This window comes from Pelmatolapia mariae, linkage group LG23, assembly GCF_036321145.2.
Source record: "Pelmatolapia mariae isolate MD_Pm_ZW linkage group LG23, Pm_UMD_F_2, whole genome shotgun sequence".
In the NCBI taxonomy this organism is placed as follows: domain Eukaryota; kingdom Metazoa; phylum Chordata; class Actinopteri; order Cichliformes; family Cichlidae; genus Pelmatolapia; species Pelmatolapia mariae.
The window spans coordinates 46410042-46481797 of record NC_086246.1 but is presented as its reverse complement, the minus strand read 5'-3'; the positions used below and the strand labels follow the sequence as shown (position 1 = coordinate 46481797).

Sequence of the window (71756 nt, the reverse complement as noted above, 5' to 3'; positions counted from 1 at the left end):
GGTTTTTTTCTGATTTTTTTTTACTCTTGATACAGCCTAATGACACTATCTCCGAGTTCTACAGCCAACTAGATTAACCACAGAAATAACATTTTCCCAGATTAAGATTTACTGTAATTAGACCACAAACATATATCCACCTTCATGATAAAAAGAAATTAAATCTCCTTTCCTTTCAAAGATTTTACATATCAGAACAAAATAGTAAAAAAAAAGATCTGGTCTAAAAATAAACACATTAAGGCTTCACTCTCCTTTCATTTCACACAGCACTTTACTAAAGCTCCTTGCCAGTCAATTATATATATATATCATATATTATGTATGCATCCAGTCTTTACATTACTGCCACTGTGGCTGCAATCAGGTATTGTTGCTGAAAGCTGCACTTCCTTCAATCAACACATGATGCGATGTCATGACCCTGTAGACATAAGTGATGCTTCAAGCACAAATGCATGGGTCAGTCTCATAGTGTCTGGGTGTGTCTGTCTCCTTTTAACAATGACTGGAGCTGGACAAGCTGAGAGTCCAGCAGTTTTTTTGCTTTTTCTGGTGGTTTGTGCATGCGAATTGTGGCTAAACTGCTGGTGTTTGGAAACTGAATGGAGAGCAGCTCACAAGCCAAAGTACTGTTGGTCTGCTCTCACCGCTCTGAGATCAGTTAGGATCTATGGAAACACAGCTAGCATTAGCAAGTAAATTTTATCTTGTTAGTCAACAATAAAGCTATGCTCTTGATCTCAGAGCCAGGGGCGGTCCTGTCCTGGTGGGTGCCCTGGGCAACTGCCCATGTCGCCCATATCAAAAACTGCTCAGAGCAATTAAATTAAACCCAGGGTTACAGAGCTCAAGCCTATCCTAGCTGTCATAGGGTGTGTGTCAGGGTGCACTCTTAAAACTACCCAGCTAACCTTGAAAACTTGATCTCATCTCATCTAATAACTGCACCATGCTGAGCGAAGACTGCATTTTTTTTGTTTCTGACTCTAGGGGAACCTTTTTACTGTCCCCTAAATCATTTACTGGTGATTTATTGCGTTAAAATGAGCTAAATGACATCACAATAATATTGTCACTACAGCAACTTTGCTACAATTACATGTCTGCTGAGAAATATTTGAAACATTTATTTATTCTGCATCTAGATAAAACACAGAGTGATTTAAATGCACAACTACAATAACAGTGTGTCAAAGCAAAGATTTATGTAAGACTTAACAATGCTTTTTCTTGAGAATCTCGTTGATCCAGTGAAGGTGTTTTGCGATATCCACATAAACATTGGGTGCATCCGGGTAGTCACATCTGCCCCATTTGTTGAAAGAAACAACCCCAACAGCTGTACCATTGCAGATCAGAGGGCCACCAGAATCACCCTTTGAGGGTTATTCAAGAGAAAAAAAATGTTTTATACAGTGTTTCAAGTACACAAACAAACAAACAAACAACAAATACAACAAATAAAAAAACCCATACCTGACAGAACCCTTTGTTTGTGCCATAACCACCAGCACAAATAAGACCATCCGGAAGACCCGGCCAGCTCTCCCTACAGACCTCTGGGCTGATAACAGACACATCCACTACTCTCAACTGATGAACTAATGGACCACCAGTTTTTGCCAAACCCCACCCAGCCACAAGGCACCTTTCATTTTCCTTTAGCTTTATTTCAGAAGAGGGAAGTTTAATAATTTGGATGTTTTTGCTTGGTTGGACTTCACTAGAAAGCTGGGAACAGATTAAGAGATTGTATATGCAAATGTTCTAGAGCTCACAAATATGTCTTCTGTGTATTAAGTGAAAAAAAATCGACTTACTTTGAGTAGCATGATGTCATTCCCATTTCCAACACCTATATAATATGGGTGTATGCATTTCATGATTACATCTTTCATGGTGTTAGCAGGCTTGCTGATATCGTGGGTGCCAAGAACTATTCTCCTTGGATTCCTAAATAAGTTGCAAGTCAGAGATAGTCAGTAGGCTTTCTAAACGGTAATGGTATATCTGTGTGTGTGTGTGTGTGTGTGTGTGTGTGTGTGTGTGTGTGTGTGTGTGTATAATTTTAAGGGACAAATTGTGAGATACATTGTGCAGCAGGTGAAAAGTGTTGCATATTAATAGGAACTTCTGAAGTGATTTCTTATCACATGACCCACAAATTACCTTTAAGCAGGATTGATTACTTACCCTTCACCACAGTGTGCAGCGGTGACCACAAAGTCCTCACTTACAAGAAAACCTCCACAATCGTGGCCATGAATGTTCTGCACCGAGGCCATATACAACAGTGAGTTTTCTGGAGCTTTTTCCCCATTTATAATTTCACTTCCAAGTGCTAAAGACATTAGAAGATCATCAAAATGAGTTAAAAATGTCAATATTCACCTTGCAGACAGCAAAAAGTATTTATATAGTGTGACTTACCATTTTGTCCATGGCATGTCAAAACATAAATTAGCATAAATTGGTGCAGAGCATACATCTTGGCAGAAAGATATTCGCTCTGTCACTATGGAACTGTGTAGTAAACCCTTTTATGTGGTTTGCACTGACTGATCCCTATCCATTTTATCGCAGCTGCAGTGACTTCCTTTGGTAAATGTGGTTTTGTAACTTTCCAAAACAAACACTTCAAGTTAACAGCACAGATCAAAACTAGTTATTAAATGTATACCTCTTTCTCAAAAAAGGTCCTTCAGCATGACACTTTTTGGTAACACACACATAATGACTCTTAAGCATGAGTAAGGTATCAGTACTTAATTCATTATTTATAAAGCCTTAGTATGCAATTAATGAGAACAGATAAGTAATATGTTCATTGCATCACAAACACTAATTGGAGACAGTTACTAGTTGTTAAGTATTTTGTGACCTCATCTAAAGTGAGGACTATTTTTGCCTTATAAAGCATTTATAAAAGTAAATGAAAGTACCTCAAGAGTTGAACAAGTCTCAGCTATCTTCACAACAGAAAAGTGACACAGACAAAGCACAAAGAGATACAGAACATACAAATGTATTGCTAGATGCAAACATAGCGCACCTGAGGATTGCAGAACACTGAAATGTAGCTAGGCCCACAGTTGAAGTTTGAAAAAAGGGGCTTACGAGAGAAAGATACATGAAGACGTTAGAGCTACAGGGTACTTTAACATAATTATACTAAGGCTTCTTCGTTTAAAATAAAATATGGCTAAGGTCATCAAAAAACACATGCCAAAAACATGCTATATTTAAGCTTATAAACCAAACTAAATATTTATATCTGTGTTGGAGTCAAGTGGTTAAATGTTGCCATTATTGTACTTAAATTTGTAAGTCTTGGTTCAAACTGTATGATCCAAGACATTCCTTTGTTTCTGACCCCCTCCCCAGCCTGTTGAATGGAGGGGGAGGCTGTAGTGTTTTATTATAGGGACACATCCTATGTGAGGGTTCTGTTTTCTTGTTTAGTAAGCTTCCTGCCTTTATGACCCTTTTGGTGAACAGGAGGTCACACAAACGCACCCCCAAACACACACACACACACACACACACACACACACACACACACACACACACACACACACACACACAGTGCCTTATCTTTTATAACCATAGGGGTTTTTTTTACAATGGGTGTTTGTGTAAACTGTGTGTCAGAGAAATAAAAGGCTGCAGGAGAAGATGGTTCTTCGAAGTGGTCTGACACCGAGGGCAGAAGGGCTGCTCTGAGATCCTTCCCTTGCTAGCATGTGAAAAACTGGTTGAGCTGTTCGTCTTGCTTTGTTAACGGGAATACGTTTCTGAACTGGGGCCTGTGGAAGCGCAGACCCAACAATCTGTATTTGTAAATTACATACTAAGGAGTAGTAATGCTTTAAATAATGATAAATTAAGCACTTAGTAATACCTTACTAATGCAGAATTGTGTGTCAAAAGTGATGCCACTTTTGTGCCTCCTACTGCATTACTGAATAAAGCTTACAGTTAGGGCTAGATCAGGTGACCTTGAACCATACTTCAGTTATGCTAATAGTCTAAGTCATCTAATGCACTGAATATTTTTTTTTCCACTCACCTCTTTACATTCTCAGTGTGATTACACACTATCTATTATATGGCTCTCTTCTCTTTCCCCCCACCCCCAACAAGTCAGACTTCATTAGACTAGTTCTGTTGGACGTTTCTTCCTCTTAAAAGGGAGTTTTTCTTTCGCACTGTCTGCAAGCGCTTGCTCATAAGGGTACATCTGATAGTTGAGGTTTTCTTTCTATTATTATACGGTCTTTCCCTACAACACAAAGCGCAACTGTTTGCAGCAACTGTTTTTGTGAGGTGGTGCTATATAAACAAAACTGAATTAAACAGAACAAGCGTGAAGGTGATAAGCCAGGCAGGTGAGATTTTTTTACTTAGTTTGAATCCAAAGGCTGAGGCTTTTCTGTATAAAGTTAGTGTATAAAGTTTGCATTTTCTCCCCTATACACGGGTTCTCTCCTGTTACTCCAGCTACCCCCCACAGTCTAGACGCATGCTTGTTAGGTTAACTGGCAATTCTCAATTGGCCATAGGTCTGACTTTGTGAATGAATGGCTGTTTGTGGTAACCATGTGACAAACTTGTGACTTGTCTTTCACCAGTAGGTGGCAGTATTTTACAAGATAGCGTCAGTATATTTGCACTTGTAATCAAAAAAAGTACTTGCCAGATTCAGTCAAATAAGAAGGTCCCTTGTAAAACTGAGCCAAAGACAGAGTCAAAGTGAAAAAAAGTTTGTGAACTGAATTAAATTTGTGGACCCCAAACTGCAGCAAGTCCTCTGAGGCAAACTCAAGCCTGTGGGTGATAAAATGGGTGGGTGAAACTTTTCTTCAATCAGCTAATTAGGGTAGAAAACCTATCCAACACTGCTTTGTTAAGTGTTGGACTAGTCACTCTTCCATCTTTTGCTTCTTGCGTCTTTCTCATTAGATCCAAATTTGTCATTTTTAACCAAATTTTGTTAAAGTTTACATAAATATCTTAATATTATCTTAAAAATTATGATAATTGTATTAATGATTAATCATGGCAATCAAAACACGTAGCTCACGTAGCTTTTGTTTGCCCCTATGTGCATCAGCGAGTATCTGTACAGGAGAAAAAAAATGTTTGAAGTAAGCTTTCTCAGAGTATTCAGTTAGCATTTTGTATTTTTTAGGTCTCAAAGAAGATATAAAAAAGACGTTTGTTGGCCTTCACCTGAGACAAAAATGACCTCTATAGTATTCTTGTTTCTTGTTGTTTTGTAAACTAAGATTATTACAAAAGGAAATCAGACAGAAAATTTGGGATAGATTTTTATTGCTATATTTTGTCACACTGGTAATGACAGACAGCCATTATTCTTTTATTCATTTATCTTTTGCTTCTACAGTAGCAACATAAAAACACATTTTTAGGAAGATGTTGCAGTTAGCAGAATCCCATTGATCCACTTAAGGTATTTGGAGATGTCTGTGTAGATATTGGGTACATCTGGATAAGCACAGTTGTAATTTTTGTTGAAAGAAGCAAGACCAACAACTAACCCGTTGCACACCAGAGGAGCACCAGAATCACCCTGTCAGGAAGAAAGGAAAATTTCCATTTCATATTTAATTTAGGTTGTTCGGGTAATTGTCAACAAGACACATTCAATGAAAGGACAGAAGCCATACCTGACAGAATCCTTTGTCTGTGCCGTATCCACCTGCACAGATAACATTGGCAGAAAGACCCGGCCATTGTTCCCTACATACATATTGGTTAATGACGGACACGCTCACCACTCTCAGGTCATCGACATTTTCACCACCAGTTCTATTTCTTCCCCAACCAGCCACCTGGCACACTTGATCTGCTTTTATGTTCATTTCAGCACATGGAAGTTGAATTATTTGTACTTTGCATCCTAGCTGAGCTTTCCTAGACAGCTGGAGAAACACATTAGAAAGAAAAAAATCCCAAATTCTTAATTTCATAACATATTAGCAGCGTTATTAGAATGGAAATCATTAAATCAACAATTATGGCACTTGAAAGTGTTGATTGTATGAATACATACTTACTTTAAGGAGCATGATGTCATTACCCAACCAAATGTTTGAGTAAGATGGGGGCTTAAATTTTTTTCCAATATTTATTTGATAACCCTTCTTGATATTGTGGCTGCCAAGGACAACATGTGTGGGGTTTCTGAAGGAGGACAATCATTAAGAGCCATCAATTAAATTGATGTAGTTACACGAGTCAAAGAGGTCATCACGAGAAGACTGATTACTTACTCGACATCACAGTGTGCAGCAGTTACCACAAAGTCTTCAGTGACAAGAAAACCTCCACATATATGGCCATCAATGTTCTGCACTGAGACCACATACTGCATTGAGTTCTCTGGGGCCTTTTTCCCATTTATGATGTCACTACCATGTACTACAACAAAAAAAACGTCAAAATTAGGCTGATGCTCCATTAAATGATCACTGAAAAACAACCAAGGATTGTAATTCTTACCAATTTGTCCGAGACATCTCAGAACATAGATGAGCAGAATGTTTTGCAGACCGTGCATCATGGCAGTTAATTTGTAATTGTAGGGGTGTCACAATGACCCTTTTATACGGCTAGTTTCCACTGTTGGCATGTATCAGCACAATCTTTCGTGTTTTGACTTCTAACCACATCCTTTGCTCAAGTAAGCGTGCAAGTTCTGCATTTGTATTATCCTTGTATGATCTACTTTGTCCTAATTACTTTACCTCAGCAGTCTGAAACAGATTGTATTATGAGTGTTATGAGAATGTTTATTATTCTGACATTATTTATTCTTTATTTTCTTACTTATGACACCGTTTTGCATTCACTTTTAGTATGAGTTTTGGGATTTGACACTTGATTTGGTGCTTTCAGTATTATTATACGGACCTTCTGCTCTTCTGTAGATACAAATCAAATAGTTTTTGTTGGATGCTTTTAAAAAATGAAAATACAGATGTCACGCCATGATTCTTATTTGAGGAAATCATACTTTGTCAGTATGATCAACTGGCTGTTTTGGATTTTAGTTCCCTCGCATGATTTTCTCTTCAATTGTATCGTGCATCTTTCAGTCTCTGTTGTTCGCTCCGGGTTATTTTGGACCTGCTTCTTGCTGTTTGTGAAGGGAAAAAGGGTTAAATTGATGTTTATGTAGCACCTTGATGTACATTTCTTTGATGATTAAATGAAATGCTGATATCAGTGATTTCAACTAACTCTAATATATTTTTGATTTACTGATGAACTACAAAATTATATTGGATTTAGTTTTGTCCTACCTGTGACGGACATTGCATTTGTATTGTAACAAGCCAACTCATCAACAAATGTGGGCAATAGATCCGTAAATTTACTCTTTCTCTGCTCTACCTGAACACTTAGTGCACTTTTATACAACTTCCCTCATTCACCCAGTCATGCAAGGACTTATTTTCCCCCCCCATGCTTTTCGTGCTCTCTATCTAACATTCACTCACGAGTGGCTGTATCAAGTTAGTATCTTGCCCAGGATATTTGGCAAGTAGACTGGATCATACAGGGATTGAACCACTAACCCTCCAATTAGCAGGTGACCTGCTCTACCTAGTGAGCCACAGTCACCCCACAGTCTGTTAGCCTTGTATTGTAAGATGCGACTAATTGCTTGTAATTAACACTTAATTAACACTTAACTTGTAATATTGACACTTATTTGGATAATGTCAATATAATAAATAGACCAAGTAATTAATAAGCTACTGCTGTAGCAAATATCTGTTTCTATTTTAGACATAAGCAACAGCATTACCAGATCAGTATCAGTATTTCCTTTATAGTTATGGCTGTAGCTCACTGACCTACCATGTCCATATTCTGTATTTGTTAGATTTAAGGCCTGGTTTGTAAACACAGTTTGTATCATTTGGCTTCTTGCTTAATTCCAGTAATACTTGACAGTTAGGACTCAATTATTCCCATCTTCCTCAAGGATTATCAGGTCCAATTCACCTTAGAGTTGAATACTAATGTAATTGGTTAATTGAATTTAGAAATAGTTATTTTTATTTGTTTTTAATTTCAGTTTATTTGGACTATAATGTCTCAGATTTTTACGAAAATGGTTCACACACATTGCAAGAGCTGTAGTTTATTTAATCTAACAAGTAAAGAAGGCAGATGCAAGGCTCTGATTCTTTACTGTGGGAACACTTAACACAGTGATATTTTACATCAAACTATGAACTGCAGGAACCGGAGATAAGATTATAATTTGAACTGTGCTTATAGTCATGATTATGAAACTGTTGCAAAAGTTAGTAGAAGAACATGTGCATACACAAATCTTGACACGTGCGCATATCATGAAAAAAGGATTCATTCTATTAGGGATGGGTATCGAAAACCGGTTCTTGTTGAGAACCGGTTCCCACTGTTTCAATTTGCAAACGATTCCCTTATCGATTCCAGTCGCCCCAAATGACGTCACCACGTTGCGGAGCGTCATTTACCTGGCAGGAAACATGGCGGCTCAAACGCTAAAAAGTTTGGTCATACTTTAAGAGAACGGATGACAACAGGGCAACTTGCAATACTTGCAAAGTAGATATTTCATTTAAGGGAGGAAACACTACGAATATGCAAAAGCATTTGCTCACAAAACACGCAATGACCTTAAATGAATGTCGTGTTTTTAATTCCGCTCCGGACTCGTGAATCTCAACCCAGCAGCAGCGGTAACATTTGCACGTCCTCTCCCGTTAATGCGGCAGGCAAATAATCAACTAACAGTGCATATTATGTTAGCGCGATCTGCCTTATTACAAAACCTGCCATTACTGTGCATTTAGGTGACCATGATGAGAGAGACAGACAGAGTCTGGCTGCCTCAGATGCTGGCAGTTGTCGCTGCAGTCTACCGGTAGCGTCTCCTTTCAGGCCAGAATGTCACCGAGCAGTGACTAAGTTTGTGGTCAAAGGCTTGCACCCATTTGCCACACCAGATGCCCCCGATTTTCAGTAAGTGAATGTGTTTAATTGTAGGCAGGGACATTACTGGATATTCTTGTGTAATTGCTACAGAATAATTTATGTTATACTTTGTTATTGCTACAGAAGAATATTTATTTTATTTTACATTTACTATTTTTTCCCCGGGGACCCTGTGACACCCCATTGAAGAGCCGTAGGCTGTGGATCTCTTAAGATCTCACTGTTGGGTTTGTAAGGCCATGTTACTCCTAAATTTCTATCTTGTTCAAAGAGAAGATATAAAACAAAGTTCTAAGCTAATCCACCTTAGTGTTCTCCTTTTTAAAAAAAAAAAAGGAATCGATAAGAGAATCGATAAAGAATCGAATCGCTATACAGAATTGAAAATGGAATCGGAATCGTGAAAATCTTATCAATACCCATCCCTACATTCTATTTTGGCCAGAATATTGCAGTATACTGCTGCCAATACTGGTGTAGAGTGGGGTCGTCTTAGCGATACATTAAAATTTGACTTAGATCTCCCAAGGTCTTCAAGGTCAAATTATTGGTTTATTAGTCAAAAACTGACAAAAAGTACGTTCTCACAGCTGGCCAAGGTAATGCCATTCAAGTAAAAGTATTCACTGCGTAATGACATGATTCAAGTAGTCTTGTGGAATGGTCTAAAAAGAATCTCATTCTAAATGTGTATAAGACCATAGATGGTGTTTCAATTTCAACAGAAGAGGACAACAACATGACCCGCATCCTTACCGGAACAAGAGGTTGATCCAAGAAAAATGCCGACTGCAATAGAGAAGATGAGCAAGCTCTATCTTCTGAGGGAGATGAACTCTTTGATATGTGCAGCAACATGATGGAGATTTTCTATCACTTAGTTGAGCACCATCTACTTCCTAATCAATATAAAATGATTAAGAAGTGGACTCATCTTTCAGGCTCTTATGAATATGTTCATCCTCACTGTTTGTGAAGTTAAACAAGTTAAGCAAGTAAAACCTTGCTCTATATCATTTGTCATCTTTCTGTTATTTTGAGTTTTGGTAGAGCGACAGCATTTCTTCGAATTCCTTAATGAACCACAGAAACCAGTTTTCATCTTCAGCGTGGGTATCAGAATCAGTGGTCTTCCAGTCAAAGTAAAAAAAAAAACCCCAATGCAATCTATAGTGACACATTTCCTGCTTTAAAAAGTCAGTGGTTAGTTTAGCTACATTGAGTAATTCATAAACTAAAAGCAAACATCATCCAGTTCCACAAACTTAGAAGCAGTAGCACCAGCAGAGTATGTCAGTCATCATTATTTTATTTACTATTAAGGTCACTTCTAACAGCTGCTAACTGAAAAGCTTTCCACTCATTACTGCACCTCATTGGTTTCATATTAACAGTCAGCCTAATGGCAAAAAGAGTTTCTGTTATATGGCTTTTTTTTCTACATACCGAGACCACCTGACATACCACAAATGTTATAAATTTGTCACTGTCTCCCTTATAAAGTCAAATGACCTTTTTCAAACTTTAATTTTAGTGTATGACTGAAACTAAAACAAAACATGTAAACATCAGTCTATATATATATATATATATATTGGAAAGTCTGCATGCCTCTTTGCTCAGATGAGCTTGGATATCAGATCAGAAACTGAAAGTTAAAAACTCAGAAATAGAGTAGCAGTACAACCAAATAACGTTTTAAAAAAACATCTCTTGTTTCTTTTAGAACCCATCCTTCACCTTGATGGACACTACAGTAAAGCATCAATTGAAGATGACTTTTCTAATGCATAATAGAAAAGAATCATTCTTAGATCACGAATACTTATGAGCTCACCGAAGCAGTTTTGTCACTTCTGATACACTATGACTAAACCACAGAAACACATCTCACAGTTACCAGATTCTGTTAGAACAATCAGTATTCTCAAAGTATAGAATTAGTGCATTTACATTGGCTGAACAAAAATGAACAAATGGTAGGTTACTCATAACTACTGCCATTACATTTTTCCATTAAATAACAGGTAACATTCAAACATTATCTCCTACGTGTTTATTTAACGATTGACAAAAGTCTAAACTGTGTTTAACAGCTTAAGAAATGTTGCTTAAAGAAGACTCGGGTTTTAGACAAGATCAGATACTTTTGGTATATCACCTCTGTGGGACAATTTCATCCATTTCTGTTTATTTAGTCGGGTCACATGAGGGTAAATTCGGATTTAACATCACTCTGGGTTCTTGGCTAGTAATACCATTGTTGGAGCTGCTTTTCAAGAGCTGATATTGTGTTAGCAATACAAAGGAGTTGTTTCCCAATTTTAATTTCAGTATTATTTATTTGTCTCTTTATGCAAAAAAGATAAGTAGAGAATTAATATAAACCTCAAGTAATAGAAATTGTAAAAATATTGTTTGACTTCAGACTCTATAATGTTACGTCTGCAACTTTGTACTGGATGCAATATCTTTGAAATTGCAAGTAAAATTGGTAAAATGTTGAGAAGATAAGATTTTTCTTAAAAGTTTATCAAACTTTATCAAGAGTTACATGGCTGTAGCCTGTCATCTCTGTTAGAGGTTGATAGACAAGATACCCTGAACAGGTCATCAGTCTCTTGCAAGGCTGGCAGAGAGACTGTTTGCTTACTGTACAGCTACAATTTGTTACTTAACCTAATGCCCGTGTCTCTGAACTGTGGGAGAACATGCAAAACTGCAAAGAAAGACCCCAGCCAACCAGGAACCTTAAAAAATAAAGCTTCTTTTAGTAAGACAGTAATGCTAACCACTAGGCCACCATGCTGTCTGACCAAAACGCTGAATTTTCTTGTTTTTTTTTACTGTAAGCACAGCTATAGTAAAATGTTCTGGTAAGACACTGTCCTCTACTGGTGAATAGTTTAGTTGATTTTTACAAATCTGATTTTGCCTTCAACAGGCAAACAGTGATATACAATGATTACTTATGATTATAAAACATCAATCAAAATGTGTTCTAAAAATGCTGCAAATGTTATAATTTTAAAACAGCTTGATATTCATCATCGTCGTGGTTTCATCTACTGCAAACATTTCTATGAATGTACTGTGGATATATCTTCCATTCATTTTTAAAAGCATTCTATTTTATTGAACGACATACCATTGTATTTACTTAAGCGATTTTTTAAAATATAAAAATATAAATATAAATGTGCCATATAAATGTGTTTAAATTAATTTTTAACCACTATATTTACCAAATCTAGGACTGAATAATCTTATCTTAATAATGCAATATTATAGAACACTTGGGTAGTTAATTTCATTTTAAAGCTGAAGAGAGAGTACTATCAAACTGGGCAGGATCTCAGTCACCCAGGTCATGGTAGTTTGAGGAACTTGGAAAGAAAGTGACTGAACTTCTTTAGATTTCTGATTCACCTTTTATCCAAGAGTCTTCTTCTGAATTTAAGAATGAACTGAAGCAAGGCTCTTGGATGAAAGCTGAAACATCTTCAAGAAATGGAAAAAGAAGTACTGGACGTCTTTCCAAGTTCCTTAGATTATCTCACTCTTTTTACACACTAATACAAACATCTGGAAGGCCTGTTATTAGCTGTTATCTGATAAAGCTGAGGAGACACACACATACTTAGCTTCAGCTGTTTCCAAAAATCAATTACGAATAAAATGAATTGTCACATCTTTATTAATAGTTACAAGTTCCCTTTAGGTAAACATTCAGAAACAATTTGAAATAAGTTGTCAGTTCACACAGTATGAATTTAGGTTTTTAACAATTCTGAAACTGAAATGTCTGCATATATCACACTGCGGTTCCATCTTTCCAGATCAAACCACCCATGTGAAGTGTTGAAAGTCTGCAAGTGGAGTAAACGAAATCTTTGCAGATTGCTCATGTGACAGCTGAGCTGGAAATGAAGTTGTGATCATTAGTTTGCATATAATCATCATGGGTATGAATGCCGTAGTAATTTTGGGCTTTTAATAATTTCTTTCAACTTTCTTTCTTTTTTTTCTTTTTAAGGTGGAATGATTGTACAACTTTTATGAATTTTGGAAACCAGATTTTGGTGTACAATTTTGAATGCATTGTGGAATTTCTCTAATCCACTTAGAGTGAAATTGTTATATAGAGGCTTAAATATATACATACCCTCAGTTAAATCTTTTAATAAGTGGTGGTGAAGGCTCTACAATGTCTTAATTTGACAAGGTGCAGAGCTATTCTTGCTAGGTCCTCATAACAATGTCCAAGAAACTAAGATTTACACAAATTGAGCCATTTCTAAACAAGCAGATTATCAGTTTAAACAATTAGTACAATTTACTCTGGTATGTCACCACTTTGGCAAGGTCCAGAAGAAGACCCAAACATCTTCCAAGCCCTCAGGAAACAGGAAATTGGTTAGAATATTAAATACTAATCATGAACCAGCCAGACTCAACCCTGCTATGACCTAGAAACGGCTGAAGCACCAGTTTCACTGTCAATGCTTTCTTTAACCCCTGAGTATAGCGCTATGAATGACACATAAATGATGTTTTTGCACCTTTCATCTTTGTATGTGATAAGCACCAGTAGGATTGTCCTTTATGTGTTATTGGTTTAATCTCAGATCAGTTTGATGTTGAAAGGAGGATAGCGATGTGAAATAAAAACTCCCCTCAAATGTCTTAAACCTAAAGTAACAAGCCTGTATGGAATAGAAAGAAGAAAGTACAGAAATTTGTGTAAAAATGCACAGTAAAGAGTAAAAAGTTGTCAGAGAAATAAATAAAGTATAGATTCTTAAAATTTCTACTAAATTAGAGTAAAGCAGGGTGGTTGAGACTGAGGAAACATTGGTGGTACAATAAATATGAAACAAAACAGATCTAAAATACAACAATTCAAGGGCTAACGACTCTAGAACATGAGTAAATAGAAATAAAAACCGAAGCTAAAAACCCAAGGATCATGACAGAGAGCAAAATGTGTATTTTTGCTTCTACTGTAGTAATGCAAAAATACATTTTTAGGAAGGTTTTGTAGTTGCCAGAACTTTGTTGATCCATTGAAGATATTTTGAGATGTCCGTATAGACATTGGGCACATCTGGGTAGTTACAGTTGCGATATTTGTTGAAAGAAACAATACCAACAGCTAACCCGTTGCACACCAGAGGACCACCAGAATCACCCTGTGAGGAAGGAGGATTTTCATTTTTTATTTCATATTTAATTTAGGTTGTTCAGCTATTTGTCAACAGGAAACAAGTAGACATAGGACAGAAGCCATACCTGACAGAATCCTTTGTCTGTGCCGTATCCACCTGCACAGATAACATTGACAGGAAGACCGGGCCATTGTTCCCTACAGACTTCTGGGTTAATGACGGACACATTCACCACTCTCAGGTCATCGACAACTGAGCCACCATTTTTAGTTGTTCCCCATCCAGCCACTTGACAAATTTGATTTTCTTCCAAGGTTATTTCAGCACATGGAAGTTGAATTATTTGTACTTTGCAGCCTAGTTGAGCTTTCCTAGACAGCTGTAGACACACAACAGCAGAAAGTAAAAATTAGAAATGTCTATTTTTCTAGTACATTTGTAGTATTTATGTAATCTAAATAAATAAACCATAAATTACATCACCTGTAATGGTTGTTTGTGTAAATATATACTTACTTTAAGGAGCATGATGTCATTGCCCAGCCAAACATCATTAAAATCGCTGGGTTTGAATTTCTTTTCGACGATTATTTTTATATTACTGCCCTGCTGGAGATTGTGGTTGCCAATAACAACATGTGTGATGTTCCTGAACAAGTAATCATTGAGATGTGGTGAATATGTTTAAGAAAACTATTTTAATGGCACGCATCAAAGACTGCCTCACAAGAAAACAGATTACTTACACAGTGTCACAGTGTGCAGCGGTTACAACAAAGTCCTCAGTGACAAGAAATCCTCCACATACATGACCCTTGCTGCTCTGTACAGAAGCCATATACAACATTGATTTATCTGGCGCTTTTTTACCATGTATGATGTCAGTTCCATATCCTGCAAAAAAATAAAAAAATAAAGTAAGCCAAAACACTGTAAATGTCACATTAACATGTCTGTGAAGGTTCTCAGTCATCCAGGTCATCGTAGTCTAAGGAGCTTGGAAAGAAAAGCGTGAACATTAACATGCTCTTATGATTCTCAAATGACACACTTTGTCTGTATATACATAGTTTCTCTTTCACATATTTTGTCAGTAGCAGGGATAGTGATAAATGTGCAGAGAATAATAATAATGCCATTCTTACCTAGTTGTCCCAGACATGTCAGAACATAGACCAGCAGAAATGCATGCAGGCTTTCCATGTTGCCACTGAAACAGCCTCCGGGGGTGTCAAGGAGACCCTTTTATACAGCAGTTTGCTGTGTTGTCAAGTATGATGATCATCGTTCTTATTTTGACTTATAACCACATCCTTTATTCGGTGTATGTGTGCACTTCATTTGGAACCTTGGTGTTATCGTGCTTATCATAACTGCACAGTACCTCATCAGTCTTAACCACACTGGTTATTTTATGAGTTTTACCTTATCACTGTCTCACGGACTCCTTCATTATGAATTGTTCTTTACGTCACCTTCTGCCCCCTGATTTGATTCATTCTGTGTCTTTTTAGACCTCCTCTTCTTCTATAATCACTAATCAAGTCAGATCGATTTAATCAGTAAAAACAGACATTTTAATTATTTTATAGAAACCAAAGTCTGTCAGAATGATCGATTGGTTGTTCTCTCTGAATTACTTTATTTCCTTTTCTTGCCTTACTTTGTTCTTACTAGGCTACTGTAGACCTGCTTCTCTTCACTGTTTGTAAGTAAGTGTTTTATGAGTGGTTTATATGTCATTGATGTTGCTGAATGTAATGTGTTCCCCAAAGTAAGTTACGGTTAATCACATAACATTTTTAAGCAACGCACTAATGTAAATGTTGAATAGTACCTGGACTGGTTCACTTTTCTCCTCTACTTGAGCACTCACAGCACTTTAAACAATATACCTCATTCACCCATTCATTCATACAGGCACTTTTTTTCTATGCTCAAGTGCTGTTTACACTCTGATGGATACATCTGAGAGTAACTTGGGTCTAGTATCTTGCCCAAGCATATTTGGCATGCAGCGTGCTATTATATTAAATTCAGTAATTCACTAAATTCAGTAATCACATTACTGTTACAATGATGTAAGTTCTGGCATAGCAAAGATTCTGAACTTACGGGCATGAATGTCAAATGGAAAGATATCTTTTTTTTAATGCACACTTGCACTGCAATCACAGTAAAGCTATTCTGAGGTGACTACACCTGTAGTATCACTTCTTGTAAGACAAGCTTTTCGTGCCCTCTTTTCCAGGCAAACTTAGATATCAGATTAGATGGTGACAGTTTTAAACCCACGGATATAAGAGCGGTACAGCTGCAGTTCTATTTTTTTAATCTCAGCTTTTGAATACTGTTTTCGAAACCTTATACCCTTTTGGATACTGCTGACCAACAATTCATAAATGAATAACACGAAGGAAACACAGCTATTTTTTTTATGTAGCTCAAAGCTCACTGAAAAACTTTACATTCACTGTGACAAAGTATAACTGAACCACAGAAACCACAGATAACAAATTTCATGTAGAACATCAATGTTCTCACAATCACAGTGATGAAAGTGAAATATAAAAATATAAGCTTACTGTTAAATAGTAGTAAGAGGGAATACCTTAATATATTTACATGTTTATATGTTATGTTATGTCCTAAGTAAATTTAAAGATTTACCATTTTTAACTCCAGTATTTGGTGCTAGTATGAAAGAGAGCCACCTCTTCTGACTTTAGTGACTTCAGAGTGACTTTGTGTTGACCTCACATGTCACAAAGCCACTGGAGAGATTGGCTCTCATCAGTTCACAAGTGGAACATGTTCATGCCCCCCTTCAGTTTGCTTACCAGGCTCTTGTAGGGGGTGAATGATGGCATTATTTACATGCTGTAGCACTCTCACTCTCAGCCAGGTGATATTGGTGACATTGTGAGATGGATGGATGTCACCTCTCCAATTATGTCCTAGATTTCTAGTAATCTGTCAGAGAAACATTAGTTTGATGTTATGGTTAATGAAGTTTTACACTACCTCACATTATAAACCCTTTATTATGGGCCTCTGACATGATGGGCCAAGACAAACATTCTGGAAATACTTTGTTTGTTTGGTGACCTGGATGAACTGCTTCAGGCAGGAAGAGCATGGTGATGATTGCGTGATATAAGATAAGGTGTCTATACCATGGTCTGCAAAGCTTGAAACACTTTCATAGCATTATCTGACAAGAATGTGATGAGTTCAGCAAATGTTGTTAGATCAAAGCTGTTGTTTTTCTTTTTGCTCCACTTTTTTTTGGTTCCCTTTTACACTGCTACAACTAGATGACTAAGAGAAACCACAGCTTCAGTCTTCAGGTTTTACCTTTGCTTTTGCATGTGTTATGGTGGCATGTGCAAGTAATTTCTTAATTCCTGACTGCCAGCAGTGTGTGTGTGTGTGTGTGTTTGTGTGTGTGGTGTGAAGAAGTTAGTGTGATTGCTTGTTAAATGGGAAAAGAATATTAAAAGAGGCAAAATGAAATTTGTGAATCAGACATTTGTATATAATTTCCACACGATATGCACAAAGAAGACAGATTTTGGAAGCCTGAAAAGAAGAATAATTATCTATTATTTTATATATTTATTGTACAGTTGTCAGTCTATCAGTATGTTATTTAGTAATATAGTAAATGTGATGCTACTGACCGATACTTAATCTATTATCTCTATTTTATTAGTTACTTAATTCTCCATATATATGAATTTTTGTTCTCTGATGTTTTTACTGCATTGTTTTAATTAATTTTAATCCATGTTAGGTCTCCTTCTCTAAGTTTTTATGCTTGCCACTACATGTGCAGCTGCACCCCCCCCCCCCAAAAGCATTGTTTTTTATTGCAGATATGTGATGTACAACCACAGTTGTACACAGTGATGGGAATAACAGCGTTACAAGTAACGACGTTACTAACGGCGTTACTTTTTTCAGTAACGAGTAATCTAACTAATTACTATTCCTATCGTTACAACACCGTTAACGTTACTAACAAGAGATTGCGGGCGGTCGCGTTACTATTTTTCAACAAACAGATGGTTGAAGCTGTCTTCAGCTTACCGCACCTTGCACGGAAGTAGCTGTAAGTAATCTGGACGCTACAGCTTTAAGCAGCTGCGCGCGCTCCCGCGGCCGGCAATCACGATCACTTTTTGGCACAACACCTGGAGCTAAGGGGCAAAACAATCACATGAGTGCTGCTGTTTGACTGAGGAAGAATAAAGTAGTCGTGGTAAGCCAATCACATGACCACTTCAAGATGACAAAGCAAAAAGGTGATATATACCAGTTTTTAAATTGTTTTGATAGGCCACGTAAAACCAGACTCATGATAAACAATATATATGCCTGTTTTATCCTCAATAGTTTCGTCACGTTTACTGTCTAAGGACAGTGCTAGCAAGCACTCTCTGCTTATGATCAAAAAATAAAATAACAAAACAAAAAACAGCCCCTTTGGTGTTGGTGGAAAAATGTACCATGTGGACTAATCAAAAAATGATTTGGCAACATGACATTTGGATGTTTAGGAAGAGGGGGAAGTTTTAGGAGTGACGGCGAGAGAGAGAGAGAGAGAAAGAAAGAGCAGAAAAAGAGAGAGAGCGAGTTTTGAGATGTGAGAGATTTGTGACGTTTAGCTTGTTTGGAGTGTGTAGTTAATGTGTTGTCTTGTGTAGTTAGTGTGTAGTGTTGTGGATAGTTGTGTTGTGTGTCAGAACAATGAGGTGACTGCTGTCTGCAGGTGTAATGTTCTCCTTTATAGTGGCACAAATAATTTGTGTGGCATCTTACTGAATGCAGAACAGCTGATTGTTATGAAATGGTTATTAAAAAAAAGGGTAAAAGGTAAATGGCTGCAAATAACTTTGTTTGCAAAACTTGTGCGTATGATTTTAAAATTGACAATTTATATTTCCATTTAAAGTTATGAAATATGATTCAATTGACATATTTATGGTTGTTACAATAAAAAATATAACTTTTTCTACTCGGATTTTATGTTTTTTGTCTGATTTTAGATCAGATTGTGTTAATACAGTATGTCAAAATGACAACATAACTGTAAATTCAGACACGTGAGGTTGTGCTGAAAAGATTGATACCAAACAAGGCAAATAAACAGTTTTTAAAGGTGAAATGTAGAGGAAACATCAAAAGTAGTTAAAAATGGCTAGTTATAACCTGGACCCCAGAGGGTTAAGCACTTTTTTTAAAGTAACGCAATAGTTACTTTTCAAGTAATTAATTACTTTTAGAATATTGTAACTCAGTTACTTTTTTGAAGAAGTAACCAGTAACTATAATTAATTACTTTTTCAAAGTCACTTGCCCAACACTGGTTGTACATAACCAAAAAAGCTGAAAGGCAAGCAGAGAGGACCTCATATTTTACCCATATTTTATTCACAGTAGAGCACAAAAATATACAAAATGTTTCAACTGAGAAAATGCACCAGTTTGAGAAAAAGAAAATGTCATTTTGAATTTTATGGCATCAGATATTTTCATAAGCAAGAGAGTGTGTGGAGGTCATAATTATTTATCTAATTATTAGCAACATTAGACTAACAAGATGTTAACAGTATAGCTTTATATTAAAGGTTGCAAACTGTCTGTGAAAGATAAATAATCTAGGTGCTTCATTTTGGTGGTGGTCATCTTACAATAATGAAGCAGTCATCTATAAAGCTATCCACCAAGCTATTAACTGGGGATCTGGGGATTTTCTTCTTATTTCTTCTTATTAAGTGCATGTTGTAACTGTCTTTAGTTAAGAGGAAGAAATCAATCTACACCTGCATTGGGCTCTGTAATAACACAAAACAGTACAGAAAAGCCCCCGTTTATACCCAGAAACTTCTTTCTGTAAGGAAATAGTGCTAACCGCTTACCACCCTGTTCTCAGACCAAATACACACATTTCTTGTTTATCACTCAAACTTTCTGGTAAAACACTGTCCCCTACTGGTAAAAAAAGGGCGTTTAATTTACCAAAATCCCACTGCAAGAGCAAACTCTGATGCCATCATGGTGCCATAAAATGTGTATGTTACAATTTTCAGTGTTTTTATGCATTTTTACTGTGTTTTCCTCCATTACACTGATATCTATTCAAGCAATGGGTAACTTGTCGATCTAGGAAGTCACTTAAATTAGCTGTTTAAGGAAGCAACATCAGATGTTAATGTTCACACCTTAGAGCTGAACTTCATTACACAATGCCATACCTGTTCCATTTAAGGGTGGCATTATGCTTGAGTGAAGGGTTAGCAAGAAGGGCCTTTGTTCCAACCCTGCCTTACACCCTTATATGTGAGGTTTGCATGTTCTCCCTGTACCTGTGTGGTTTTCTTCCCATAGTCAAAAAGACAACAGTATTAGATCATAGATGTGAAGTAGATAAAGTGCTCGAAGTGTATAAAATAAAGCACTGTGTGAATATATCTTTCTCTTATTTTTTTTAACAACATAATAAAAAATAAGGCACTGACTATATAATTTCACATCCATCCAAGTGGCATCCATGAATGATAAAATAAATGATTTAGTTATGGACGGCCAGAGTTGTGTACTTGAGATGACCATATAAGGGATGTTTCCTCTCGATGACATCATAAACCTCCAAGGGTAGAAATAATCTGAAATGAAGTGTGTGGAGCAATCTGACGCCTGAACTTTGGGCTCCAAAAGATTATTTGTATACAAAATGACTTTTGTCATGTTTAATACGAGGCTCACTATTGACACATTATATCCACATATTCACATTCACACATAATATTTTATTTGAAATTGAACTGGTGTCTGGATTTTGGTTTCTTTTTCATAAATAACAGCATTCACATTATAAACTGATGTAAAATAAAATGTGCAAAAAGACTAGGAAATTAGTCCCTATTATCAAAATTTTGTGAAGTCACTCGACCTCCCAATAGCCACGTACAATTCTGATGTCAAACAAAACTATACATTTTTTTAAAAATTTATTTGTTCTGATGACATTTTTATCTCATGATACGGATTGAGGAGTTTGTGCCATGGTGAAATGCCTGTCCATGTTTCCAGTGTCGGGCAGGCTTTAGTAAAATGAGATGAAATTGCCCTGGATATGACTGTTTATGAGCTTTCTGACTTGTCAGTGGATCTTAGTTCTCATTAGTTTATGTAATACAACCAACGAACCACAGGAAAACCTCCTTTGACTTTTTTCCCACGTGTGGGACTAATAAAGGTTATCTTATCTTATCTTATCTTATCTTCATACATTACACTAACTTGCGCACTTCAAAGCTATGTCACTGATCTATTTGTAAGCTTGACAATTAAAGAGTCATCAGCAGTTTTTTTTAAAGGCCCTTTAATGTTAGATATTGCAGAATTTAAGCAGTTTACATAGCTCACATATCACTTGCCCAACAGTCTTACAATACACCCACAATAACATTGAAAATATTTTTTATCCTTTGCATTTTTTTTTCTTGAGAATATCTGTGATCCAAGGAAGAAATTGTGATATGTCTGTATAGACGTTGGGGACATCTGGATATTTACAGCCATTGTTGCTGTTAAAGGAAACAATGCCAACAGCCAACTTGTTACATACGAGAGGCCCACCAGAATCACCCTGTGAGGAAGAAATATCAATTATTAATTTGTTTTTGTTTGATAATTTTGATGTTTAAACTATGTTTGATAATTCATATGAAAAAAATTACCTGACAGATTCCACTGTTTGCTTTGTATCCACCGGCGCAAATAACATTTTTTAAAGTTCTTCCCCACAGCTTCTGACACTTGTCCTTGTTAATGATGGGAACATTTAGCACTTGCAGCTCATTAACAGAACCAGATTGGTGTTTACCAGGTTCTGTGGGCCCCCATCCAGCTACACTGCAGATCTCGTTTTCCTTCAGGTTTAGTTTTTGAATTGGAAGTTGAATTAGCTTAATTGGTTTTTTGTTACCCAGGGAAACTTTCTTAGACAGCTGGAAAGATAAAAAACAAACAAAAAACAAACAAACACAGAAAATAATAATGATTATTATTTATATCAGTTATGAACATGTCAGATTTGTGTGTTTTTAAGGTTCTCTAGTATTTGTCTTTGCATATCTCTCATGACATGAAAGTGCGTGCACTTGCATAAAGCAAATTACTCTACAATACTATCATTATCACAGGCGTATTTAGATGTATTAATATATCTATTAATGTGTCACATGTTTATTATTGTTACAGCAAATTAAGAAAAAGTGCTTGTTTGTTTTGTTGTGGAACTAGAAGTCATTTCATGTATTACTGTTGTTGCTGTTTTTTGTTTTTTTTTTACCTGTACTACAAACAAATGTGCTTTGATTGGTTGAAGCTTAAAGAAAATCATATAATTTTTGAATGGTTTGATTATAAATGCTGGCAGAAAGTGCCAGAAAATGTTTCTCTGAATGATTTCTGTTCTTTTAATTTTATTTCTTTTATATTTTCCTCCCTGTATTAACTATTTTAATTATTGATTGATTCATAAGAACGTCTGATATGCTTTGTGAAGCTGAGACTGAATAGATGAATACTTACTTTGAGAAGCATGATGTCATTCCCATTTGCAACTTCCTTGAAGGCAGGGTGTTTGCAGATCATTTTTACTCCATATCTCATTTTCTTATTTGCCTTCCTGAGATCATGGGCGCCCAAAACAACACTTAAGGATTTAGGATTCCTGCAGGAATGATTGAAAAACAAAATAATTATGTATATTTACATGAATGTGACATTGCTTGAAGAGTATCGGTGGCTACTCACTCAACAGGACAGTGCGCAGCAGTCATTACAAAGTTTTTACTGACAAGGAATCCTCCACACTTGTGTTCTTTGTTGTTTTGTACTGATGCCATATACTGCATGGACTTTTCCTCAGCCTTTTTGCCATTTATGATTTCACTTCCCAGTGCTGAAAATAAATGAAGAAAAACTGAGAAAAATATATTTTTTGCAAAACTTTAATAAGAATATTTTGCAATCTTACCATTTTGTATGAGGCATGTCACAGCTGTGAATAGAAGACACTTCTGTAGAGCGTGCATGATGCATCGAAGTCAAGTAAAATGTCGTTGGGGGCAGTTTGCCTGCTTTATGCATCACCTTGCAATCTTTCTGTGGCTTTCATCAACACTTCCTATCAGTCACTCCTCCCACATCTATCTCCACTAAACATGTGATTTCTTTATTTTTTCTCTTAAATGAACTTGAACTAACTAACTAATTGAAGCAAATTAGTTTAAATTTAATGAATTTTGAATTAATATCAGTCTCTCTCTCTCTCTCTCTCTCTCTCTATCTATCTATATCTATATATCTATAGATATAGATATATACATATATATATTGTAGAACCAAGCAGAGGTGTGAAACACCAAAGAGCACCAAAACCTGTGAAAACTGTGAGTCACTGAAACCACATTTTCCAGCTACACCTTCACGGTCGCATGTCAGATGTTAAAGTAGTGTTTCTACAGTATGCCACTGTTAAAATACATGAAAACATCAAATAAGTGTGTTGTCAAAAAAGTATGTAGATTACTATAACTAACTGAGCATGACTCCAACTTAATGTAAATTGATATATGTATGTATAGAAATACTCTCACTGTACACAGTGTTTTTAAATACTAAATCCATATATTTATAAAAACACTACAAATTTATGCAAGTTTTACTACACGATTCCTCTTCTCATATCTAGCAGAGGACAACAGTTTTCAAGTCAAGTCAAGTGCCTTTATTGTGATTTCAACCATGTGCAGTGGTACAGTACACGGTGAAGTGAGACAACGTTCCTCCAAGATTACGGAGGACCACAAGAGCCACGCGCATCAAAATAAAAAATTCTGTGCTTAATTTTAATAAACTGATTTTTAAAATGCTTTTCAAGTCTTCATTTCAAAAAACATTTTTGAATTGCACTTTAATAAACTGCATTTCAAAAACCTTTTTTGAATTGCACTTTAATAAACTGCATTTCAAAATCCTTTTTCGAATTGCACTTTAATAAACTGCATTTCAAAAAACTTTTTCGAATTGCACTTTAATAAACTGCATTTCAAAATCCTTTTTCGAATTGCACTTTAATAAACTGCATTTCAAAATCCATTTCCCTTTCCTGTTCGCTCAGGGATTAACATGTGGATTAGCAGTTGGATTAGCTGCTGGATTAACAACTTCATTTTAAAAATCCTGCTGCTATTCAAATTAGCCACACCGTGGGATGTAAGGAGCTCTCTGATTGGTTGGTCAGACACAGGCTGTCTGCCAGCCTGGATTTTTCTAGCTCATAGCTTCGCCCTGCTAAGAAGCGTGTGCTTGTACAAAGGCCGTTCAGCCTCAGGATTTACACTCAGCTCGACACGGATATGTGAAGAATGAAGGGACCCTGCAGCGAAACGGAGAGCACAACCTCTGACTGAGTGCCTGTTTACGCAGTCTGACCACCTGTTGAAGGTAACGTGCTAACATGGCTAACGCTAGCATCACTGCACGTAGCCCCGTTATTTTAAGGTCATCTTAGCTTATGAAAATTTTACGTCGCAGCTGTACGAGCTAGCTACGTGTTTTGTAAGCTGCTGTGCTCTTCACAAATAAAGCTGGAAGCAGCTCAGACTGTTAGAACCAGCACTGAGGCCTGTTACATTTTTGGCTCGGCCCCTGCAGTGGAGTTCTATGTGTCTTAGGTATGGCCCCTGATGCAGCACCTAGATCACCAGGATTCCTCTGAGAGGCAGACCTCTCTATCTCTGTTGGCTTCCCTGGCGTGTGTTTTACGTTGCCATGACCATTTTCGTTGTTCATCTTCAGGAGGTCACGACGTGCCGTTACCGTAATTCTGGTTTCACTCACTTGAGACTTAACCTCTTCACATTCCTCATACACTTTCACTTTGGCAGTAGACACTGCAATGGCTGTTTCAATTTCCAGTCTTTCCTTTGCAGCTTTAATTTCTGCTTCTTTTAACTCTAGAGCCTGTTTTTCTTTCAGAGACGCTGCTCGTGCCATCAGAGCTGCTCTGTTAGCTACTTCCTTGATGCGCTCTGATGATGCTGTCGACACCCTTGACGTGTTGGATACTTTAGACGTGGTTGACGCTCTAGATGTTTTTGACACTCTGGATGCACTGTCCATGGGCGTTATCTCTTGATCACATGTTTGTGCTTCAATCCATGTATTAACTCTATTAATGAACTACAAACATCGTTCTGACATTGGCTGAAACCAAAGTTGTTGGTCAGCCTCCTTTTCCTCCTCATCTTTAATACACAGCAACACTGCATAATTGCATTCTTGAAACTCTTCATACAACTTCTTATAAGCCTTCAGTGCCTCTCTCACATCATTTACAGCTGGCAGAATTTCACGGCTCAAAAGTCGCTCAGTTTCATCTTCCTGTGCTGTCACTTGTCCTAATTTGCCTCTTCTCACCTTTGTGAGCTGATGCAGTTTGAACTCCAGACCTTTGTCTGTCATCGCCCTCTGGCTGTCACACTGTCATTAATGCCGTCCGCCATTGTAATTATATAACACCGCTAATCCGTAATGATTTTTCTTCGGCACAGCTGTCGGGTGGTGTACTGCACAAACTCCTTTATGCTACTTCCACAGGTAAGATGCATTTGACAAAACACTTTTTACTTAGCTGTTCGCTGTGTTGTTGTGCGTAGGCGTCCTTATGCCGACGATCCAGTGACTTTTCTATGACTCAGTCGGTGGCTCCACCGCGCAAACATTCCTCCGTTACTCGCATGGTTTTTTGACTTTTATGTAGTGGCGAATTTCTGTCCCAAGCTTTGAAAAAATAATTCTTCCACTTCTTAATGTGAGCTGTCCAGATTTATTTCTGACTCGTACATACAAACAAATGATGTCATGGTCAAAAAACCATTTGCTGCTACAGCGCACATTTCCATTGCTGTTCTGGCGCATCCTAACCTGCTACCACACATGCGCTGTAATGTTTTCTTACCCGACACAAATTAAACACGCAGCATCTATTCTCTAACAACATATTATACAAAATCAAACATGTAACATAATAGCTGAAACAGTATCAAAAATATTTCTCTATAGATTGGCTCTAACAATCATTTTTACAATCGAAGATGTTAGTGTAGTGACAGTATCTTACTGTTGAATTTGACCAGCATGAAGAAACAATGTGCAATGACAATAAAGTTGAATTCTAAACTATGTTTTCTAAAATTAAGAAAATATATATATATATACAGGTCCTTCTCAAAAAATTAGCATATTGTGATAAAGTTCATTATTTCCTGTAATATACTGATAAACATTAGACTTTCATATATTTTAGATTCATTACACACAACTGAAGTAGTTCAAGCCTTTCATTGTTTTAATATTGATGATTTTGGCATACATAACTCATGAAAACCCAAAATTCCTATCTCAAAAAATTAGCATATCATGAAAAGGTTCTCTAAACGAGCTATTAACCTAACCATCTGAATCAACGAATTAACTCTAAACACCTGCAAAAGATTCCTGAGGCTTTTAAAAACTCCCAGCCTGGTTCATTACTCAAAACCGAAGCAGCACTGGACTGTTGCTCAGTGGTCCAAAGTACTTTTTTCGGATGAAAGCAACTTTTGCATGTCATTCGGAAATCAAGGTGCCAGAGTCTGGAGGAAGACTGGGGAGAGGGAAATGCCAAAATGCCTGAAGTCCAGTGTCAAGTACCCACAGTCAGTGATGGTCTGGGGTGCCATGTCAGCTGCTGGTGTTGGTCCACTGTGTTTTATCAAGGGCAGGGTCAATGCAGCTAGCTATCAGGAGATTTTGGAGCACTTCATGCTTCCATCTGCTGAAAAGCTTTATGGAGATGAAGATTTCATTTTTCAGCACGACCTGGCACCTGCTCACAGTGCCAAAACCACTGGTAAATGGTTTACTGACCATGGTATTACTGTGCTCAATTGGCCTGCCAACTCTCCTGACCTGAACCCCATAGAGAATCTGTGGGATATTGTGAAGAGAAAGTTGAGAGACGCAAGACCCAACACTCTGGATGAGCTTAAGGCCGCTATTGAAGCATCCTGGGCCTCCATAACACCTCAGCAGTGCCACAGGCTGATTGCCTCTATGCCACGCCGCATTGAAGCAGTCATTTCTGCAAAAGGAATCCCGACCAAGTACTGAGTGCATAACTGAACATAATTATTTGAAGGTTGACTTTTTTTGTATTAAAAACACTTTTCTTTTATTGGTCGGATGAAATATGCTAATTTTTTGAGACAGGAATTTTGGGTTTTCATGAGTTATGTATGCCAAAATCATCAATATTAAAACAATGAAAGGCTTGAACTACTTCAGTTGTTTGTAATGAATCTAAAATATATGAAAGTCTAATGTTTATCAGTACATTACAGGAAATAATGAACTTTATCACAATATGCTAATTTTTTGAGAAGGACCAGTATACATATATATATATATATATATATATATATATATATATATATATATATGCAGATTGTCATGTCCATCGATCAATGGCCATTAGTACCATTGATGGAGTGTTGGGCAGTCACAGCATTGTAAGATGCTCAAAGATGATCTATCACCATCTGACAAGGCTGTGATTGCCCAACCCTCTGCAGCAGAGTTGTCTGTATACTATTGGAGTTCCTCTGCTCTTTGACCATCACAGGGAGCATACGCTGATGGTGGAAAACCACCATCCTAAGGACATGAACAGGCAAAGCACAGCAAAAATAGACACATAGTATTGCACATAATGCAGTTTTAATTATATATTTATTCTCTTTTACGTCTGATGTAATACACTGATGAGTTTCATATTATGTTTAAAGCTCTGTCTGGAGTGATTTAAAAATGCTCCCCACTATCTCTAGAGATCACAAAAATAATTGTTTTATTTGGATATTAAAAAAATAGCAGTAATCAGCTGTCTCATTCTGTAGTTATGGATATTGCAAATGATGGAGCTTTTATTATTAATTGTGTCAACATCCACAATATAATTCAAACATTTAGCAAGTCTTTTTGTTGAGAATATCTTTAATCCAGGGCAGGAATTTTGAAATGTCTGTATAGACGTTGGGGACATCAGGATAGTCACATTTTTCACCTTTGTTCAAGGAAACAATTCCAACTGCCATCTTCTTGTCACATACCAGAGGACCCCCAGAATCACCCTGTAGGAAAAATATCTTTATTTGATTTTGTTTAACAATTATGATGTTTACACTATAGTTAATATAAAAATACCTGACAGATTCCTTTATTTTTGTAGTATCCTCCTGCGCAGATAACATTATCAGGAATACTATTTTGCCAAATCCTCTTACACTTCTCCAGGTTAATGATGGGAACATCCACCACTTGCAAGCTATCAACAGGTTCACCACGACTTTCTGTGGCTCCCCATCCAGCTACTGTGCAGGTTTTGTTTTCTTTTAGGTTTATTTGTTGAGTTGGAAGTTTAATTGGTTTAATTCGTCTTTTTTTGTCCAGGTAAACTTTCTCAGACAGCTGGAGAGAAAAAAAAAAGAAATACATAAAATCACAAATCTTCAAATTTTCTGATTACTCAGTGCTGATGAATTGAGATCTCCAAATATATCATACATATCATATCAACATATAATATTGTAATAAATGAGTTGATGAATACTGAAGTTAAACAGTTATCTACTTACTTTGAGAAGCATGATATCATTTTCAAATGTAACATCATTGTAAGAAGGGTGCTTGCACTTCTTTTTTATTTGATATATCATGGAATTCTCAGCTTTCTTGAGATTGTGGGTGCCCAGAACAACATTTCTAGGATTCCTGTATTGATTATAATTAAGAAGTCTGCAGAAATATTCATACTTAGGTACTGAACAGGTTCCTTGTAGGATCTTGGTAGCTTACCAATCATCACAGTGTGCAGCAGTCAATACAAAGTCTTCACTGACAAGGAATCCTCCACATATGTGCCTTATCCTGTTTTGCACTGATGCCATGTACAGCATTGAACTCTTCTTGGCTTTTTTACCTTTTATGATTTCACTCCCCTTCACTGCAAACAAACAAAAAAAATGAAGAACTGTTATCTCACACGTTTTAAAAAAAAGATAAGATACTGAAATCTTACCATTTTGTTGGAGACAAATCATTGCTAGGAAGAGCAGAAACAGTTGCAGAGTGTGCATTATGCCTGTGAAATGCAGTCGTTTAGGGGGGCAGACGACTACTTTATGCATCACCTTGCAGTCTGTCTGTGGTTTTCATTAACACCACATCCTGTGTATCTCTCTTCTCAAACTTTTGTCAGACATTTATCATTGCAGTCTTATTTTTTTTTAGATTCTTTTTGTGGTTTTATTTTTATCGTTAAAGGGCAGTCCTATACCCTCAATATTAACTGAACTTACATTAAATGAATTAAAAGTATTCCGAATCTCTCTTTGTCATTTTTTCTAGCAGCATGAAAAATCACACCTTTAAAACTGTGAAACATACAAGAGCTGATGAAGTTTTCTTTTCCAGCAACAGCTTTGCAATTACGGGAGTTAAAGAGGTCTAGCTCTTCAAAATGTTACTCTTTAGTTTGATTCAAATAAGTGATGCTAATTATGCTGATTACTATTGTGAGTCATGCAGACTTAATGCAAACACATACACACTGCACTTGATAGAGTGCTTTCAATTACTAAAAATGTATATTTATAAATATGTCACACATTTTTACATTTTATGTCAGATGTTTTATTACATTATGCTTCCTCTTTCCATAGTGTTGTTGCTCAATACGTCATGATATGTTGCAGAGGGCAGCAGAGTTCTCTATAAGGCTTTTAGAGAGGCTTATAGAGAACTGTAAAAGTGGACAGACAGGGCAGCAACCATCAGAAGGTTGCTGGCTCAATCCTCAGGGTTTTCATCAACAGGACTTCCTTCCTTTCTATTTCTTTTCTTTACACATTCATTTATTTATGACTCTTTTTATGGTGTTATTTTGCGCTTTAAAGGGAACTCTGGACCTCTCACCACCAAGTGAACTGACATTTAATGAGGTTTAAAAGAATGCCAGTGCAATTTGTTCTCCTTTTTTCTTGTTTTCTGTAGCTGTGAGAAACATCACACTTTGAAAAACTGTGAAAACTAAATGAGTCACTAAAATCACAGTTTCCAGCCACACCTTTGCACAGATGTTAAACTAGTTAAACTAGTCTGTCTTTTCAAAAAGTGGTGCAAAATACAAATAAAAGTAAGTACAGCAAGTAAAAGTCATATAGTTTACTGCAATTTCATTCATTTGTAGTGCTGTCAAGCAAATACACATACAGAGATATATTATATACACACACTGAAATATTTACACTGCACCTTATCAATCAATATACATCACAAATCAGTCTTATTACATATACTTATTAAGCTTGTTCTTTCAATATCTGCAAATCATCATATGTCATATTCTATATGTGTACAGCTCAACTGTTGCTAAATACATCATAATTTTGAGCATAAAAAAGTTCATAGGTCACTAAGCTTTTAAGTTGCTCTGCTCTCTGACCATCAGAGGGAGCCATGCATCCATCAGTATGAAGTCACAAATTGAGACGCTCTTCTTAACACAAGCTGTGTTCGTCTGTCTTTTATGAAAAAAAAAAAGCAGTAATCAAGTTATCCCATTGCAGTTATGGGCCAATGCTAATCATTTCTTTATTTGATTTATTTTGATTTTAAATGTCATTATTCAACGTTTGCCAGAAAATATGAGACAGCTCTGACACTGAAACATTAAATAATCTAGATTTACTTACAGTCTCAATTCATATTATTAATATTATAATCCTGAATGGTTCATTTTTGGATGTGGGTGTATGTCTCTTACTGACACTTCAATAGTGGAAGGCGTCTGTCCTCACTAAGATGAATGTTATGGTTGAAGCTATTAAACCAAATGTATTATGAATAGGCACAAGAATGTAGAAAGGGGGACACATAGTCATATGCAAAAAAAAAAAAAAAAATCATTATGTGATGCACTGGTTTCTTTTATGCAATGTTCAAAGCTTAACAGAGTGGGATTGATTTGTCGTTGTCTTTGGTATTTTCAGACATGCCAGTTGAAACTCCCAGTTGTCCAAAAAGTCAGAGTCCCCATTTACTCTCATTTCGGTGCAAAAAATTTGGCCTCTAAGCCAATTTATCTCTTTATAAAAAAGTAGTATGGAGAGTCTTTTTTTACATTTTGGAAGTAAGGGCTGTGGTAGCTTTGATTGATAGGTGTCCCAGCGGCCTGTCTCTGCTAATTCCGTGTCCAAAAAACCTCTTAATGTCACTTCTGACTCTATTTGTATTATACTCTAATAAACATTCATACTACAGGATACAGAAAATTTTCATTTTTTGCATTAATCCTTAGTAAGGTTTGACTGGAAAATTGTTTCTCTGCAGATGTTGGATGCAGCATCCTTAGGTTTTTCCAGCCAGTGTCAAATTCTCTCTGAAACAATAATGATTAAAGACCTTTACACATCACGATCGCTGCGTGACACAACATGTGGGTTTTTAATCCAACACCAACCTCCTCAGCTGGTTTATTTTAAACATTTTCGCCGCAGAAAGCAAGCACATTTTGATATTGTGCATAAATGTCATTAAAGGACACCTGTTAATCTTTGAAGTTGGAAAAAAACACAGTGCTGAAGAAATATCACCATGCGTACAGTGACAAAACACAGAGGCTGTCTAGTTTCACTGCCATGAAGAATTTCTTCTGCACGAATTGAGCAGTAGGGTGGATAGGCTTGGCACAGCGCAAACTTTGCATGAAGTGACTGACTTTGGTCTTTTCCCTTTACTAACAGCCAAAGACAACCTCAGGATGTTGACTGGGACTCTGGCCAACATGTGGGCTGCCTAAGCTGACCAAACTATGTAGAAGGTTCCCCTTTAGCCTTTTTTTTCTTGTTTATTATTACCTTTTCATTTGTGATGTTTCTCTATTAATGGTACAACTTATGTTCTTTAAGCAAATAAAAATCCACCCAGTGTTACTAAATGTCTATACAGGAGAAGTTTGTGTACAGTCATTCAGTGCACAAAAATAGCCAAAATATGAGAACCATTCATCCAAGCAACTGGACACTGTACTTCCAAGATCAGCTGTTGAGGAACACAAAGGAAAGACAGATGCTAACATGTGTATACATAGAGTGAAGTTCTACTGGACTGTGTTATTGTGAAATGTATTTCTGATATTCTTTTTATGTTTGTAAATATCCAGAACATTAGCTAGACTTTCAGTGTAATGCAGTCCAGGACAAAATTATTACAAAGTACAGATTATGAGCATATAAACAAAGGGAGCTGACATGTTGGATTGCATTAGACTAAACAGGTTTACCCAATAGCATGATTGCTGAGTGCACTGCTTTTTTTTAGTCTTTTAGCATGTCTACATCACTGCTACAGTATCACTGCTGCTTACAGTTAAAAGCTTGGTAAAGCTATGAGAGCTATTTAAGGCTTAAGGTACATATCTAGTTCTTATAAGGCCTTAAAATTATTTAAATACAACATTATTTAGGCATTATTTATTTAACAAAAACTATGTCAAAATGCAGAAAAACTAAGTAGACTCCATTATTCAATGTCTTGGAACAACCTTTAGCGACAATAACTTGAATTAATTATTTTCTATATGACTTTATAAGTCGTTCACACCATAGTGGAGGCATTTTGGGCCGCTCTTTTTCACTATGTTGCTTCATTTCATTGTGGTTTGCAGGATTTCGTTGCAAATCTCAGATGCACAGCTACCATATCTTAAGGTCTGGACAGGTGAGATTGAGGTCAAATATATGGACCACTGCAGCATCTTGCTTCTTTTCTTTTTTAGCCATTATGTTGTAGAGTTTTGCTGCTGTGGTCTGGATCATTGTTTTGGCCAAACCTGTCATGCAGATGGCTTCACATTTGATTCTAGAATACTTTGGTATCAAGAGGAGCACAATAACTGCAAGGTGTCAAAGTCCTGTGGCTGCAAAACAAAACAAACTCATCAGCCCTCGACCACCGTGGTTGACAGCTGGTATTGGTGTTGTGCTGACTTCCTGTGCACTGTGCATTATGGCCAAATCTCCATACTGTTCCAAAAATCTCGCGGTTTGTTCAGATAGAACTTGGACTTTATCGTATTGACATGCTAACTGAGGCCTGTGAGTCTAAGAGGTTTCTCTTGTTCCCTTGTTTTTTTGTTTGTTTTTTTGCAGTTTCTGTGAGCATTGGACAGTCTGAACTTGGAATGAATTTGCTAGGACATGCACTCCTGTGAAGATTGGCATCCATCTTGATTGTTTTACATTTGTGAATAATCATTATCACTGTGGAACGGTGGCCTTTAAATAGCCTGGAAATTGACTGAATGGCAGCAATAGTAGCTTCTTTAATTTTGCACCAGTCCAGCAATCTGCCACAGCTCAAAACTTCTGCTTTTATAGAAGTGGTCAGGCTACAGATGATCAGTTAATTGATTAGCAGTTCCTTGGTTTCTACATAACCTCTTAATGAAGCAGTAAGGGTGCATGTAGTTTTTCACAAATTGCTTCTGCATTTTTGTTAAAGTAAAAATTTAAAGCAGGTATACATTCTTTTTACCCTCACAAACTTTTGAGAAGTAAATAATATCAATAGCAACAAGCAGCTAATTAGTTAAAGCTGCCATAAAAACCTGTGGCACTGGAAACACGTAGCTAGAATCTGTGATTTAAAAGATACTTGTCAGTAAGAAAAGATTGCAAATTAATAAACATATTTTTACATTTTAATTTTTTATTTGTGCTTGGCAGCCTCTGCAGTAATTCAAAAGCTGTGCTGATTGGTTGTGGTGAAGAGAGCTAAGCATGAAAGCGAAGTTTTCAGTTTACCTGTCATTTCTTGTTCCTATCCTCACCTATGGTCGTGAGTTCTAGATAGTGACTAAAAGAATAAGTATGTGTATACAAGTGGTGGTAATTTTTTTGCTCATCCTGTCTCTGGGCTCTCCCTCAGAGACAGGATGAGGTGCTTGGTTATTTGAGAGGTTCTGAGGAGAGCTGCTATTCCTTCCCATCAAAAGAAGCCAGTTGAGGTGACTGACTAGGTTCCTGCTGGTTGCCTCCTAGGCGAGGTGTTTCGGGCATGTGCTACTGGGAGCAGGCCCCAGGGAAGACCCAGGACTTGCTGCAGATTTGCAGCGACATTTCCTTCCAAGGGGAATAGTGAACCCCAACCATATGAGAAATGTCCCTTAGAGCAAAACAGAGCCACCTGATCCCCTCACTGAATGTGTGGCAAAGTGTTGTTGTCACTTCTGTGTAGCTCTCAGCAAGAAATCACTACTGTTACTGGTATTTCTAGCCTTTAATATGTTCTTTTTCAGGGATCAACTTTGCTGTCACACAATCGTCTTTCCATCCATCTCCTCACCTCATCCCCTGGTGTCTGGCAGGGCTGCAGATATTCAAAGAATGCCTGACATGGCGTTTGGCCAGTCAGCACCACATACCTTTGGATGGCATGGCAGGGCTTAAGGGGAAATGTGGCGCATATGCCACTCAGCAGCCCTGTCTAAAGTCTACTAAGTGGCTTCAAACATGAACACTAATCCAGTCAGTGATGAGAAGGCTTCAGTCTGATAGCCGTGTAGCAGACTGCCAAGTCTGTCAAAGCACACTCTCAGGTTCAAACAGAACACAATGGAGAAAAACTCTGAAGTTCAAAGGGAATTGCAGCAGCTTTAATGAAACTGTATTTCCTTTGCAGGTATTTGTGTGTGATGAATCAATTTGTTCTTGCTTTTCCTCCTTTTTATGAAAAGTTTATTTCCAAAAGGTGATTCAGGACAGAGAACTCTGTCTTTGCTCTCTCTTTGTGCAAATAAATGTGACTACACATGTACACAGCAAGAGAGAGAGAGATGCAGATACTAATATAGATGTATTTACAGATATATAGATATGTGCATTGCTAATCCATGCACTCATAACTAAAGTGCTACATTGAGAAACATGTATACAAAACTGAATTAATGGCAGCAAAAGAGCAAAAGGCCTTTGCAGAAATATGAAGAAAGTTTTCCACGTCCTGTCTTAGAGATAACAGCAACAGCAGCACTGTGACATATTTAGTATTTCCAGAGTGTTGAAATTTTAGGTGAAGGAGGATTTTCACATATACATACTGTGCAGATGTGAGCTGGTTAAAAATGGAAGGACTGGGCTGTCAAAGTGTGTTGATCTCTGCTATCTATCTATCTATCTATACACTTTCTCTGAGTGTGACTGCCTCTATTTCTGCCCCTTTACATCTCTTTATTAATCTTTTATGCTAGAATTCACCTTGAAATGTCCATATATTTTTACATGTGTGTCGTGGCCACAAATCATGTGCATATAGATGAATAGGCGCTGTGATCTCATAAATTTGTTCATACAAACAGTGTATACATAATAACCATACACACATGCAAACATGTTCAAAAACTCACATGCACACTCATCTGTCGTCCACCCTTCAGTCCATCTATTCAGCTTTATAACTTGGGCTGTTTTTGTAACAAAACAAGCCCTAATCCTAAATTCAGGGAGCTGTGAATGTGCCTCAACAAATGGCAGACAAATGAGAAGGATTAGTGAGGGCCTGTGAAAGAGTGAAAGGTTTGCCATTGATCTACGGTGGTCCTGTTCTCTTTCAGGGCCACTCGGTTTGAAAACCCCACTGAGTAAGAGCATACAGGGCCACTCCAGAGCCCCCTAGGCCACCGAGAGACACACAACAGCCACAATTAGTCTCAGGAGCTGTAATGGCAATTCAATAAGCGCTTTAAAATTGTGCCTTAGTCTGTCTGCCACCCCCCAACCCCTCCCACTTCTCCCATTTTCGTCTACATACATAAGATTGGTATTAAGAAGGGCTCTTTTTTTTTCTCTTTCCCACCCACCACAGTTCTTTTCAGTCACTGTGAGAGAAAATGACCACACAGGGTTTCAAAGGTTCTAGAGGCTGTGGTTTGTTGTCGCTGAAGCAGCATGACTTGTGCCCCTGTAGATTTTGGCTGAGGCCCTCAAAATGGGCTTCTATTATTACTTTTTTCTGTCAGTCAGCTGCAAATTTATTTTGTTGCCTACAAAGTTACCTTCTTTATGAACATTAATTGTGTTGGGTCACGCAGAATCCCATCTATTTTTTATGTTTTTACTGATGTGAAGACATACCGTACTATGATATAAGTATAGAGATATTTCCATCAAATTCAAAATGTAAACCTGCTGAGGCCTTTCCAAAAACATGAACACATTACCTGCTGTGCAGCTTACCATGTGCTGTCTTTATATACTTGTGCAACAACATCAGTGCGTGACTCACTCCCTCAGTCCTCTGCTTATGCGGGTTAGATCAAACACAGCCCAAACACCTGTGTTAGTGACATCAGCATGTCACTGCAGAGGAGGAGTTGAGGATGTGTTCTGGATGGCTGTCATTTGCATTCTCCTGAGGTCTCTCTCTTTGGGACATTCCTTGTTGATTTTGCACAGTGTTTAGGTTTTTCCTTTTGCTTCATGATCAAAGGCCAAAGCTTTTGATCAGGACTTCCAAAGGCTCCCCTCTTGTTTTGCTGGCGAGCACACTGACAGGACAGTGGTGGAGCAATGATAATTACAGCTCCCATTTGCTGTCCGTGGAACTGGCACCAACAGCCAGTCGCACCCTCAGGCCAAGGAGAAAGAGATTCTTGGATGGTTTAAGGAAGAAAGAGGAGAGGTAGAGCACAGGAGATGGAGGACACTGACAAAGAAGCGAGTCTATCAGGAGATCAGTCAGAAAATGGGATTTCTCTGTTCTGTGCAACCCTATTTTTGAATGGACTTTATAAAGTATAATAGCATATTAATAAAGCTTCAATAGCTTATTAACATTCATGACCCTCCTCTTATTTACTTTCTAAATTTTATGTCAGCAGACAGTTAGATAATCTGAGAACAGACTAGAAATGGAGTAAAAAGTTCATCTAGTACTCTCCAGAGTTAAGGTAACTTTCTTTTAAGTGAAAGTTTTACCAACATCAGCAAGAATTGCAAATATCATTTACTTCTCAAAAATATAAGCGCACCTCTGGTGTGCACAGCAGAGGACAAAGACATTTACATGGCAACAGTACTGCCAGACCCCCCATACCGATATTCTGTGTCGCACCCAGACCGTCAGAGCTGAACTACAGTGTGACTTCACGCCATTCTGACCAGACATGTACCCCGTCACAGTAATCTCACATTATGACAGGCTGAAAGGTTGGCCTTTATTCACCCCAAACACCCACTATTCATGCCCGACTCTCCTTTCTGTTCACTGAAAAGACCGAGTGGCCTCCTGTGCCACCGAAGGTCTCGTCTGTGTGTAAATGATCTTGATGCTCGGCTGCATAGTTCATAACCACAGAGCTTTCATTAGACACGGGGAGGTCCTCCATATCAACGCCTCTCCCGCTGTGAGTTTCTTCATGATTATGATGAGAGGGGGATTATGTCGAAGTGCTGTGATGGAGATGTTACCAACTCTTAACAATCAGCGCCATGCACAGGAGCAGATAAAAATGCCATTGTGGCTCTTCATGACTAAAAAAAACTATTTAAATAAGGCTTGTAAGCACGTGAGCCGTGACTGCTGACGTATCCACATTTTTCTTTATTGAAGATTACCATGAACCAAGGCACTCAAATTACTTTACTCAACTGAAATGGATCCAGGGACTGTTTGTTCTGAGAATCTGTTGTTATATGTACACACGGCTTTTAATTTCTATTGTGGAAAACTGCTTATGATAAATGGATCACAAATGTACCAACATCCAGTAGTAATACAAATTGAGCTGAATATGGACTGAATATTAATTTTTTTCCCTTATTTTAAACAGTAGGACTACAATCCAACAAAAAAGTCCACAATAAACATCAACTTCAAACAGTTAAAGAGTATAAAAGTTTTAAATATATTAAATGTTCTATTAGCCTTGTTGTCGAGAAAACGTTAGAAAGACTTGAAAGAAGCAGATTGTAAAAACCATTTACTATGGCGTACAAAATTAACGAAGCTGCTGCTATGCAACGCGGTGTTTGCCTACTGCTGCTAGAAAGCGTTAAATGAGTCAAAGCAGATGTCAGCGATTTCACGACAGAATTAAAGACCAAAATTAAAAATTAAAGTTCTCTGTTATCTGATTTCTAATCTATTAACTGTAGGCTGAATGAGAGAAGCAGAGTGACAGAAGCATGCACAGACGTTGAAAGGGCATGTCAAGAAATCCAGCATGTTATCCCAGTAGTTAGCTTAGTTCCTGTCGTGTTCTTGACATATATCAACATATACACACAGAACAGTACAACTATCGTTGTGTTTGAGTCAGTACAATTCAACTGCACGTCATTATCTTTTTTTCTAGTGGTGTCAGTTTTTTCCCAAGCAACAGTGAACATGTATAAAATTTGTACCAGGGACTTAGCTGAGGCTTGAGGTCATGACTAGAGGTTCCCCTTTTTCTTTGATTCTTTGGAGTTTTCTCATTGCGTTTATTAACCCATTCATTATGATAATTTATCCCTATTTAAAAAAAAACATTTCTATATTGCATATCCATCCGTCAGTTCTCTTCCACTAATCCTTGTCAGGGTTTGTTGCATAAATGTAGTCATACTTAGCCTTACAAAAATGTTATTTCACACACTGCATTGAAAACAGTGCTGGATGCACTGTGAATACATAAAAAAATGTTTTTCAGGTAGACCTGCACATGATGCAATGTAATGATAAATTCACATGTGCTTTTTTGTGAGGCTAAATATACAGCAAAATGAAGCCAAGCTGTTGGAACAGAGCTACTATGCAGATGTTTTTAATAGTAGAATTTGATCCTGCCCACTGACTTATAAGGGTCTCTTTTAATAGTGATGTGTTCCAAATTTTATCATTTGGAAGCCCCTGTCTCGCTATCTCCCCTTCTGTCCTCTCACCTCAAACATGTGCGCTACAAACACAGGTGGTTTGGTGGCAAGACAGATGTCTGAACGTAGCGTAGTTCTACTGTATTGTGCTGTATTACTGAACATCATTAGAAAATGCAGAAAATAACTTAAGAGTAGATATTATACTACCTCTACAAATGTTACAGACCTCAGCAAATGTACATTTATGTGACAAGAGGATGGAATAATAAAAATACACATTGTGTCACAGCCACATCAACACTAGTCCTCGGAAGGAGGTGAGCCATCCAGTTGTTGGTCAGAGTTCAGACTTGGACTGCTACGAGGGGAGCATAGGCAGGAAATGAGTAGATGGGTGTCTCCGTCTAGCCTTGTGACCCCGCCTCGGTTTACCGCGCCCATTCAGCGAAACAAACATTTGCCTGCCGCTGTGTTTCCAGCGAAGCGAAGCATATGTATTGTAGCCGTTCTCCTCAATGCGTTCTTTAAACTTGCAGCTCGGGTTGTACTTCACCTGTGATTGCAGGAAGAAAGAGAAGAGACATTAAAGAGGGTGTGAGCAATTAACCTACTGCTAACAGCTGACTGCTGTTCCTTCTCTGTACAAGGCCAGCTTTCAAGTGCACAAAGGTTAATGACAGTTGCTGTAGTAAAAGATTTCCAGTTTATCCACTGTAATGATCTGGGTTGTTTTTCTCAGGTAGTGGAAGTAAGAATTAAAGGGTTGGTTAACCCAAATTTGAAAAGAATTTCCCAATCCTCACCCTTTAGAAGACATTCACCTCTTAAATATCTTTTCCATCAACTCTGTGCAGTTTGTTTTAGAGGATAGGAACAGGCTTTGCATTCCAGAAACAATATTCTGGTTATTTGACATATGTTTACACCTGACATTTTCATTTTCTTTGGGACCATTTTCTAAAAAGTGATCTTTGACAGAGACACATGCTGGTGAGTTCTGTGAAATATCTTGGTTAACTGGGACATTATTATTGGAAGGACATATTCATTTCTGTTCGCTTACGTCGAATTGAAACCTTAGACATGAGAGCTTAAAACACTTACAAATGTGAAAAGACGTGAGTGTGACGAAGCGGGTGGCTGGTGTGTGCCTTTATTTGTGATTTGGGTTAACTGAACCTTGAGTGTTCTCAAATTAATCACAATATAACAATAAAACAAAGTTTTTTTCTTAAAGGCACTTAAAAATTCAACCTTCAGCAAAGCCACTTTTCCACGGGTGGTTACAGCTTCTTATCAGTAAGGGTCTCAAAAGATGTCGCAGTTACAAGAGGCTCTGCTGCATTCCCTTTTCCAGATTGTTATCAGGCTCCTGTAACGAGGCCTTCTCTGTGATAGCATCGGGATAAAGTGAGCATGCCCTGATTCATCTGCCATTTTGTAAAGTCCTCCATCGGGTCTATTTATGTCCTATTTTGTGTGTTAGATGGTCGGAGGCACTTGTCTTATCACTCATCCCTGATGTTTTCGTCTTCAAGCTTTAAGTACACGAGCTAGACACCACACACCTCAGTTCTGAACTGTGCTTGATTTTAACAATGAGTGGTGATTACTTTTGAAAGCTGCTTTGCAAAACAACAATTGGCAGATGGCACGCAAGGACTTACATGAACCCAGCTGGCTATTTGTCATTGCTGCTTAGGTTTCTTTTTTCTGCTGTCTGTTTTGATGGTGGAGCAAGCCAGCTCAAGCTTCTGTATAGTCAGACAAGGTGCAGGTGTACAGCCATCATTGATTATAACAGTCTGACATCTCTCTGAACTTTCCATCAGAAGATTTCTCAGATTTTCCCTCTCTTCAGGAACATCAAACATAGGGTGGCATTCATTTGGGACTCATATATATCCTGCAACCCCAACAACTTTCCTTCCCTGTCCAGAAGTCTTGACCTCCAGAAAAATGTTGCCAGGTTGTATACGCACCGATCCAAAGAGCGTGCCTTTCTTGGACATAGCTAAGTACAGCCCGGTGCTGACAGATTTGATGGCAACAACTCCCACACTGACAGATCGGATTTCCATCAGGCCTGGAAAATAAAAGGAGAACAAGGGGCAAGGTTAGAAAGATCCAGATTTGGGAGCTTCTTCCATCAAAAGTCATTCTATCATTAGTGATTAGTTTATCAGACAGCCATATGCTCTGAGGAGAGAGAGTCCAGGACACTCATAAAGGTTTCATTTCAAAATGTATGTTTAAAAGAAAAAGAAAGAGGAAAAAAAAGAAAAAAAAAGAAACTAGTAATATTAAACTATTGTCACTGCATCCAGAGGGAGATGGTGGTTTATAAAAGATTAGATTATAGCCAATCTACAACACATGCATTTCAGAGTCCAGGACAAGAAGCTCACATACAGGCAGGACATGTACAAGAGTCTCACAAAAAATTGCAATCCTATTAGATCAAGTCAGGGTTATAATTATATTTTCATAGAAGCTTAATTAAGCAATGTTTCACCCATATGTTGAGAAAACAAACATATGGGTGAAAAATATGGTGATGACTGAGTGCTACAGAGCAGCTTCGTTAAACAAAGTTATTTGAATTACTTGATGAATCATTGCAGCCCTACTATCAGTCATACTTAAATGTGAACATAATCATCCTGCCGAACTGCATCCATGCAACTCTCCAGAAGCAGCCCTCACATTCATGCTTTGGTCATGCTGCTGTTGTTTACTGCCTCTGGTGGTAACTTATGTCACCCTGTGAAAACCTCCAAGGTGAAGGTTTCTACCTAGTTGTTTTTAGAGATGTCCTGTCTTACCACAGCTTCCTTAATAGGAGCTAATTAATAGAGATTAATGCTTCTTTTGATTTTTCTTCTTTAGTTTACCTGCAAATAATCTCAAAAGCACTTTGATGTCTTGGTTTGTTGGGTGCAAATACATTTTTCTTATGCCTTGTAAACCAGAGAAGCAGAAAAGATGCTTTCTTTTCTGTTGCTAAAAGACCACAGTTGGATATTTGTAAGAAAAAGAAAGATTTCTTAGCTTTGGACAGAAGTGGGTATACACAACACTAGATCAAGGTGCTGAAGTTCTGCATGAGGCAAGCTGGTAGGAAAAGAGTGATGGTGATGAGTCATAAAAGCAGCAGTGGGCCACAGGTCTCCCAACTGACCAATCCCCTTCTGTTTTGGTAGAACCACAAGTCTTGTACAGGGCAGTGACTGAACAAAGTTCCTGAATAGTTCTGATGAAAAAGAAATGCAAATAACAGAATAACAGTGGCTTTGCAGGTGCTGCACTGTAGTGTACAAATAAAATAACTGTTTATTTGTGCAGTTATTTGTACAGGACGGTTCAAATACTAAGTGAAAATGCTAATCTTAACTTTTTTTAGACTGAATAATATGAGTTGTATAAATATTATTATTATTATTATTATTATTAATGATGATGATGATGATGATGATGATGAAATAATAATAATAATAATAATAATGCATCTCCTTGATTTTTCAGACCTTTGGTTCCTGCTTAGCATACCTCTACCTATATTGCTCACTAATAATGGAACTATACTTCTTTCTAAACATAAACTAATATGAAAAATTCTTATACCACCCATAATTTCATTATATTTTCTTTCAAAGAAGCCAATTTTTTCTCAAGGAGGCGAGCAAACCCAAGACTAATTGTCTTGTTTAATACTTCTTGATGCTTTCTGACAGTCTTTCAATGTTGTTCACTGCTTTTTCACTCATTTTCATACAGTCCTCGTATTTGACCATTTTCATGGGAATTGTTTTATTCATTAATCTACCTAACACTGGCCTATGAATATTTCAAACATTAAAAAAGGCTCCATATTCAAGGGATAAGCCAGTGTTTTGTCTATACATAATTGACAACTTAGCAAAGAACCATTTGTAACTGATATCTTTAGCCACTTTGTTACTAGTAACCTGTCACAAACATTATTTGTTCTCATTTCTGTATTTGTATTTAGAGTTTGACAGACATAAAATAGTATTTTTGCACCAACAAGTTTTGCTAAACAGCTATTAGTCTAAAACTTGATACATTTCACCATGGTGTGCATTGCATTCTTAAAAAATTTGAGGAAACTAGACAAATAAAAAATGACTGACAAATTGAGGACAATAAATGAAGTGTTAGGCCTTAAAAACTATCAGATGAACTGTATCTGAAAGTCATGTACTTATGAAACAGGAAAAAAAAATCTAGTAAAGACCTGAGATATGGCCTAAGAGATGCATCTTGCTCTTCAGTTGATCCATCTACTGTTTACTGAAGCTTCATCAGAAATGGTCTCAGTGGAAGGTGTCTGTCAAGAAGTCATTCTTAGGGAAAAAGCTGAGGTACGCCAAATTACCCAAGAACCTGACTGAAATTCAGTTCCAATAGGAATGTTGGAGTGAAGTATCCAAATTTGAAATTTTTGGATCCAATTTGTACTAAGGAGGTCAGTACAGAGGCACCCCAACCCTCACCATGGATAGTAACCAAAACCTTTCTGTCTGTGCACATTTATGCATTTCAGTATTAAAGACAAAATGATAGCATCTCTGTCTAATCATATACAAATGACAGCGCAATACAAAATTGCATATAGATTATGCTACTAGCTGCTCCCCCCAGGCTGCTATCAGTGCCATCAGACTAATGTTGCTGCTCTAACACAGAACATCTGCAAAGCTCCAAAGATAAGAAAAACCCCACATCTTTTACACTTTAAGCACAGAAATGGTAAATGGCCTGTATTTGTATAGCACAGAAATATCTTACATCAGGGATTTTTACGCCCTGAACATCACTAGTCATGTTTACCAAGTGAAGTCATAGTCTATATGTAGTGATACAAAGAAGTACAGAGTAAAAAGGAGGGGGAGTGGGGGGGGGTAAAGTACGCAAACACAAACCCCCGTTGAGTGTTTTTCTTCTCTGACTGGAACACGTAAATTAAATCCTCTCTCTGCTCGTGCAAAGCTGCAGGCAAGGAGTCCATCCAGGTATCAGCTGCCCAGCTGTACCCGCATCATTCCTCATTGTCTCTGATCCTCCAAGAAAACATTGCCACTTTGATGGTAGCCTCCTTTTTATGAGTGCTGTTTACAAACACCGGGTGTGCTATGGTGGCACCTGGAGCGTGCAAGGGACTCATCAGCAATTAGCTGAGCCTCTGCTGGTGATTGTTGCACTGCAAGGGTTTATGGGGGATTAGTCCAGGCCAATGAAAACCGCTGGTGCCTGAAAGTGGTGCCAGCAGTAATTGTCGTTATTTGCTGGCTTGAGTTCCAGGCACAGTAGGTGTGATGGAAGCATGTTTGTCACGTTGGAGACAATGCAGGGACCTGAATGTAAATAGCTACGTTTGCTCAGGTTTAACATATCAGGTTTAAAGCAAATATGGGTAAGGAGTATAATTATAAAGGGCCTTGGGGCAATTTGCCGCTATAGAAATAAAGTTTCATTGAATTTTAATGTTGGGACATAAAAAATAAACTATATATATTGAAGAACTCATTGTATTTTTTTCTTCTTTTAATAGATCTTGCAATGGGTTTGGGCATTCTCTAGAAGGAATTTATTAAGGAACACCTTAAATATTCTCCTGTCCTACTCCAGGTCTCATGCGCTACACTTTTTTCAGTTTATTCGTACTCATTGTTGTAGCCGGTAGACACAAAAGATCTGAGGATATGGAATGGGGATTTCACATTGTCTAGAAGAATCACTTGGGCTCTGGACGCTTGACCACACATCTATAAAGACCAGTTAGATCCATATAACTCACAGTCCCCCCTTTGAAAAGTCACTCCATTGTGTTCAAAGCCTGAGAAACCAGAGTGAGGTATTTCAAGCTATTAGAGAGCTTATTCTAACTGCTGAAATCCAAAGGTCAGTTTGGTGGAGTGCTCTATGCTCACAGAAAGAATAACGTTGACATAGGGTTACAGGCAGTACACATTTTTATCTGTAACTGTTGTATTGATTGAAGTCAGTTTGCTAAAATTAGATAGTCATGAGGATATGGCCTCTGCAAATCAGATTAAATTCTGTTTGACAAATTGCCCCTGTTTCTGGATGTGTCTAACATTTTGAAATTCAGTAAGGCAGTGATTCAGTACTTCATAAAACTTGTTTTGATTAATCACTATACTTTGAGATAATGATATATATAAATATTTCAAAGTTGTGAGTAATTTCTTATTCAAAAATCTGCTTCAAATGTTGAACAAAATCACAGTTTGATGGAAGAGGGAGAAACACAATGAAGACAAATTAACTCTTTGTCAGTGAGTTGCACTGGAAACTGAAGGTCACTTCTTCGCCTCGTTCTGCTAAACAAGTATCAACTGATGGCCCCATTGAGCTCATGAAAAAGGCACTTTTGGCTTCCCACTTACAACTGGCACGATCTCTTAACCTTTGACATGTTTTGGCTGGGACTGTCAATAAGCTCAAGCTGCCATTACAAGCAAATCCTGCACTATACATGTCTAGTCAACTGTGGACTTGCCATTTACTTCTTCTCCATGGGTTTTTTTAAAAGCATAGAAAAAGTCTTTAACTCAGTCTCTTTTTACTCTTTCTTTTCTTTCCGTCCCCCATTTTTTGGACGTTAGCCCATCGTCAGATCATTCAAGCCTTCTCTGACCTTGGAAAAAAAGCAGAAAGGAAAGAGAGAGACACTCACAGGGTTCCCTTTTGTCAGACTCATGGTATGGGGGAAGAGGAAGGAGGGAGTACAGGATGAAGGTGCTGGTTATGAGATGGTGGCCTCGGTGGTGGGGGCAGAAGCCTCCAGAGCCCCTCCACCCTACTCCCCTACAAGTCTTTGTTACTCACCTGAGAGGTGAAGAGCTAGACAAGATCTTATTAATGACCGAGCATTTTGAATAGGGCTATGCAAACTGTGGCAAAATAGTTCCTTCCATCACAAATTTAGAGTAGAAAAGAGTGAAAGACGGAGCAAAAAAAGAATGGAGAAAAAAAAGATATTTTTCTACTCCTTTCCTCCTGTCTTCTTTTTGTTCCTTTTCCCAGGTCTTTAATTTCTTGGGTTGCCCCCTTGAGCCGCCCTCCATGGCTCAGTGCTCGACCAGAGCAGAGCCTGGGAATCTTGGAGTTCCCGCTGTGCTCCTGGTCTTGATTGACATACCTTTTCAATTATTTCACAGTTTGCTTGCTTTTTAAACGAAGAGGGCCCTGTTGTTTTTTTCCTTCTGCCCTTCTTTTCAAAACAAGCTTTTCATGTCGGGTTCGGGCTGCCAGGCCTAATGGCTGTGACCAGCACCTTTGATCTGCCATGACCCCCTCAAAGGGTCTGGTACTGGGCAAAGCAGCCGTCTGTGTGTATCGGCACAGACAAAGGCTACATCACTCACTATTCCTTTAAACACCTTGAGAGATTACCATGAGAACCAGCGTTCTAGTGGAGGCCTTGACAGGTGCAGTGATATGGAAACTTGCACGTTGAGGCCTGAATGTACAGTAAATAATTTGGAGGGTCTTCTCAGTAAGCAAAGTTTTGCTTGGCTAATCCCAGATTTAAATATTTAACATGCACCTGCCAAAATACAAATATGCTCCAGCAATTTTAAGTAACTGGGTTTTTGGACACCATTGGAAAAAAAAGATGAAAAAAATGTAAATAAACACAAATAACTCAGGGTGAAATGTGCACATTTATTATGCGTGGAACAAAATCAAACCTTTCGTTTATAGTAAATCCAGAATGCCTCTTTGATGGCTTTATCCAGCTATTTTTGAAACTCAAATTAGACACAATATGAACTGCTCTTTTGAGGCCTTTTTATTCATTCTTCACTTAATCACTTTTCATGTAGTCAACTGAGCATGACACCATGAATGCTAACAGGAATATCCTGTTCCAAAGTATGCATCTTTATCTCGTTTTGTGGAGTTCATTATGTCAAGAAAAAGACAAAAGACACGCAAAATGTGTGTTGGTGATAAGAGTTCTGATAAGGTTGCTTAAATTTAACAAACATAGTCATATAATTGTGCTACAAACCATCGGGTTGGTTTATATGTCACCTTCCTGAAAAAGCTGTAGTTACAACAGATTTGTGATTATTCTAATGGTAATGGTTCATGACAAAAGATGCATGGTTCATGGCTCATGGCTCAGACAGGAAACTTTCTCTTCTCTGCATGTTAGCTCTTTTAACTGTATAAATAAAGGGAACAGTTTAACCTGAAATCTAATGCACTTTGGGCCAACATCACCTGCAATCTGACAGGCCACAAATCCATATTTCTCATTCATTTAATAAGTAATGGGAAATAATAGACCAGAGGTCAAAGCTGATATCTTGACAAGACAACCCCAATAATTATGTGCAAAGACTGATTATATGACCAAATAGCATTGCTAAAGCAGTGTAATCAAATAGTAAAGAGGCAAACAATAGCTTGCTAGCTTCTGAAATTCAAACACTTCCTATCGATCGTATTGATCGGTAGGGGAAGGACAGTCTATTTATAAGGCTCATATATTAGAAGTCTGATATCACTGCTGGAACACAAGTGATACTAGTGCAGTGATGATCTCATTGCAATGAGTAGCTAATATGATAGCCGATCTTTTATTTTATTTGTAGATTTTGACAGGGCTGCAGAGATAAGAAAAAAATATTTATAGTGAGCAGTTGGTTTTAAATGGTTTGCAATTTGAATATGTATACCAATCCCTTTCAAAGGAGACTTCAGATTATCAGTATGTTATGTCTAGAGTATGGTTTAGTTAAGCTATTTTTTCTGAATAACCACATAACTTTGAAGGTTGACTTGACATTTGCTTAGTCATTTACGTCTATTTCAGCCTGCAGATCTAGACTCTGGGATCTCTAGATGGGGGTGAAGCACAAGCTGAAAACCTGCGTTCAAGCACACTAAGCCAAATATGTTAAACATGAACTGTGACTTAAGGTTTCTTCCAGTGAATTTTACTTTATCAACCAAATTGTGGAATTGGGACGATTTCATCACGTTTCTCAGTTGCCGGATTGTCTTCCATTCCAAGGTAGTTCTTGTTTTCATGTGGCAAAAGTTTTTTTCTTCTTCTTGGTTTCCAATATTAATCACATGCTCACAGATTAACATGCCTACTTCTACATCTGGAAACCACTCACAGAGTGCATTCTCAAGGACAACCAGTTTGCTTTCTTTGTCCAGTGCGCTAAGCCACTTGAACCCAGTCCTCCTCAGGATGACGAGTATTACAGTTATCTCCAAAGTGAAGTAAACACAATCAGCTATGTGCTTCTTTGTACACAATAGTCTGTATTTTTTAAAAGTAATGGAATTATATTGGGATTGGGAAGCGCATCTGCAACCGGAAGGTCGCTGGTTCGATCCCTGGGCTCTCTGTCCTGGTCGTTGTGTCCTTGGGCAAGACACTTTACCCTACCGCCTACTGGTGTTGGGCAGAGGGGTCGATGGCGCGATATGGCAGCCTCGCTTCTGTCAGTCTGCCCCAGGGCAGCTGTGGCTACAACTGTAGCTTGCCTCCACCAGTGTGTGAATGTGAGAGTGAATGAATAGTGGCATTGTAAAGCGCTTTGGGTGCCTTGAAAAGCGCTATATAAATGCAATCCATTATTATTATTATTATTATTATTATTATTATTGTGGGTCAATTATAGCACAAGCCAGTAGTAATAATGTTAAAGTGGCTATAAACAATGCTTTAATATGACGTGAAGTCAATTACTAACAATATTTACATTTAAATAAAAAGCTTACAAAGCTTTCATCAGCTTCATGTGAGTTTATGAGGTTTAATTATTCATCATCTGCTCATCACACAACTTTGATTCAGTGTATTTTTTGCCACCAAATGGCAACAACACAGATTGTATGAAATCCATTGAAACTTTAAACAAACGATTCCTCCAAGGAGAAACAAAAGAGCGAAAAGAAAAAGATAAATGTTCATGTGTGTATTTCACAGTTGCTTTATGTTCAAAACTCCTGAAATCCAAACATTATCAACAGATATCCAAGGAAAAATATGCGGTAATTAACATTGTAATGTCATTGATGTATTGTCTGAAACTCCTGTAGCACTCTTGGTCATAGTTCTGTGAGTTATATGCCATAATAATAGTTCTCTGAGTTATATGCCATAATAGTTGCTATCTCCTGCTTTAAGTAACATCATAATCTCATATTTTAACTACTATAATGGGTACTATTATTCTTATTCTTATTACAATGCCCCAAAAGAAAGCCTTAAAATCTGGAATCTGTGCTGCCCAATCCATTTGAAGCGTTGTTTCACAATCCTAGCATTGTCATCTTACAGCCATGCCATAAGGCAAGAAAAAACTCCCAGCGATGGAAAATGTGGTTGTTCCGTATATTTAGGAAATCAGCTGACCTCATTTCTGAGGGCATTTAATCCAGTGGAACTTTATATTCATTTTCATTAATACACACACACCTCTAGTTGAGTCAGTGTTGACTATGTTTCATCATGGTGACATTTATTTTTGCTTGAACGAGTGTGATCAGGTTTCAAATACAAATGATCCAATCCCGCTGTGGCTTAATAGACCAACCAGTTCTGGACAGCAATATAAAATTTACAGTCTCTTTAAAAGGGGCTGCCTCTCTGAGACTGCTGTTTCAGGATTTATGGATATTGTGTGTGTTGTACATGAAAGTATCACCGTCACACCTTTCTACAAACTGTACCTTCCCTTTTCTCAATGTCTTTAAATAGTCAGCCTGATTTTCACTGTCCTTTGTGGTTTTGCTGTTTCATTCTAGTTATTTCCCTCCTAGTCTTCTTCTCCCTCCTTGCTGGCCCCTTTGCAATGGGTATCCGGACATGCATCATACCTATTAACTCTTACAGGGCTGGGATGATTTATTTCATCCTTTTACTGGCAGCTATAAGATATGTCTGCTCTGAGCTAAGCCGAGTGGGGTTGGGCTATTCGCACGCACAGTAAACATGAAAGGCTGTGACACACAAACACTGAGTTTGTAGGTTTTTAGTGTTTTTTCCCCCCACAGGGGCAAGAAAGTAAACAACCCCCCCCCCCCCCAAAAAAAAAAATCTCTAACAAACTGAGTAGATGAATTAGCCAACCCTCAGTCATATCATCCACCACATGTTAGTCAAGGAAGCCAATCCATTATGCTGAAAACCTTGGCCTGAGATCTGATTCTGTTCCTTAAATGAGCTCAGACTGTCTGGAAGCCTGAACAGTGTTTCTCTTGCTTAGTTTAGCTTTGAATTCAGTCAGATGAAGTCATGAAGGCTTTGATCAAACCAAATTGAAAAAAATACACAACTAAGATAACAGCAAAGGAAATAAGAAACAGGGTTACATTTGCACCCTTTTTCTTACGCACTTGAACTTCTGCAGATGTAAACATGCTGTCAGTCTCTTAATTACTCAGCACACACGTATGCATGTGTGCTGTCATTTAAATATAACTGTATACAAAGGCCACTAACTCAGGGAAGTAGAACACAGCGAAACTGGTTTGCATGTGTGCTTTCTGTCCAAATACATTCCCTTGTATGTGGCCCATCCTGTCAAAAGAAAGAAAAAGGCCGATGGATAGAAAGAACAGGAAGAAAGGAGAGAAAAGACTTGCAGAGGATTGCTCTTCCCTGCCCATGTATCACTTGCTTTCCCACATTCCATTAAACTCTCAGGAGAGATGAGGGTGAAGATGAGACTGATAAGATTCTGTCTTTTAAAAAAAAAATTCAGTCCATATTCAGTGCCTGGATCTTATTTTCAGCCGTGATTTTTCTACTACTACTACTACTAAGAACAATACAGTATCCACATCTGAACCAAAGAGTAAAACAGTGAAATGTGGATTATTAAATATTAGGTCTCTCTCCTCCAAGTCTCCGTTAGTACATGACTTAATAATTGATCAACAAATCGATTTACTTTGCCTTACAGAAACCTTGTTGCAGCCGGATGATTATGTTAGTTTAAATGAATCAGCACTGTTGAGCCAACCATCCCTTTAATGTTAACTAGTAATGACTTCATGAACTTCTTCACAAATAAAATTTTAATCATTAGAGAAAAAATTACCAATAATCATCCCACAGATGTAACATTATCTACAGCTACTTTCAGTAGCATTGATATTCATTTAGACTCTTTTTCTCCAATTGATCTTTCTCAGTTAACTTCAATAATTACTTCCTCCAAACCATCAACATGTCTTTTAGACCCCATTCCTACAAAACTGCTCAAAGAAGTCCTGCCATTAATTAATGTTTCAATCTTAAATATGATCAACCTATCTCTAATAATCGGCTATGTACCACAGGCCTTCAAGCTGGCTGTAGTTAAACATTTACTTAAAAAGCCATCTCTAGAATCAGCTGTCTTAGCTAATTATAGGCCAATCTCCAACCTTCCTTTCATATCAAAAATCCTTGAAAGAGTAGTTGTCAAACAGCTAACAGATCATCTGCAGAGGAATGGCTTATTTGAAGAGTTTCAGTCAGGTTTCAGAGCTCATCACAGCACAGAAACAGCTTTAGTGAAGGTTACAAATGATCTTCTTATGGCCTCTGACAGTGGACTCATCTCTGTGCTTGTCCTGCTAGACCTCAGTGCAGCGTTCGATACTGTTGACCATAATATTCTATTAGCGTGATTAGAGCACGTTGTAGGTATTACAGGTACTGCACTGCAGTGGTTTGTATCATATCTAACCAATTTGTACATGTAAATGGAGAGTCCTCTTCACACACTAAGGTCAATTATGGTGTTCCACAGGGTTCAGTGCTAGGACCAATTCTGTTTACATTATACATGCTTCCCTTAGGCAGTGTCATTAGAAGACATAGTATACATTTTCACTGCTATGCTGATGACACGCAGCTCTATCTGTCCATGAAGCCAGGTAACACACACCAATTAGTTAAACTGCAGGAATGTCTTAAAGACATAAAGACCTGGATGGCCGCTAACTTTCTGCTTCTTAATTCAGATAAAACTGAGGTTATTGTACTCGGCCCTGAAAATCTTAGAAATATGATGGATGGATGGCATTACCTTGGCCTCCAGTAACACTGTGAGGAACCTTGGAGTCATTTTGGACCAGGACATGTCCTTCAATGCACATATTAAACAAACATGTAAGACTGCTTTCTTCCATTTGCGCAACATCTCTAAAATTAGAAAAATCCTGTCTTAGAGTGACGCTGAAAAACTATTTCATGCATTTATTACTTCCAGGCTGGACTACTGTAATTCATTATTATCAGAATATCCTAAAACCTCCCTGAAAAGCCTTCAGTTAATCCTAAATGCTGCAGCAAGAGTCCTGACAGGGACTAGAAAGAGAGAGCAGATTTCTCCTGTTTTGGCTTCCCTTCATTGGCTTCCTGTTAAATCCAGAATTGAATTCAAAATCCTGCTCCTCACATACAAGTTCTTAAATATTCAGCCCCATCTTATCTTAATGACCTTGTAGTACCATATCACCCTATTAGAGCACTTCGCTCTCGCTTACTTGCTGTTCCTAGAGTATTTAACAGTAGAATGGGAGGGAGAGCCTTCAGTTTTCAGGCCCCTCTTCTGTGGAACCAGCTTCCAGTTTGGATTCGGGAGACAGACACTATCTCTACTTTTAAGATTAGGCTTAAAACTTTCCTTTTTGCTAAAGCATACAGTTAGGGCTGGACCAGGTGACCCTGAATCCTCCCTTAGTTATGCTGCAATAGACGTAGGCTGCCGGGGGATTCCCATGATGCATTGAGTTTTTCTTTCCAGTCACCTTTCTCACTCACTATGTGTTAATAGACTTCTCTGCATTGGATCACACTTGTTATTAATCTCTGTCTCTCTTCCACAGCATGTCTTTCATCCTCTCTTCCTTGTCTCACCCCAACCGGTCGCAGCAGATGGCCCCGCCCCTCCCTGACCTGGTTCTGCCGGAGGTTTCTTCCTGTTAAAAGGGAGTTTTTCCTTCCCACTGTCGCCAAAGTGCTTGCTCATAGGGGGTCATATGATTGTTGGGTTTTTCTCTGTATCTATTATTGTACGATCTACTTTGCAATATAATGCGCCTTGAGGCGACTGTTGTTGTGATTTGGCGCTATATAAATATTGCTTTTTTCTTAGCTTTTCACAGCCCTGCAGCAATAAGTGAATCAGTTTGTGTATATTGCTAACTTTGCTGATTTCATCCACGAAGACATACATTAGAGCAGGTTACAGAGAAAATTCAAAAAAGATTTGAAGTGCAGTCTTTCAAAGCTGTGTATAATCTGACGTTGTTGTGTCCAGGCAGGTTTTCAGGCCACTCTACCTCCCTGTCACACTGGCTACTGAGGGAGGTGTAAAGCCGAGCCGATCTACCTCTGTGCAAGCCAGTGCGCAGGTTTTCAGAGCCTGTGAACAAGCCGCATGGTGGTGATCTGCTGAAAGCTGACTCCCACACTCCCTCGGCCCCAGCCCCGGCCGCAAGGGGTGAAATTCTCTCACACACAATCCAGAGACCGGTTCTCTTTCAGGACTCACACTCGGCCCAGTTACCCCCACCTTTTCATACGGTTGTGCTAGGAGAAGTACTCCAGGGATTAGCCTAGTCAGGTCTTTCAAAGGCCATTAGAGCAAATTACAGGTATCTTCTTACCAGTGCGCTGGGACAGGCCAGGTGAGGGGCGTAGAGGCCAAGCAGGAGTGCAGGGGTCAGCTTGGGACAAAAAGACAAGGCCACCCTGGGCCCCACTCTATCGGAGTGTCTCCTTGGCTCCACAAACTGGTAGACCTGCATCTATGAATGGCTCACTTGATGGGACCTCAGAGACATTGTCTCACTACCGTAACTTTAGCCTTTTTTTCTTAGTACCCTCTACCCCCACATCTCACTCTCTCCCTGTTGAGTTTCCCATCTTTAAATTGATGTGGGCATGAGTTTGCCCAGATAAATGATCACACAAAATGACTACACAACGCAAACTCTACATGACTTGAACCACGGTGGGTTAGTTGATACTCATCTACCATTGTAGAAAGGATATAACCTGAATGCCACAAACACAAATTGGTATGTGCATTACAAACAGACCTGGCATCAGTTGAAATTGAATTTGAATAACATTAACTATTTCCACTTGAAAACTAAATTTAACTTGTAATGGCAACCACACAACCATTAATGTGTGGTCTGTCAATGTATCAGTATGCTGCAGGCATCGTGAGACTGATTCTGTTGATAAAGTTGTAGAGATGGCCAAAGGGAGTTCCGCATCCTGCCATTTTCTCTAGACTACACACAGACACACACTCTCACCCACACACACATGCCTTTTGGCCACTTGTGCCGGCCACACTCACATACACATACACACATATGCCTCACCCTATCCCAACTGGTGGATGACAATCTAGTGGAAGAGCTGCGGAAGTGTTTCATTAGCCAATTACCGCTGGTAGATAAAGCCTGCGTTCCCACAGTCCGCAAGGTTGGGGGGTCAAATGTGACCAATTACCCTCCATCCCCTCACAGGACAGATTAGCCTGTCTGATTTATCCCCAGACAGACTGACCCAATACTCCAAAATCACCATTCACATCTGGATACATTGTGCGTGTGTCAGGGGAGGCAGCTGTATGTGTGTGCATGTGAACAATTTCACTCCTCATAAACATTGCTTCTACTCTTAATAAAACACTGGGCTCTTCTTTACCACACACTTCCGAGTCATTAGTGTGTCTAGAGGTTCTGTCAGCATGTCATCCATGGTTGTTATATCACTGAACACAAGCTTCCTTGGCCAAGCAAAGCTTTGATTGTATGTAATGGAACTTCAATCAGTTCATTAGGGACCCCCAGGATGCCAAATCAGACCCTACCAAACCCTAAATTTATAAGAGCAGATGGGGAGGCAGGCTAGCCAGAAGAGGGTATACTAGAGGACGACTGGAAGGTTTGGGTTAGTGGGGGTGGAGGCCTGCTGTAGTCAAACTGAGGGATTGGAGAGGTGAAAAAGGTTAACGAAGCCCACAGTGTGCACCACTCCTGTTCGTCTGTGCCTGTGTGGTACCAAGTGGCTGTAATCTCCGACCAGGAGGCATTCTCTTTAATCAGGGAGGGAGACCAGGGAGAGCAAACTGCCTCCAAATCATGCATCACATCCGTAACAAGCGGACGGCAGACTATCAAAGGCTTCACAGATAGTTATGAGCTGATGTGCCTGAGGTTTGTGACTCACAGCTTCTGAATTTTCCTGAACTTTAAGATACCCCAGGAGGGCAGCAGGGATGGCGGGATCCACATTAAATTGAGGTCATCTACCGTGCTACTTAATAAATAACACTAAGCAGGTGAATTGCATCTGTGTCTTATATGGTTGGTTGTTCAGACCGGATTCAGTGGGTGTAAGCATACTCAGGGAAAGACATTGTTTTTGCTGGTTTCTACCCTCATCTTTAGGATGCTCTGGCGAAAAAGATATATAAAGATCACTGATAGTGGAACCAACCAAGCAGCTGCAGTCACTTTCAACTAGATTTGACCTTTGAATTTGAGTGAAAAAGTTTCTTCAACAAAATAAATAAAAACCCTGAGCTAAAAATGTGTGTGCAGGCAGGTATGATAAATGCAGCTTAATTGCTTAAACTTATTGGGTTGGAGTCAGTAATGACAAATTTCCCAACTTCAATTCAAAATCTAAGAAATAATTACAATTAGAAGACCTTTTTTGTATATTTCTTCATTTTTGAAGCTTAGAAATTAATTAAAGTATAAAAACCAAACAAACATCCTGAAGTTTTTTAATAGTATTTTTCATTGTGAATGCACAATACTTCATAAAGGGGGGACACTTGGCTACTTATACACATCTGGCCATGAGAAGAACTGTGCACCCTGAATGTGCAATAATAATCTCCATCAAGCAAGCCTTCCTAATTTCAAAAATAGCGTCTCAGGATGGACCAGAAACCTGATCATTAATGTTAAAAGAAAAGCAAAGTGGGAGATTAAACAGGTCCACTGAAGGCTGGCCAGTGGCCAGTGCATGTTTTTGGTGCTTAACACATACTAACGACAGAAACAAATGTTTTGTCCTCTGCTGCAGCAAGTCTAATAAAATGATAACAGTATTTACAAAGTTTAAAACCGAGAGACCTTTTTGATCTCAACAATCAATCCAAGATAACGTGAATGGTGATACATCGTTGGTTGGCATGTGTATATGGCAGTACTATTATATATTATCAGTATTATTTTTAAATAATTGTTATTTAAAGCCCACATAGTTTTTGTAGTTTTCCAGTCCAGTGTATTTGTTCAGTAGTAGGCTAAAAAATAAAGAAACCTGATTTAGTTTGGAGAGTACTGCCAACTTTAGGTATGTGCATATGCAATTCAGGTGTGCAGTGAGTTTCCAGTGACTGAGCACCAGGACACAGAATATTCTCTGTGGCCTGAGCTTGCCCCATATTTACATTATTAAAATGAGATGGGCATACAGGAGGTGACAAAAGGCACAAGAGTGAAATCAGGCAACCTGTCAGAGCTGTCACTTGCTCCACTGGCCAAAGGGCCCTGACCTCAATCCTATCCGTTGCAGGGGAGGAAAAGTGGAAATGGATACAGCTGGAGAGAGACGGTGACAGGTAGGAAAGGCCGGCAGTCAAAAAGAGAATAGTGAAAGTATGCTTTTATTGATATGTACAGACTGACATTCATATGTATTGAGTTTCACATGCATATGAATATTTTTTCTCTTTGCTCAGGTATGGACAACTGCAGAACAAAAGAATAAAAAACATTGAGCTCTGAAAATTCAGCCCATTCTTCCCTGTTTTTTAAAAGTAGGTCTAAAATAACAAGGCAAGAAGAACGATGGTGCAAAGATCCGAGAACTATAGAAAAGCGGTGTGATGCATGATGTTGACTATGCTGTTTCAGCTATAGCACTGCAATGCTTTGTGCCACCTTCTGTGTTCTAATGAGGAACGTGGCCTTTCAGATGAGAAAAACACCCACGTGCACGCAAGCTCGCACATGTCAGTGTGCATGCAAACACACAAACATGCATGCGTCTGAACTGAGTACAAGGTAAGGTCTGGTTCATATTAGCCATTAGGGAACGGAAACGCACATCTTTTTCAGCTTAGGGTCCACTTCATGCTCCTGCAATGGCACACGTATAAACACAGGCACATGCGTTGGGAACGTACACGCGCATTCAAGGAGCTGACATGATATTCACATCCTGCCCATGTTCATTTAGTGAAATGGCCTCAGAGATAAAAAGCAGGTATTGGTTATTTGTAATGCAGTTCAGACAAGACTCTGCATGGTCTCAGGATGTTGGAATGCACAACTGAACCAGAGTTGCTGTTTTTAGTCTCTCACATTTGCATTAATTATCCTGCTACTACTTTCAAGAAACAAACTTAAAACACAATTATTCAGTCCAGGTAGTTGAATCTATTTAAGTTCAATTCAGTTGTATTTATTTGGGCCAAATAACAACAACAACTCCCTCAATATGTGTTATATTGTAAGTATTATATATTCAAATAATATGTAAGTATTTGAATATATCTTACATATTATTGCATTATTTTGAACCAAATATCGTAAAAATGCAGTAAAACCATTTTGATTTTATAGATTTTTCTCCTTTAAGGTCCAATCCAGCTGCAAGATATATTATATGCATTTTCACATTTGGTTCCAAATTTGGTAATCCCCTTAACATTCACCATCCAAAGCCAGTTTTAACAGTTCGATTTTATTTAAATGAGCATTACATTTTTAAGAGTTCTTCGCCTGACTGTAGACTTTTAGTCAGGCATAAAATTTCTTAACATAATCTTAAATTGCCCAGAAAACACGACACAACATCATGATAAAGAATGTTGAATTATCTCTGACTTTCTAATAACTTTTAGCACTGATGTAACTGTGATTAGCCCGTAGTAGACGCAAGGTGTGTGATTTTCATTCTGCAGTCGTACACAAAATCACACACATTATGACTTAATTGCCTAACAGCATGTCAATATTTAGCCACACAGGCTGATAGGCAGGCTTTGGTTGATCTGTTTATGTTTGTGAGAGAGATTAAAATCTGCACGCGCTAGAGCTTCCACGTGTTCTTGTAACTTATATGGTAGAGAAGCCCCAGATTCACCTGAAAGTCACCTCAGAGAATAGCCTCCGGTTTTATAGCCTCCTATTGCTCTCTCTTATGATAAAACTTTACAGAGAGGCATATGTGCTTTAAGGGTAACAGGTGCATTGCATTCGTAGTGCAATTCTTCCAGTGATTTTAGGTTAAATTCAAACACCTTTAAACTCTTGTAGCTGTAGCCAGTCAGCCATGACTGTATTTAGGGATGCCAAGTTGTTTCTTTTTTTCCCCATCTACAGCAGGGGTTCTCTTTCAGCTTCTTTATTCCTGGGCCAGTGGTTAAACGTCATCCAAGACATGATGTCTGGCTCAGTTCAAGCGGCGAGGTGAGAGGCTTTATTGGAAGGGTCAAAATGAAACCATTAATCTGTCTTGGTCTATCTAAGGTTGAGGCAAGACCGCTTGCCTGTCTCAGTGGGCTGATTACGTCAGTGCACGTGTGTGTGCATGTGTACGATTCGAGATGTAAGTGGCAGCTGCTCCTTCATGAATATTTCCTTTGGTGAATGATTTCAAACATGTGGTGCTGCATGAGTAAGGCTAGCTAGTCGTCTGTTCCCAGCTGATTTAATTAATATGTTTTACACCTTCCACAGAAAGCTCTTACTGTAATAAGAGCACTAATGTGCTCACATTGAGGAAAAGGCCATATTTTTCACTCTAAAAATGAAGAGCTTGGCTGTGAACATGTTCAGATTTGCATTGCTCTACTGGAAATAATTGTTGCTCGTTACACTGATGTTTAAAGCACCTAAATCATAGTGTAGCTTTTGGAAAGCAACAAGTCTCCTCATGCGAAGGGGATGAAAAGTAATGCAAAAACTACTCATCCTCCATGGCCCAATTAATATTTATAGAATATTTAGTCTTGGTCTGCTATGCACCTTAATACTTTTCTGGTAAAATCATTTGGATATTGGTGTATTTCTATCTTGCTATCAAGTCATTCTCTGCTTTTTACAGACTTAAAGAGTACATCTTCAGTCAATGGTGTCAAGGTTCAAGCTGTTGGTTGCTGGAACTGTGAAGTCTTCCCTTTTGTGTTACCTTCACACCCACAGGATGTCCATAGCTGTGCGATGTTATAAAGGACTCGGTTGTCAGTGCCAAAGTCAGACTCTATAAACCTGCTGATGAACCCCGTAAACCCCAGAGAGGAGCTGGAGCCAGGCTACTAAAGGTTGTTAGCTACTAATTGCTACATTTCTAGGGCCCATTCAAGACATCAAACCCATGTGGCAGAAACCAGGGATGCTCTGCTAATTAGCCTGACACTGACACTCTTGTCCTCCAATGTTCCCAGGACAGTGATAGTCTGTAAATTTGTATGGAGGATTTTAACATGCCTGTTAAACATAAATGTGTATCTGTGATGTTTTATGTGGGTTTTTTTTGTCTCTTAATAACACAAACCACAATTTAAGTATTGATTTCATTTTTTTTTCTCAGACAAGCTGTGGCCGTGCCTTTACAGTGAAGACTGGGGGGTTAATGCATGATTCGTGGGATTTTACCCTCCTATTGGCATCCAAAATGTCCACGAATCCCTTCTCAGTTGAGACAACCCAGAGGAAACCTTAATGCCTAATGAGCAACGGGAAGCGCTCCAGCACTCCTCTAGCCTTTAATTTCCACCTCAATACTAAGCAGAGCACGCCCCAGCCCTTCTCCTAGCCTCATTAACATGTGTATTCTTCCAATTCAAAACACCAAAGTACTTCCTTCAGCCAGGTGCTTCCCTCTTTGGCCCCTCCAGCCTTGGTGCTGTTGATCCAGTCACACATCCCCGTCTGAGCTATAGCAGAATTAATGGTGAGTCATGGTGAGGTTAAAAAAAAGGCCAGGGTAGAATAACCCTCTTTCCACCTTTAAAATGGCAGACAGCACAGAACAGACATTTTGTAAAATCTGTTGTTTTTGAATGTTAGTGACACTGTCCCCAAAGTAAAACGTGGGTCGATGATGAACATTGGTATTTTTAAATTGCCTGGTGCTTTGTTTTGCCATTGCTTTAAAGCGCTATGCATGCGTAGTCAACTAGGGCTTTAGTATGTCACACAAATGAGTAGCAGTATAGCACATGACTATATACAAGTGAGACTTAAACAATTAAAATTTGTGTATGTGAAAATATCTGTGCTAAGACGTGCATGACAATGAACTGTAAATAAAAACAAATGTTGTTTCACAAACTACTTCTCTGTAAAATGCAATAAATTGAGTTTTATAGCTAAAAAATAAAGATTTAAATATTTTGCTCCTACTCCTCATCCTTTTTTTTGACATTGTCCATCTTAAAAAAACAAAAAACAAATATATTGTCTTTGCAAGACTGTCCGCCACACTTGTCTTGTCCTTTTATGATTTTAAAATTCAAGTCAGTCTCTCTTTTGTGAGTGACAGTTTCCCCTGTGTATGAAAACTTTGAATAATTTCCACAACATATTTCAGTTGGGTGGAAGGTTTTCACCCCATGGTTTTGCTCCAAGTCAAATACACTCATGAACTTGGAAAACTTTCACATCAAACAGTAACATGTTGCACACCAAGGGAAATTTAGTAAATACATCACACCCCGGCTGCGAGAGCTGAGACGCTATAGAGGCAAAATTAAGCTAGTCTGGCCGCAGTGACTTTTTGCAGTTGTAGCAGTGTCACCCTATTTCCTAAGTATGAACTGGCTGATGCTATTGGAGGCTGACCAAGTGTTAGATGATTGTAGCCACACACATTTAGTCCATCTATTTAAAATATGAGGAAAAAATTAAAACATGCAATAAAATATACACAGGGTGGCTTGCCAAAAAAGATTTTGTAAAATAGATCACAGACTTGACAATTACAATTACAAGTAGCCTTCATTTGTTAATTAAACTGGACTTTAATAATTACATATGCTGTATTAATACTCTTCTACACTAGGCGCCTATAACTATTGTAACTGATCACAAACCAGTTGCCGGGTGTGTCTGCGCAGCTGTTGTGCTTCAGGACAGTCTAATTAGCAGGCTACGATCGGTAGCCCATGACAGGATATGATGTGTACCTGCCTCTGAAGCTTTTGTAAACACTTGGGTGTGTTTTTCCCTCTAGATCATTTTCTGCTTTACCATAGTTCAAAAGAAAAACATGTTGTCACCCTCCCTTCTGGTCTCTCAAACGACTGCACTTTGACTCTTCGTGTGGCTGTTTCAAGTTATTTTTAGTAACACTTATAATCTTTTTTTATTATATGTGGAACTATAATTGGAGCATGTAGGTTGACAGGATGTACTCAGATCATAGCAAGATAATTTATCTTGATTTGTCTCTAGTTTGATTAACAAATATAGCCGATAATTTACAACTTCCTTGATTGAAAAAAAAAAACTTGAGGAAATTTTGTGGATGGAGTCTGCTGTTTTTGTTTTAGTGTGATTTTTCTGTGTATTTCCACATTCATACTCACATGGAAGAATTTTTTTAATTTTTTTTTGGGGGGGGGGGGCTCATTGGAAATGTAACTGATATACATTCAGGCTGTTTAGTCTGCTTCTACATAGTCGTACAAAAAGAGAATTAAAACTGTCCTTCAACTACAAGGCTGTTTTAATGACTTAATAAATGACTTTATGCTCTTTATGTCACACTCATTCATCATGGATTAAAACTGAAGACTGTGAAATAAAAACAGGTTTATTTGCCACATACATGTTTTGTATTCTTTATCTCCCTTCAGCCCCATCCAGCTGTCTCATCCTTTAAATCCTCGAGCCCTTTAAGTTAGCATGTCTCCCACTTGCCCCTTCCCTCAGCTGTTCCATGCCCCTACTCCACTGGGATTGATACAATATTTTCCAGCCTCAATTAGCAGAGAGCCTGTTGACTAATTCCAACTGTTTTTGCACCTGAGAGTTGTGAGCTGGGGCTGGAAAAACTGAGGTTGGTGAGGCGGAGGTGAGGGACGGTGCTTGGGTGTAGCAGGCAAAGCTGTCGGGGCAGCAGAGCTGTGTCGACAAGAGTGTAAGGGCAAACCAGAGGACAGAGTGCGGAGCAGGTGGAGGATGGGGCTAAGACTAGCACTAGGAAATGCTATAGGTTACACAAGTATATTAAAGGCAGAATTAGTACTGGGTCTCTCGGCATTGGTCTCTGTAAGGATCTATGTGTTTTTGCAAGTAGATTCCCACAAGAGTTCAAGCACACCTTCATCATATACATTACACTATTTTTTTAAATCAGATGGAAAAAATATATCTCAATTTATTAGAAATCTTAAAAAAAAAAAGATTACTAATGCATTGTCTTTCATGTCTAGTACCTGATTTATGTCATTTACCATGTATAACTTTCTACTTGTTCTGCCTCCAGTCTATGGCATAGTGAAATTCTCTTGCTCAGGACACTTACAGTCTAATTTCAAGGTCTCCACAAGAGTAACAGTGCTCTTAAACAGAAAAGGAGATCTCAAAATGGTCTTAAACCAGATCTGTCCCAGTGTGAGTTGCAACCACAGGCTGACCACAAGGTTCATTTTGTTAAATCTAAGGCAAAGCCTACATGACCGCTGGTTTGGCACGGTGCTCAGCTCAGGGTGCAGAACACACCCTCATTCTGTGTGAGTGCCGAAAGAACAGTTCTTTCCACCAAAGGAAATGAGAGGATGATGGCTAAAGTGTATAAGGACATTGCATCTAAGGGGACTGTACTTTTTCATTAATGGGTACTACAGCCTCCTAAGAGTAAATGACCCAATTGGCAAAAAGTAAAAAAGCATACATTTCACAATCAATTTTGTTGTTTTAAGACATTTTAAATGTCAGTTTCTTCTTTTTGCCAAATGTCTTTCAGTCCTTCGGCATGACTTCTGTCAAACTGTCAAATACAAGCAAAGTTTGGGAGTAGTATTTTGTTATGGTAGCTGACATTTATTACCACTAATGTGAAAGAATAACGTCCCAACTTGGATATGCCCACGGGTCCAAATTTAACACAGTAATAATTCATCTCAATTTGAATTTATACCAGTGTGGGTGGCTTTTAAAGGTTCTGCCAGGTGACTAATCCCGACAGGTTAACAAATGTCATCCAGTCTGCCGCTTGGAGATCACTGTAATGGTGGCAACAGACTGACTGGCTTGTTAGCTGGACGCAGCAGCTGTTCTCCCCCAGTAGCTGTATGGAAAAACTCTGACTCACCCCCTTGTATAAAAAGGCATTAAGAACCAAACACATAAATATTACAGTCAAAGGCAAAAATGTCTCTAAGAGCTGTCCAATAAGTCAGTCAGCCAGTGACTAATGGAGTGGAAGGTCAGATCATGACCAGGATCAGTTCATCTGACCTGGTCAAGTAATGGTGGTTAAGAAACCATCACTGCATGAACAAGGTTTTCTGAAGTGTCCACAAAGCATAGATTGTCCGACAGATTACAAACTGAACGACACAGATCTGTCTGAATATGCCCGTCCAGTTGAGCACCGTGATTTGACATACTGCAGTTTTATCTTGTTTAACTCGTCAGACATAATGTGGGTTTCCGGGTAAAGCCACACTGCTAGAAAATTTTACATGAAATTCCTACTTGCATGTACACCCACAGAAAGCCATATAAAATCACAATAAAGCGCTTTGAGTGCTCAGATAGAGTAGAAAAGCGCTATATAAGAACCAGTCCATTTACCATTTACCAAAAGAGCAGATGAACTGTGAAGATTACAAATCGGTCTGTGTTGGAAAAATGTGTTTCAGATTACACCTGGTACCTATGACTGATGCACTTTCACCAGTTTTGACAGGTTAATTCCCAGTGGAAGGGAAACTTTTTTTTTCCAAGACCACTTTGTCTTTCCTTAGTGCCTGCTGTCCCACGAGGAGTCTAAACCATCTCTAGGTTATTCCCTTCCTACCTAGCAACGCTTCCGCCCTGCTCTAAACAACGCAACACAAATTGCTCAGCAGTGATATGACTAAGGGATATCCCCATAAACAGCTGTAAAAGCGAACAGATAAGAAAGTTCAGCCATAAAAATAAATCTGAAAACGTCACAGGGCATCCTCCCTCTGACACACATTTCAGATATGCAACTTTTTCTCACTTTACTTACTGTCAGCGTAGTTTTTACGTCGAGTGCCGTCCACCTTGCCGGTTTTGTCAATGCAGAGGAAGAACTTGTTGGCAGAGTAAAGTCGCCGAAGTCGGACGTCACCCTCTAAGTGATTATAACTGCGAGTGTGCCTTTCCAGTGTCCATGAACAGTTGATTCCACTTGCGAGCACCTGAAGGGGTTCATGCCCTACTCGAGGAGGACAGGCCCCCGTGACAGTACCAGCGGTGACCAAGAGCACGGTGAAGCATGCCAGGCAGAGTGAGGCTGCACTAGGCAGGGGGAAATGTGAACCAGCAGAGGCTGCAGTAGTGGTGGTGCTGAGGGCAGCTTCAGGACAGAAATGAACTGCGGACGCCGTCCATCTGCACATGGTGGGTCAGACTCCCAAGGTGCACCTTGTGCAAGCTGTAGGCATGCTGATGATTGGGAGAAGTCCCTGTGGAGGGAGAGAAGGAAGGGAAGCGGCACTTACAGCAAATCCTCTGGATGTCACAGCCAGTCTCCACTTTGGGCTGAAAGTGGGCCTTCCTTCCTACAGAATCAGTTTTGCCAGAGTTCCTCCAGTTGTCATCTTCAGTTGTGTTTTTTTTATTCTTTTTCTCTCCTCCTTTAACAAAGTGTTGCAATTTAACAAATCCAGTTTTTTGAAGTTCCTCCTTGATGCTGCTCCTTGCTTGTTTGTCGTCTCTTCCTTTGACTGAAGTCTTCTTCACTGGTCCATAATTAAAGTCCTGGGCTCTATGAGGATTCACATACGTGTGTTTGAATGAGTGACTGTAAATGTCTAAGTGTGTTTCTGTGCCAGTTTAAGCATGTGTGCGTGCACCTTGCAATGCTCTGCTGTTTCCAGCTGGGTAGGAACAAGTTGACTGTCTGAATTGCTGACCCGTGGCAGAGAAACAGTTGACTACTTCTAGTGTGTGTGTGTGTGCGTGTGTGTATGTGATACTGAGAGAGAAAGAGAGTGAGTAAGAAAGAGAGGGAGTGAGTATGGGAGGTGTTTGTGACAGAGAGAGGCAGCGAGAGTGTGTCTGTGTGTGTCAGAGCCTGCGAGCACAGGGCAGCGAAGCAGTGAGGCAAGCGAAGCCACGCTCTGCTGTGTGCAGTCAGTCAGTCCTCTCTTCTGTGAAGGCAGCGGCTCAGTTGTCCTGCATTTTATCCTGGGCAGGGCCAGGAGAAGGGTGGGGGGATGGGGCCACTGCACTCATTCATAACCATTTCAAACAAATGAGAAGCCTTACATCAAACACCATCCTCATTTTAATCTCTTGCAGAAAACTTTGCTCTGTGAGAAATAGGTAGTTTGCCTTTAAACTTGAGGATTTTTTCTGCTTTTTGTGGTTACAGACACCTGGAAAGGCTCAAACTTTCTTTCAAGATGTGAACAGTGAGATATTTTGTAACACGGTCAAATCAGCTCGATTGCTGTCCAGTTAAACCTTTTTTGACACCTTCACTCTGCATATGGGGCAAATTAAGGGAGCCTTCCCCCTTTTTTTAATGGTTGCTGGTTTGAATCATCAAGCAGTCAGAAACACAGAGCAGGTTGTGAGTGTTGGTAGACCTAGTCCAGATGAAGTCTGAGAGTCTTTATGATCACCTTTGTTAATATTTCAATGGAATGGCGTCTCTGATCTTTACCATTTAATTTGGCAGAGCAGGATGGAAATGAAGAACACCTTTTTTTGTGAGCTCACACACTTGTCTGTTTTTAGAGGCTGTGTAATAAGCCTGATTAGATCAAGGTAAACGAGCAGAGTCAATGCGTTATTTTATTACAATTTTTAACAATATAAAGAAAACTAACAAAAACTTCTTGAATAGTTTTGAAATTTATGGAAAATGTTGTCATTTTGGTAAAAAGATTCCCTTCCTTTCTTCCTTTCTTTTATCTTTATGGTGAATATAACATAGAGTCAGCAGCCAGGAACAACTAATGAGATTCAAAAATATGCGTAAGAGCGTAAAACACAAGATGAAAAAAATTACCAATTAGCTTTGCCACTCATCTCCTTTTCTTTATTTGGGTCCTTGTTTCAATTAGCACACCGACCTGAGGCCACACTTGTCCAGTGCTGAAGGTGCTTCCGAGGACTTCATGTTTACAAGTGGGACAGTCACTTCACACTCTGTGGACTTTTTGACTGCCCCTAGAGACTTGAGCCCTTTTTGCATCGCCACAGTTTGCCCCAGCTTTCAGGGTTTCATATTAGGTCATAGTACCTGGTACTGACCAGGTACTAAAATAGTACCTGACCAGGTACTAAAATGTAACGTCGTCAGACTGCATGCCATAGATTGGCTGGTCAGTGGTGTCACTTGATGCGTAATGAGAGTGTCCCGTTCGCAAAAATCTAAACCGACATTTTTGAAACCCAGTAATGAGGGAAATGTCTGCAAAAAACAATGTTGTGGTCCCCGAGTCTGACAAAAAGCCACAGACTGAGCAGCAGGTATATCATTGCCTGGATGTCCACCTTTGTTGTAGCGTTCTGTCACATACTAATTACGCTCAACTTTTAATCCCAGATCGCTCAAACCATTCCTATACATGCCATTGTGATCTTGAACTTGGTGCCTGCCAGCCTCCATGTAAAGGCTAGTTTCAGCATGAATCTAAAAACCCTGCTTCCATTTCTCTTCAGCTTATCAGAATTTAAAGGAGCTTTAAATGAGCTTATCAGCATCACTTAAAATAGTAAGAGGAACATGCAGACGAAGAGAAACATCTTTCCATCTATTTTTGTCCGCTTATCCAATTCAGGGTCGCGATTGGGCTAGAGCCTATCCCAGCTGCCATATGGAGAGAGCCAGGGTACATCCTGAAGAGGTCTATCACAAGGCTAAAACCAGTGACTCTCCCATTCACACCTACAGACAATTTAGAATCACCAGTCAACCTAACATTCTCTCTTTGCACGGTCGGAAGAAGGTCTTTGTTATGAAATTGATGTAAGGTCTTTGCTTCATCATGAACAAAAGCCCCTTTTTTTCCCTTTGCTGAATTCCCTCTGCTTACTATTCTTGGACAAAGGAAGCTTCCAGGTTGTTGCACATGTTATTTACTCTAAGCTCTTCATTGGCCTCAACATGTACTTTTACAATATTTCACTAATGATGCTCAAAACAACGTCAGACACTCCCAGAATGTGCGATACAATTTTTTAAAAAGTATTTTAGTCAAGAAGAGAAGCCCACTTAAAGTAAAGAATAATTAAATACAAATAATTATGTTTGTGTCACTGCCAAAATAAAACAATACAAAGACATAAAGCCATGGACAGCAAAATGGGCAAAAAGAGTCCACAGTTGTCCTTCCTATTCTGAAATTTCCTGTAATTAAAATCATACAATCATTCCAATGTAGAGCAGAACTTGTCAAAAATCTGAGCGCCTCCTGAGGTCAACAACAAAGCTCAGTCGTCATGTGAAAATCAGATGTGGCAGCAGATTGCTTTGTGGCGTCTTAGAAGTACATTTTTGGAGTCTGAGCTCAGTGCCAGAGCACACACACAAGCATAACGTGTCTCTTTGTTTTAATATCTTAACATGCAACGTCTTGATGTTTTATAGTGTGAATGTTTGATGTCAGAAACTACAGCAAATTGTGATTCACAGTTATAACATATACTAAGAATTGATTAAATTTCCATTTAAGCTAGTTTTGTTCAGAGTCTAGTTTATGTTTTCAATTTGTAATCCAGTCAGCATGTAGTGCGGCATAATTTCTAATTTTATAAAGCAGAAACGAGCATAAGTATGCTATCATTTCCAAATACAGACCCTGCATAAAGGAATACCATTAATTAGACATTTAAGAAGCAGTGGAAAAAATTACACTTTTAATGATGGCAATAGCAAAAAGGTTAAAGAATTGATCTCAATTCATACTAATGTGTGTGGGCAAGAATATCTGAGCAGAATATGATGGCAATCCATCCGGTAGTGGTTGAGAACACCACAAATGCCATGCCTGGAAAGGGGAAATATCAGGTGACTGAGAAAGTCAGTGGGATGTGCCCCCTGGGGACCATGTATCTCTGCACAAAATGTCAACGTATTCCATCTAATAGTGCTTGAGGTGTTTTGTTGTTTTTTTTTTCAAAAAACATGGTAGAAAGACCAACCATAAGACTAGCAATGTCATCCAAAGAGTAATGGCTAAAAAGATCCTGGATTAGTTTCCCCCTTAACGGAGTTGAGCCATGCAGCGTGGGTGTGCCATGAACTGAAAACAGTGAGAGCCGGCACCCATGGAGGATGTTCCCAAGTAGAGGAACCTAATCTCTCCCAGCAGGGATCCAAGCGGCTCTGTAAGTGTATGAATAGAGATAATATCTCTATAATGAGGCCTGTTTTGTACCATCAAAGTCTTCAAAAGGGTCTGAAATATGACCCCCTTCCTAGAACTGACAAACCCTCAGTAATAGCTCCCTATTATTAATTGTTTTGCCTTCCTGCTAAATCCTTGTCTCGCTCTTTCTCCTGTAGCTACTTACTCTTGAAATAGTGCTTTTAAGCAGCCTCACATTGTGCTAGTTTAAAACTTTGGTGTGTTTATTATCATTGTTTTAGATAAGAATCTTCACAGATAAACTACCTTGCTTCCTCTTATTCCAAAGCATAAAATATTAAAACACTCACCTAAGGAAGTTGTCTCATACACGTCACTCAGTGGCAGTGATTGCTTATCATTTCAGAGCGTCCAAGAGTTGTTGTTATAGAGCTAGCACAGGTGTGCTCGCTATCTATGAGCTGTGGCTGGCTGACAAATGTACGGATGCTCTCCACTGAGGATATTTGCATGTCCTGCTTCCTGACTACTGTCTATTGTCAGCAATGTTATGATAACTGGATTGTATATCTGATGGTGTGAAAAGTTCTGAGAGATGCAGTCTCACAGTTCTTCACAAGTTGTTGTTAGGAATGATTAAACCTCTGTAGACAGATAATCTGATCTATCAGAGGCATATAAAAAAAAGACACAGATGAAACAGATACATTTTTTGTGGATGGAAATAAAATCTTGATATGGAGATTGGCCCAACACCATGGTTCTCTTAAATTATTCCAAAAAGATAAACATGTAAATGCGTGGCATGAAACGTGACAGGACATTTTAACGTCTTCACTATCTCAATCGATCTTAAGATGGACGAGTGTGGAAAATCTGTAAGAGTAGTGTGAGTACATCAGTCCATTAAAGGCCCTTAAAGGAGACCACAAGATTCTTCTGAGGTCAGTCTCCCTGTAATGGACATTAATGGATATGGGATGAGCAGTTTTTGTAATGTATGGTCTTGGAGTAGAATATTTATTTTAAAAAATGAATTCCGAGGTACATGTATGGAGGTTCTATAGAGAAGCTGGATGAAGAAGCCTGCTTTCCACACACAAGCTATCACATTATTACAATGTAAGTGATGTAGAGTGCACACCAAGAAGAGGTTAACAAGCACACACAAACACATGCCAAAGGCATTTAGCAATACACGCATCTCACAGAGAAGTATCTCCATCAAGTTTCCCTAACCAGGTGAAGCAGTTTCAAAAAACAGCCGTCTTCAATGTGTTAAACAAATAGGGAGCCCCTACAAAGGTGTGCAAAAGAATCCACATGATCAAAGTGTATGAGAATGGCAGCCTTGTCCTGGCCTGGCCATTATCAGGCCCCATGAATGCCTGTCTTCTCCTCTTTTGTCGGTCGGGGCATTGACAGTCACTCACCCGGCAATGACTGTCACACCAGTGCAAAGAGCCAGCCGCCGACAGGGGCCAACCACATCAAACGAGGCTGTCAAGGGGCCCTGCTCGTGAACCGTTGCAACAAACACCTCCTGATCCTCACCTACAGCTCAGTAGCAGACACCCACCGCTGTGCTCTCAGCCGCTGCCTCCACTGAGAAAAGATGTACTGCCCGGACCTCATTTCCCTCTCTGGCCCCCCTCCCTTCTCTCTTTCTCTCTGTCAAGTAGTGCTTGTGTTAACCTGCAGCCTGCCGAGACACAAAGAGCTGCTAAAGTGTTTAAGAATGCTTTATGGACGCATGACAAGGGGAGGCTGACACTGCTGGGGGTCAGAAAGTATACAGGATGTGAATGAAATAAATTCAGTTTTACTTTCAATTTGAAGTTGTGTCACACTTAATTTAAAATATATGAAAGTTGAACTTCAAAAGCTGTCTAGAAAAAGAAGACAATAATTTCCAACAGGCCGTAACGAGTACTCTGGGCTTAGACAGCAGGAGAGCATGTTACGTGTTCCACTATGAGCCTCGGATTACTTCACTGGCAATAAAGGTAAGATAGAATGCAATATTTCCTGGAGGTTTAGATCAAGTAACTGCCAGAATAACTGCAGGATTGTAAATACTGTACTATAAAAGTCATACTCACCTGACTGAATTTGATGGCATTCAGTGTAGAAGCTTTAAGTTCCTTAAAGAGAACGTTAAACCAAATGTACATTTTAATTAACATTTACACAATAAAAGATCTTATGCAAATTAATTACATTACCCACTTAATATTCAGTATTTAGATCTGCACACAGATACTACAATAATGAAAATCCAAGAAATCCAAGCAGATTTTAGTATATATAACTAGTACATAGAGAATTCGGCCACATTACTGCCTATTACTCAATAATCGTGTAAGACAGTCATTTTCACCTTTGCCACCAATTTAACTTCAGGCCCCATCTTGAATGGCTGTGGTGAGACTGCCACCTACAGGCCAAACATAATTCATCTTTTAGTACACCACACTGTGCAGCACATAAAAATTTCACCGATGCTGCTGAAAACACAGAAAACGAAGTAGTTTAAAAAGCAAAAGAAATAAAAACTTTTAGTGCCATATAAATAACATTTTTTAAACATTTTCTCTGATGGTAAAACTTACATAACGAAATTAGTGAAAATCGAACGAAAATTTTGGACTCTCTTAAAATTTATAAGCAAAAGTCATAGACTTTCCTCAAATGTGTGTTAGTGTAACAGAACCACTTGCAAAGGCAGGTTTTTGGGAGTTATATTTCCTATATTTCTGAAGGTCTTTTGCAAAGCACTGCTGGTGTTCATGCAAGCCGACAACATACTGTATTTCTGGGATTTCCACTTTAACACACAGAGGTAGCACCATCCCATTGAAGTGGCAGATGTCGGTATCTCTCCCAACACACATCTGGTAGTGGTTGTGAGGTTCTCGGGAAGTACCGAAGTGTCCTCCCGG

At 38.6% G+C, this 71756-nt stretch overlaps 5 protein-coding genes across 5 annotated transcripts; all 5 read right to left on the bottom strand.

The window, feature by feature from the left end:
- Window positions 1–146: 146 nt before the first annotated feature.
- LOC134620788 (mast cell protease 1A-like) lies at window positions 147–2500 on the bottom strand. Its single transcript, XM_063467085.1, has 5 exons — window positions 2434–2500; window positions 2197–2344; window positions 1824–1956; window positions 1480–1734; window positions 147–1379 (listed from the first exon to the last, which is right to left on the bottom strand). Exons 1-5 carry the CDS (start codon window positions 2489–2491, stop codon window positions 1218–1220), a joined length of 756 nt encoding a protein of 251 aa, XP_063323155.1. The 5' UTR covers window positions 2492–2500; the 3' UTR covers window positions 147–1217.
- A 2931-nt stretch (window positions 2501–5431) lies between these two features.
- LOC134621281 (duodenase-1-like) lies at window positions 5432–6589 on the bottom strand. Its single transcript, XM_063467706.1, has 5 exons — window positions 6529–6589; window positions 6300–6447; window positions 6084–6210; window positions 5694–5948; window positions 5432–5596 (listed from the first exon to the last, which is right to left on the bottom strand). Exons 1-5 carry the CDS (start codon window positions 6587–6589, stop codon window positions 5432–5434), a joined length of 756 nt encoding a protein of 251 aa, XP_063323776.1.
- Window positions 6590–14048: 7459 nt separating this feature from the next.
- Window positions 14049–29439, bottom strand: LOC134621279 (transmembrane protease serine 9-like). The gene is made up of 11 exons (XM_063467705.1): window positions 29389–29439; window positions 29166–29313; window positions 28946–29081; window positions 28515–28778; window positions 28282–28441; window positions 25110–25336; window positions 15335–15431; window positions 14936–15083; window positions 14706–14838; window positions 14314–14568; window positions 14049–14213 (listed from the first exon to the last, which is right to left on the bottom strand). The coding sequence occupies exons 1-11, from the start codon at window positions 29408–29410 to the stop codon at window positions 14049–14051; spliced, it is 1755 nt and encodes a 584-aa protein (XP_063323775.1). The 5' UTR covers window positions 29411–29439.
- Window positions 21615–23299, bottom strand: LOC135932307 (granzyme B-like). The gene is made up of 5 exons (XM_065469727.1): window positions 23242–23299; window positions 23019–23166; window positions 22794–22935; window positions 21938–22207; window positions 21615–21846 (listed from the first exon to the last, which is right to left on the bottom strand). Exons 1-5 carry the CDS (start codon window positions 23297–23299, stop codon window positions 21679–21681), a joined length of 786 nt encoding a protein of 261 aa, XP_065325799.1. The 3' UTR covers window positions 21615–21678.
- Window positions 29440–39108: 9669 nt separating the features above from the next.
- fgf22 (fibroblast growth factor 22) lies at window positions 39109–64890 on the bottom strand. Its single transcript, XM_063467070.1, has 3 exons — window positions 64518–64890; window positions 41209–41312; window positions 39109–39779 (listed from the first exon to the last, which is right to left on the bottom strand). Exons 1-3 carry the CDS (start codon window positions 64888–64890, stop codon window positions 39585–39587), a joined length of 672 nt encoding a protein of 223 aa, XP_063323140.1. The 3' UTR covers window positions 39109–39584.
- Window positions 64891–71756: the final 6866 nt, after the last annotated feature.

Coding starts and splice junctions, on each gene's coding strand:
- LOC134620788 (XM_063467085.1), bottom strand. CDS start 2,491: ATGTATGCTCTGCACCAATTTATGCTAATTTATGTTTTGACATGCCAT. Junction 2,345..2,433: donor GACATGCCATGGACAAAATG/GTAAGTCACACT, acceptor TAATGTCTTTAG/CACTTGGAAGTGAAATTATA. Junction 1,735..1,823: donor ATGACATCATGCTACTCAAA/GTAAGTCGATTT, acceptor ATCTGTTCCCAG/CTTTCTAGTGAAGTCCAACC.
- LOC134621281 (XM_063467706.1), bottom strand. CDS start 6,589: ATGATGCACGGTCTGCAAAACATTCTGCTCATCTATGTTCTGAGATGT. Junction 6,448..6,528: donor GAGATGTCTCGGACAAATTG/GTAAGAATTACA, acceptor TTTTTGTTGTAG/TACATGGTAGTGACATCATA. Junction 5,597..5,693: donor CAGACAAAGGATTCTGTCAG/GTATGGCTTCTG, acceptor TCTTCCTGACAG/GGTGATTCTGGTGCTCCTCT.
- LOC135932307 (XM_065469727.1), bottom strand. CDS start 23,299: ATGCACGCTCTACAGAAGTGTCTTCTATTCACAGCTGTGACATGCCTC. Junction 23,167..23,241: donor GACATGCCTCATACAAAATG/GTAAGATTGCAA, acceptor ATTTATTTTCAG/CACTGGGAAGTGAAATCATA. Junction 21,847..21,937: donor CAAACAGTGGAATCTGTCAG/GTAATTTTTTTC, acceptor TCTTCCTCACAG/GGTGATTCTGGTGGGCCTCT.
- LOC134621279 (XM_063467705.1), bottom strand. CDS start 29,410: ATGATTTGTCTCCAACAAAATG. Junction 28,779..28,945: donor ATGATATCATGCTTCTCAAA/GTAAGTAGATAA, acceptor TTTTCTCTCCAG/CTGTCTGAGAAAGTTTACCT. Junction 14,214..14,313: donor CAGACAAAGGATTCTGTCAG/GTATGGCTTCTG, acceptor CCTTCCTCACAG/GGTGATTCTGGTGGTCCTCT.
- fgf22 (XM_063467070.1), bottom strand. CDS start 64,890: ATGTGCAGATGGACGGCGTCCGCAGTTCATTTCTGTCCTGAAGCTGCC. Junction 41,313..64,517: donor ACGTAAAAACTACGCTGACA/GTAAGTAAAGTG, acceptor TTTATTTTCCAG/GCCTGATGGAAATCCGATCT. Junction 39,780..41,208: donor AAGGCACGCTCTTTGGATCG/GTGCGTATACAA, acceptor CTGCAATCACAG/GTGAAGTACAACCCGAGCTG.